The 72089-nt window shown below is 44.0% G+C and overlaps 1 long non-coding RNA gene across 1 annotated transcript; it reads left to right on the plus strand.

Annotated features, from left to right (window-relative positions):
* Positions 1–36789: 36789 nt before the first annotated feature.
* Positions 36790–50991, plus strand: LOC114815938. The gene is made up of 2 exons (XR_003763743.2): positions 36790–36839; positions 50695–50991. It is a non-coding gene; the product is annotated as an uncharacterized LOC114815938 (long non-coding RNA).
* Positions 50992–72089: the final 21098 nt, after the last annotated feature.

The raw sequence follows: 72089 nt of genomic DNA on the forward strand, positions 1-72089 counted from the left end.
AGGTCATTATGGAAAATGAACCATACTTAAAAAGAGAGAGTTTATACCCTATAAAAAGACACATGTTTCTAAAATAGCCTTCAAATTCTATTAGAATTTATGTTGATAATCTGCCTCCAGCAGGATTGAGCTTTGTTGTTTTGTGACCCTGCACCCAAAGCTAAGTGGACAGTTTTAGTTTGTCTTCTGAAGGCTCAGGATTCCTTCCCTACTCATTCTGCCTTAGCGTTGTCTTTACCCTTTCTGGTATACTCCCTTTGCCCCTGGAATTCTGGGTTTTCCTCCTAAGTCAGCAACTCTGCTCCCTTACTCTCTCCTCCATTCCTTCCCCTCTTCCCTTTCCCCCCAGCCCCCAGCACACACAACCTCTGCTTCCTGTCTATTTTTTTCCCAAAAGAGGGAGTTGAAGCTGCTGGGGACATGGTGGCAGCTATTTCCCTCAGTAAAAATGGCTGTCATCTTTGCCAAGGCTTTCAGGTCCATCTAGTCACCTCATAAACCTTGCTTCTGGGGTTTTGAGGGGATGAGGGGCAGGAAGAGATTCAGGGTTCACAAACATCTCTGGGGCCTGAACCTCCAAGGGAGTGAGACAAGTTAAAGCAGCAAAGAAATGAAAAACAGGCTCACCTTGGTACAGGAACTGGAGTAAGCCATTTGGCTTAATAGGTGAGCACTTTCAGTCACCAGAGTGCAAGGTTTGAAGATGATGCTCTAGTCGCAGAGACTGTGGGTATATTTTCTGGGTGGTGTGGAGAACTCTGAATGGCTCCCTGTCAGTGATCAGTATTTCCCTATTGAGGACCCAAGGTCCCTAAGAGATCCAGTAACTTCTGCAGAATTTTAATAAACCAGGGGAGGGACTGTGGGTTAGACTACCAGAGATTCTGACTCCCAGCCTCACTAAAGACCAAGCTCAAGTGACAACTTTTGGGTGCCCTTGCCTGTGGTATTCCACCTTTACAATGTCATGAGTCTCCCTTTTAGTAAAGCTAGAGGAAATGGGGGTGACAATGGTAGGAAAAAGCGAGTATAATTTTTTTGGGGGGATGTAAAATTAAAGGGCCATCTGCCTCTCAGATATAGCAGATGTATAATTGATATTCACTGCTGATTTACCACTTGATTTTTGCAGACATTAGATGCCTTAATTGTTTATACAGTACAATTCTAAATACCCACAGGAGAATTCCTCCCTCCTGTCTAACTCCTACCAGCAGAATAAGTATCTTTCCTGGTTCTCCAAAAGTAGAAATATTCAAAAATTCATTTGCAATAAATGGGGCACCTTGGGTTCATCGTGGAAGGATTTTGGCTCTGTGAGGTGAAGAGATAAATTGCTGCAGGGAGTTTCGGAACCATCTCAAACTGGTGCACCTGTAAAATCATCATTGAAGTGAGAGTTGGAAAAATGAAAGCCCTTTCTGAGTTTGTTTGTGAGTTCCAATCTGTTTAGCGTCTGTGGTTATTCACATCCAGGCTGGTGGTCTGCATGGTGAAAGGAAAAATTGTTCTTTCTAATGGAAATGTCTTGTTGACAGGGCAAATGCCTGCTGGGATCTCTGGATATTTCTGCGGTAATTCTAGGAATTACAGCCAGAAATGGAATTGGTTTGAAATGTCATAGCCGCAACCCAAAACAGGAGGCATGTCAAAAAAAAGAAACTGGGAATTAGAGTACTCTGCTGTTATCACAAAAAATCCTGTTTCTCTCTCTCTCGATCTCTCTGTTTTTATTTTTTTAATGCTGCTGCTAATTTGGTACGGTCTTCAGACAATATGGAACTGCTCCTGTTGTATTTCCTTTGGCAGCTGGGGGAGGAAATGTCACCCCATTTCATAAGAGGATTTTGGGCAGGCAGATATGTTTGGCTTCCCCATTAAAGGGAAAGCCCCTTGTGGATGGGGAAATGTCACTTTTTTTTTTTGTACTTCCCAAGTGCCTGGTTCGGGGTATAAATCCTATTTCTATTGCTATACAACACAGCTCTGAACTCAGTAGGCATCACCACCACCCAGCTGAGAATCATTAGCATGACTCCATTAGCAGTCCCTGCTTAATTTGTACCAAGGTTCTAGGAGTTGAAAAAATTAGACCCCCTCTTGGTGAATGACCTGCTGTTTTTCAGGGGAGTGGATGGTGGGGATCAGAGAGAGGTGTTTGAACTGGTTGAGTTCCTGGTGAGATGCTACACTGGAAGGAACAGAGTAAGAAGCCAAAGAAGGCGGAAGCAGGAGCAGTTCTTCCTGCAGGACATCTTACCGTCATGCCAAGACTCTCCCTTGGTTTTGCCACAGACCCTGCATTCCTGTTGCCACCCCTTCAAAACTAGGTCAACCAGTCAATTGTATTTATTGAACACTTTCTGTGTGCAGATCACTGTATTAAATGCTTGGGAGAGTACGGTAAAACCGACACATTCCTTGCCCACAACAAGCTTACAATCTAGAGGTCAGCATCTTGCCAAACTATGAAGGGCATTGGAATAGACCCTGGGGTTAAGCCCTGACTCAAACAGCCCTAGCAAAAGCTTGTAATGAGCTAGGGGTCCTTCATTTTATGACCTGGATTAGAACAACTGCAGACACTAAGCATTTTTGACCCCACAAATGGACCACATAAAGGCTTTCACTTTTCCCATTTTTCCAGTGCTTTTATAGGTGCATGGTTTCTTTAGCACTTTATAGTCCTTCCTGGTTCAGAGAAGATGTCCTGGAGTGGAGTCAGTTTTATTAGGTTTTACGGTATAGAGAACTGCCGAGACCCCCAGTGATGGAGAGACTCATGGAAAGTTATGGAGCAAAAGCATCAGTAGAAATGCTTTTTTTCACTCCTAGGGCTCTCTTGAGGTCCCAGGATCAAGTGGAAAGAGCACAGGCTTGGGAGTCAGGGGACCTTGGGCTCTAATCCCGGCTCTACCGTGTACCTGCTGTGTGGCTTTGGGCAAGTCACTTAAGTTATCTGTGCCTCAGTTTGCTTAACTGCAAAATGATTCAATACCAATTCTTCCTCCTACTTAGACTGGGGTCTATCTGCCATGTATCATTGCCAGCACTCTGTACAGTGCTTGGAATATAGCGCTTAACAAATACCATTATTGTTGTTATTTAAGACGCTTTCACTTCCTGGGAGAATAGGCCTTTTGGTTCTTCAGGTGATGTTCTGTTGGAAGGTTCTTCTGAAGATCAGACATAAGACCCCCTTTGTGACTGTTTTGTGGCTGCTTCAATCAGTGGTATATATTTAGCTTATACTGTGTGCAGAGCACTGTATAAAGCACTTAGGAGAGTACAAAAGTGTTGGTAGACACGATTGCTGCCCTCGAGAAGCTTATAGTTTAGTAGAGAGACATATTAAAATAAATTACAGGTCATGAACCTGAAAAACTCCTTTACTCTTTCTAAAGCTCATTGTAGGCAGGGAATGTGTGTTTATTGCTATATTATACTCTTCAAGTGCTTGGTACAGTGCTCTGCACACAGTGCTCGATAAATACGATTGAATGAATAAAATTGCACAGTCCCCCAGGACAGATTCTTATTTCCTGGTTAAAGAACGTGTTTGTTAGGGTGACGGTTTAATCAGAAAGAAGATGGTTAAGCAGAGCAACAGATGATGACACTTTAGGTTAATTTCAGCTCTCCTTGGTAACATATAGTATAGCTTCCCTCTGTGCCTTGCCATTTAACATTTTATTGTCTCCTAATTCACACCATCCAAGATTTTGTACATCAGTCTGTTTGCTTGTTAGTTCCAAAGAGGATTCTATAATGATTTCTGAAAGCTCTTGATGGAATAGTGTAGGTAGGTGGAATTGAATTAAGGGGCTAGAAAGAAATGATTATGGAGACCAATCCAGAATTTTATTCTTAGGGAAAGTATCTTTCAGTAGGGAAAAAAAAATCTGACATGACGCACAGAGGGGCCTTATTAAATATTTTCAGATAGAGAAGAGATTAGTTAACATTTTCCACCTATGTCCACCAGTCTCTTATGCTCACCATGGTGATGGTTTCCAATGGAGTTGAGCATTAAGAAGTGAATAAAATCTAGGACCAGTGCTTTGGACTGTGTTTTATAAAATGACTCGTCTATGTATGGAGAGGAAGGCTGGACCAGTTGACCTCTCCCAAGTCTGAACTCCTGACTTCTTTCAAATGATGTCCCTATTCTGGGCCATACTGAAATAGTGTGTCTGAAAGGAGGCCCCCATATATGGCAGTAAACCCGGGCACGATTGTATTCACCATTCTCATCTATGCATCGGCTTTTCACAAGAGGCCTTCCTTGCCTTTTGAACCTGAAAATAATTCTGAAATAGATAGTTGATGGAGATGAATGGTCTGATCCCATGGGAAAAGGTAATCAAGAGCAGAGAGGAAAAAAAAAGAGCAAATGGTAATAAAAATGGCCCTGTGCTTTCCAATGTGCCTCTATATTTTCTAATTATGGGAGTCATATAGAAACACTTCAAAAATGTGTCTGGGCATTCTACACACTAAAAGGTATGCAGGATCCAGGCCAAAATAAAAAAGGAAACGAAGAGTGAAACAAATTACATTTGGTGTATTTTCCCCTATCTCATTTCTCTTCTTTTCCTAGAAAACTAGCAACTTTGTCATTCAGGGCTAACAAAAAGGGCTTGGATGAGGAGCTCTGAGTTTATAGCATGTACCGATCAATACTGTGCATGTTCATCAATATTCTTTGAAAAATGACTGCACATTTCACAACTGCAGTTAAGTGGAGGATTAAAAGTTTCCTTCAACAAAGGCATTCGATTCTGGTGATCTTGAACTTTGTTTTTGAAAATCCATCTCTGCCTCTTATCTTTGTTTCAAACCGCACTTTATCAGTGGGGGCAGAGAAGGGGATTGTAGGTCACTTCCCTCAAAAGTGTCTTTCCAAAAAGTGGTAGAGTTGGGTGTGGCACCCTGAAACACCTACGGCTCCCCATTTCCCCTCCAGACTTTGGACCCTACTTTCAGTGTTGTCTTTTTATGTTATTTTGTATTTTATTTCATCTTTCCTACCCTGTCTATCTCCAAACCCTTTCTCACCTTATTTTTAGACTGGGAAACCCTGGAGGGCCAGGAACTGTGTCTGATTCTCACCTGTGTATTTTTCCCTATCTGACAGTCCAGTGCTCTGCACAGAGTAACTGTTTAGTAAATATTATTATTCCTCCTGCCTAGAATTATTCTTTGGTTCAAAGATGACAGTAAGACTGTAGCCGCATCGCTGAGGGAGAATCGCTTGCCTACTGTGTCTGGGAAAAGGCAGCAGCAGTCTACCTTTCTTAACCTCTTGCCATTCAGTGAACGGTGCTCAGATAACAATGGTTAAGAGGAGAAAGTTCCGTCTTACCGCCAGCAAGACATATGCTTGAGTTGTTTTTGCAGTAATGGTATAGAAATGTTCACTGTCTTTGAGGTCTTGCCAACGTGAATGTTTTTCCCAGAAGTAAGAGGGAACTAACTGTGCAGAGCACTTACTAAGCACTTGGGGGAATACCATAGAGTTGGATGACATGACCTTTGCCCTCGAGGAGTTTTAGGTAGGCAGTATATATCACATCACCCAAGCAAGAGTCATCTCCTGCCCCCTGAACTGGATTTTAGACCAACTTTCCTCTTCCCAGGATTAATGATTAAAAAAATTTTAAAAACCCATACCTTCCTCTCTTACAGCCCGCTTCCTTTGGCCTCTGGGGTTACAGAGATCCAGGATTCCAAACACATTGTCAGTAATTATAGGGGGTCCCTCTGGACACGTCATTTCAGTGTTATAATGCTTCAGGATTTGTTCAATGGGGGTGAATTTGTGGTCTACTGAAGCATATTCCTGATATCTCTGGAAACAGCAAGAACGGCTTAGGTGTGTGGCATCTTTCACTGGTCTCCCGGTGCGTTTTCATTCACCAGGCCAGCCTACTGGGGGACCGTTGGGCTGGGGCTGTTTTCCAACCGGGATCCTGATCTTAAAATAGCTAAGTGAGGGGAGCAAAATCTCCTCAGGCACTAAACCTAGGGGTAAAATAGCTTACCCTTGTCCCCTCGGGATTATTGTGAAGTTGCATGGGCAGGGATTGCTGCTCTCACCTCTATTGCACTCTCTCAAATACTTAGTAAAGTGCCTTGCCCAGAGTAAGTACTCAATACATACTGCTGATGAATCATCATGAGGTAGAAAGTGGTAATACTTGGGTAGTCATTTGAATTACTTGGAAGAATTGTAAGCAAGGGGGGAAGACAATTGCAGAAATGTGAATATTGTTTTCCCTTGGCTTTTCCACTTTGTTGACTGTCTACCAAGGTCAAGTTTGATCCTAAAAAGTGAATTTCCTGCCGTTTCTCTGGATCCTCCCTGAACTGCAGGTCAGGCAGGCAGAAAACACCTCTGAATGCAGGATTGTATTTTAGCAAGATGATTTAATGCTTGCATTGCCATACTGAGGAAATTCTGGCCTACTGAGTTCTTGAATGATAAATATATCTTTGACCCTTTCAAGGAGCAGAATGATTTTTAAACATCGATTAAAGAAATCTCAGCATCCTAAGACTTCTCTGTGGAATGTTTGCTTTGGTCTCCCCACCACTTTCTTTCTCCTTCCCTCTGTTAGCATTTCATCCTCTCAAGACAATAACCTTGAAATGGAATCTTTGCTCTTTCAGATGTCTATTTCAACACTCATTTCCCCTTCTCAGTGGGCACAGCTGTTGCTAAATTATAAACATTAAACAGTTACTGCTTCTGCCTCCCATTTGATGTTGCCTGGAGAGTTCTCTTGGTTGTGCTTTTTTCTTCCCACGGGAACAGATTTGATGACCTCTCGGAATTGCAAAAAGGCACACTTGATTCTCCTCCTCCTCATTCGGCTCTTCTGAACCCAATCCATTTTTAGCTGGGCAAATTCTGATTTGAACTCGACTATTTTTAAAGACCAATTCCCCAGAGGAAAGCTTTTTGCATGCCCAAAGAAAGACTTATTTTTTTCCCAGTCCAGTCCCCTAGGTGCTGGTATTACCAACCAAATATTTCTGGAGATACTAGGGCATAACTAACCACAGAGGAGAGCACTGTGAAAGCGCAGCTGGCATTTAAGGTGGCTATCATTAGCAAATGTATTACCTTATCACAAGCATTAAAATATATGAAGGTGTTTCATCATCATATGATCTATGAATTCTATTTGGTTTTATTGTTGTATAGGGAATTTGTTTTTTGTTTTTTTAACAGGGAGGGAAAGGACATAGTCTTGTTTTAATATTTACTTTTCTTCCATGTTTTTGGCAAACACCCAGACTCTAGGTGCTATTGAATTTTTTTATGGTATTTGTAAGATGCTTATTAAGTGCCAGACACTGTTCTAAATGCTAGGGTAGATATAAGCAAATGAGGTTAGACACAGTCCATGTCCCACATAGGACTCCCAGTCTTAACCTCCATTTTACAGATGAGGTAACTGGGGCACAGAAAAGTGACATGGCCAAGATAACCCAGCAGACAAGTGGCCGAGCAAGGATTAGAATCCAGGACATTCTGACCACCAGGTCCCGCTGCTTTTAGTTAATCCATACAGACACCTAGCACTCCAAAGGTTAGGTGAATTTACCTTGTTTATAAATGATTCCTCTGCATAGCCAGTCAACAGAAACTAGTCTAAAGATTGGTTGACCCTATAGGGGACAAGTTGGTCGAACAGGTGTATAATCCATCCTGTGCTCAACCAATTGATCTGCTTCCTTCTCATTTCAAGGGTTTGACGGCACAGAGCAAACTGGAGGCTTCAAAGACAGGCAATGGAAAGGAGCACTACTTCAGTTATAATTGATGTTTGTAACTGTTCCCAGTGGCTTTCACACCTTGTACCCTACCTCCAACCCTAGCCAAGACTACTGTCTTGGCCCACTGAGTACATGGCTTCATCATGAATTGGCTGATGGAAAGTCTCCATGTTGGCAGCCACAATATTGCGACATCAGTCTTTGGTGATTGACTTTGTAAAGGCCCTAAGTATTCGGCCTGGTTAATCTCTATGGGACTTGTATTTTTGGAGATGCCAGAAGCAATGAAGTTAACGGCTTTTTTATTGGGAAAACGTACTGGACTTGTGAACTTTGTGAGCACAAGAGAGAATATTCAAGTTCCCTCTGGCCTAATAAAAAAGACTTCTCTGCTAAATTTTAATGAAGCCAAAAGAGAGGGTTTTTTGGGAAATTCTAGATGCTAGAGAATACTTTTCCCAAAGGTAATGAAATATGCTTGATAGGATGTTTATGACCCTCTCTGAAGGCCAGGCAAAAATTGTATTTGCTTAAGATGGTGTGTCTGGAGGAGAAGGTAAAGATTAGATATTATTGTGCAAGAGGGGATTCTGCTGGACTTGGCCTAGATGGAGGGAAAATTTCTACTATATTCCCACAGAAGAATATTCAATGAGCTAAAGAATCCTTTCCACCACTGGCTTGGTTGGCCCCACTGGTGGTACTTTATAGAATGCCAGAATTGCCACTGAGAGGGAGATGGCAGTTTGGACTGGGAGGGAGAGAAAAATTCCTACTCTTCAGCCCCGCCACCTCTCTTCTTTCTCATGAGGTGGGATCTCTACTGATTTCAAGAGATGAGAGAGGGGGAGGAAGGCCACGAGAAGGACGCCCGTCAAACGGCAGGGACTGTCTCTATCTGTTGCCGACTTGTTCATTCCAAGCGCTTAGTACAGTGCTCTGCACATAGTAAGTGCTCAATAAATACTATTGAATGAACCTCTGTGGTGCTATAGAAAAGGAAAATATTCTCCCCTCCCACTCCACAAAGGTAGAATTGCCCCTGTCTGGGCACCTGAAGGTATTCAGGAGGCAACGTTCTGGGCAAGAGGTGCTCTGTGGAGAAAGTCTTCGTCATCTTCTCTTGGGGTTTTCTGAAGCAGAGAGAGAGAGATGTTTAATCAAGCAGAGGCTGTGCACTGCAGATGATCGTGGAGGGGGATAGAGGCACCTCTGACCTTTCTATTCATAACAAAAGGTGTCATTGGGTTAATGCAATGCAGAATGTGTCACTCTTGAAGAGCAGAGACCTTCATGTCTTTATTAGTTTTTCAGAAAGGGAATAAAGGCCTGGGTCTCATTGCTGTGACGGTTTGAATCTGGCTGAAACAGGGCCCAAAGATTACTATACGCCTGAAAGAAGCGTGGTAATCATTACTGGGTCAGGGGTCAGTGAACTCTGGATTGCAATATTCTGCAGAGTTATTGCATTTACTGCAAAGCCACAGACCCAGCCTGATTATTCTAGCTGCCCGCAGCCATGTGGAAGCGGATGCTGCCTGTGACATTTGTTGACTTGGCCTTTTTTATTAGGCTCCCCCAAGCCATTGAAACATCCCACCTGCTCCACCCAGGGCATTGACTCAGTTGGTTGCTATTCACCAAATGACTCCAGTACCTTGATGACCCTCGTGCAGTTCTCTTAGGGGTTGACTTTTTTTAAAATGATATTTGTTAAGCACTTACTACTTGCCAGGCACTGTATTAAGTTCTGGGGTAGATGCAAGCTAATCAGGATGAATACAGTCCATGTCTCACATGGGACTCGCAGTCTTAATCTCATTTTACAGATGAGGTAACTGGGGCACGTAGAAGTCAAGTGACTTGCCCAAGGTCACACTGCAGGCAAGTGGCTGAGTTGAGATTAGAACCTGGGCCCTTCTGACTCTCAGTCCAGTGATCTAACCACTATCCCTCATTGCTTCTCTGACTGCAGACCCTTGACTGTGAACACAGGGATGGGGCTGATATCCCCAAGAGCAGAAGTCAGAGGCCTGGGGGACAACAAAGGATGTCATTCACAAGCTTTAAACAACTTGGTTTTGCTCATGTGAAAGTTGAGCATGAAGGTATCTGAAGTTGAGCTATATCATCAGCTCAGTTAATCAATCTGTGGTATTTATTGAGTGTCTACTGTGTATAGAGCAGTGTACTAAGTGCTGGAGAGAGCACTAAAGGTGGTAGATATGATCCTACCTTCTAAGAAATCATATTGTAGAATACCCATATCCATATTTTTATCCAGTTCTTAGACTTAGTCTGGAAACTGTATCCTCAGTATTTTCTCACTGGGTCCAGGTTCAGAACACCAGTAGGCAGCCTGCTTTGCTTCCTGGATGTGACTGTTGAGCTCCAAATAGAAGCCCAGCTGATCAGTCTTTATCTTGACTCTCACGATTTTGCCCTGTGCAGTTGATGACCACTCTGTCCTCAGCTCAGTCCTCTAAAATAAAAAGAATGACCTCTCCCATAGTGTTGTTGAGCGGAAAGCTGTCAAGAAACGAAATGGGCATAAAGTCCTTTTGGAAATACCAAATTCAGGGAGAGAGAAGCAGTGTGGCCTAGAGGAAAGCGCACAGGCCTTGGAGTCAAGTGAGTCTAATCCTGGCTTCATACTTGCCTGCAATGTAGGCTTGGGCAAGACTTATTTTATCTGTCCCTCAGTTTCCTCATATACCTGTTCTTCCTCTCCCTCAGACTGTGAGCCCAATGTAGGACAGGGTGTGTGTCCAATCTGATTCTTCCAAATCACCCCAGTGCTTAGTACTGTGCACGGCACACAGTAAGTGTTTACTAAATACCACTGTGATAACTCAGAGCCAAGCACATATGTGTGTAGTATTTCCTTTCTCAAAAGCTGATCAGATTTCTGGTGAATGGGTTTTCACCAGATGTGCAGATGAGGCTTTTCTCATTGTCAAGAGCTCCAGAGAAGGTGATTTCACACATTCTCCTGGGAAATGAGGAAAAGATTTTTCCTGGTGTCTAAATGAAATCCCTTCTGCAGTGGCTTAAACCTGGATTAATGCAATGAATGTACACTCATCATAGCTTCAGCCTTATGGGCTAACATGGATTGTGTGTATTAAATGTTTTCAAACTGTCCAGAAGCTGAAGTTATTAAAAAGTCAGCTAGTGTATTGTGTAGAGGTTTTCCGTTTTGGTAATGTTGCCTTTCAAGAAAAATAGGTTGCAGGCTCGTTGTTTTCAAATCCCCTTAGAAGCCTGCATATTTAAGTACAGCAAGATCCGTCAGCTTTTCTGGAAGAAAATGAGGTTGATTCAGAAGGCTTAGGAGGTGTAAGATGGTGTTTTCTCGTCTTCATTGCCTCCTTCCTCAGGAAGATCACTCATTCTCTCCACACTCCGTTTTTCTCTGTGAAAGGGAGATAAAACATTTGGGGTAGATTGTGAGGTGTTTTTTTTTTTGTTTTTTTTTTTTGGAAGGTGCTTTGGGCTCCTTGAATAAACATGGTTTTCTATTGTTCATGAATAGTGTTGACAATGAATGATCAGGTCCCCTTTGTTTTCTATAACTTCATGCTTAATAATGTCTTTATTTTCTTGGCCCTTAGATACCAAAGAGCCAGGTAACTGCAAGAGAAGATATCACTGTTACCTCTAGACTGTAAGCATGTTGTGGCCATAGAACATGCCTACCATCTCTGTTGTAATTGAATTCAGTCATTCATTTAATTGTATTTATTGAGTGCTTATTGTGTGCAGAGCACTGTACTCAGCACTTGGGAAGTGCAGTTGAGCAACAGATAGAGACAATTCCTGCCCACAATGGGCTCACACTGTAGAAGAGGGGAGACAGACGTCAAAACAAGTAAACAGGCATCAGTAGCATCATTATAAATAAATATATATTTATACAGATATATACCCATCGTTAATAAAAATAAATGGAATTATAATTATATGTACATATATACACAAATGCTGTGGGGAAGGGGGGTAGAGCAAAGAAAGTGAGTTGAGGAGGTGAGTTTTCAGTAGGGCTTTGGATTAGTACAGTGCTCTGCACACGGTAAGAGCTCTAAAAATACTATTGATGATGATTATCTCAGTTCACTGATTGTAACAGCATATGAAAGCAAGAGGGTATGCTCTGTTGTGAGAATCCGAGTGCCCGAAAAGCTGCCTGAATTCTTGGAAAGGGGCATTAGAAGCCCTCTTATTGTAATACCCTGAATGTCGTCATCTTGAGATTTAATTTTGAATTCTCCATAGGAGAATGCGACAGGAAGATTGTGACTTCAAAGGACCCAGATATCAATCAATAGAATTTGAGCATTACCGTGTGCAGATGACTGTACTAAGCGCTTGGGAGAGTATAATGCAATATTGTTGGTGAACATGATCTTTATGCACAAGGAACTCGGGCTAGAGGGGAGGATAGGTCCATATCCATTTGTTATTTATTTTGTTTCAGGGCTTTGAAACTGGGGGAGGGATGAATATCAAAGTGCTCAAGTGGTATCATCCCAACTGTCCAGTTACATAGGGGGCATATAAGGGAAAGCTTAGAAGGAGAAGTGAGAACATAGATTCAGTTTGGGCAAGGTCTAAACTCTGAAGGCAGGGATTATTCGTTCTGTCCCCATTGTTGGTTAGGGATTGTCTCTATTTGTTGCCAAATGGTACTTTCCAAGTGCTTAGTACAGTGCTCTGCACACAGTAAGTGCTCAATAAATACGATTGAATGGATGAATGAAATTGTTTCATCCCTCCTGATCTGTCGGTCTCCAGCCTCTTCTCCCCACTTAATTTAGATTATGAACCCCCCAGGGTACAGGAACTGGGTCTAATTCCCATCTGTATATTCTTTCCTAGGGCTTAGTAGAGTGCACAGTAAGCACTTAATACTATTAATACTACGGCCAACTCTATTTTTTTGTACTCTCCCAACCACTTCACAAAATGCTCTGCCCACAGTAAGTGCTCTTTGAGTATTATCATCATTATTAAATGCTGTCGAGTCATTTCCGATTCATAGTGACTCCATGGATATACTTTCTCTAGGAATTCCTGCCCTCTGCCCTATCCGCAACCTTTCTATTGGTTCTTCCATTATCATTGTCGTGCTCTCTATCCATCTAGCTGCTGGTCTCCCTCTTCCCTGTTTTCCCTGGACTTTTCCTAGCATTAGCGTCTTCTCCAGAGGATTAGTCCTCCTGATTGTGTCCAAAATATGGTAATCTAAGTCATTTGGCCTTCCAAAGACCACTTTGGTTTAATTTGCTTTAAAATCCTCTTTCATGCTCTTTGAGTGCCACCGATTAATGTAGTGCTTTATTGAGAATGATGACTGAACCTTGGGCCGGTGACTTCGAGCCTGAGAACCTGCAGGAAGGAGTTGGTGAGAGGGAGGTGCTCTGTCCGGCTGTAATCACGTGCTCTCATCTCCGCTCCAGCTTGTGCACAGGGTGCAGTGAGCAAGCAGGTAGGCAGGGCTGCAGTGAAGTCTCTGCAGAGGTTTCTGGTCCAAATGAAAGATGGCTGAGAACTGCTGAATGATTGCATCAATCAGTCAATATTTATTGACCCCTTACTAATGTGCAAAGCAATGTGCTAAGTGTTTGGTAGAGTACAATATAACACACATTCCCTGCCCGCAATGAGTTTACAGTCAAGAGAGGAATACAGACATTAATATAAATGAATAAAATTACAGATATGTATCTGTGTGCTGTGGAGATGGGGGCGGGGAATTAATAAAGGGAGCAGATCAGGGTGACAGAAGGAAGTGGGAGAAGAGGAAAGGAGGGCTTGGAGAGGAGGAGGAGATGTGCCTTCAATAAGGCTTTGAAGTCGGGGACAGTCGGATATGAAGAGGGAGGGCTTTCCAGGCCAGAGGCAGGACTTGGGTGAGAGGTCAACAATGAGATAGACGAGATCAAAGTACAGTGAGAAGGTTAGCATTAGAGCATAAGTTTATGGGCTGGGTTGTAGTAGAAGAGTAGTGAGGTGAGGTAGGAAGGAGCAAGGTGATCGAGTGCTGTAAAGCTGATGGTAAGGAGTATCAGGAATAACTATCCTTATGCTGAAGTTTGTAAGTCTCTAGAATTTTCTGGAAATGGATTGGGGGGCTTGGGGCAGTTTTCCTCCCTATTTGGGAACACTTTCTCCTTTTCTTGCAATTTCAGTCTTTCTGGACCTGGGTTTGTCAAAGGCATCATTTAAGAAGGGCGATTGTGAATACTAATCACTCCAATTTAAGTCAGAAAAGTTGCAGTGGCAAGCAGCCCAGATATTGAAGATGGGTCAATCTGAAACTCTGACAGGATTCATGAAGAATGTGCTTCCATAGTTCTTCCCCACTCCCTATCATTTTTATTTGAGACAATGTAGGTAATTGTTGAACAGAAATAGAATCAGAACTCACAATATCTTCTTTTTTCCTCTCCCTCCTTTTAAACTGCCTTTGCTAAGTGTACAGAAGTTGTATAGATGACACAGAAAATGTACATACAAAGCTTTTTTCATAGGCGACTCTCATCCAGTCGAGTCAAAATGCATATATTAAGACCTAGAATAGTTGGAACCCTGAGGCAGGCAAAGCTTTAAAAAAAACACACCCAATGTACAGAATGGTTTCAGATCTCAAATTAGCAACAAAATGCAAACGGAGAATTCTAATATTCAGCGTGATGATTTCCATTTCAAATTCTGGAACTCGAGGGCCTCCTCCGGAATCTGCCATTTTGTAGCTCTTCAAGGAGCTGCTGCAAATTTGTTGCCCTGGAAACAGTACCCCGGACTCATCTGTCCCCAGACTATAGTGATTTTGAAAGGATGAGAGCAGGGACAGGGCTTTGGGCTATGTTTTTTATAAAGTAAAAGTTGTTTCCCTAAGGAATTTTCCCAGGGTGGTGGGTTTGTGAGGCAAAACCTTGAAAAACAGTTCAAGAGGCAGAATCCCCCATAGTTTTTGTCAGTTTAATAGCAGTTAAACATTGCTTTTTGGTATTTAGCTTCCTTGATTTGTAATGAGACAAAAAAGCTACTAGTTCATTCGATTGTATTTATTGAGCACTTACTGTATGCAGAGCACTGTACTAAGCCCTTGGGAACGTACAATACAGTAATGAGAGACAATCCCTGCCCACAACGAGCTCACAGTCTAGAGAGAGGAAGACACATCAATACGAGTAAACAGACAGGGTGATGATGGTATTTGTTAAGCGCTTACTATGTGCCAAGCACTGTTCTAAGCATGGAGTGGAAACTATGATGGAGTTTGCCCAGAAAATCAGTGGTAGAATTGGGGCTGGGATTAATTAGCATTAAACTTTCAATTAGGCAGTGTTATTTATTAAATATATGTATATTTTTAGGGTACAGGATTTCATCAATTGAACTATCCAGCTTCCCAGTAACCAACACCCTGGCCATTATTCAGCTTGATAGAATTTGGGGTTAGAGCCAAGATAGTCCTGAATTTCAGCCTTCTGGTACAGAGAAAGTAGCTGGGTTGTGGCTGTCGATATCTTTCATGTGCAAGCAAGGCCGTGGATTTTTTGAGGCTGATCTGTTAGTCATGTGCACCCTAATGCCTGTCCATGTTGAAAAACTTAAATGCTTTAAGCATTTATTCAGTATTCACCACTCCAGGTCACATACCTAGTACAAGAGACCACTATCTTTTGTCCCAAATGATCAAACCAAGTCCCATTAGGTGGGTGAGCTTCTTCTCAAGTACAAGCTGTTCATTTGGGGAAGTGTTATTTAGTAAATGGGGCAGTAAGTTACCAGAAATTGCGTGTAGTGAACTTGAGGAGGGATTTTAAGAACCTTATCTTACTGAATGAAAGAGTTACGGGCCTGAATTCACCCAGAGGGTAACATTTTCACTATCTGGATTTTTTATGGTACTTGTTAAGCACTTACTCTGTGCCAGGCACTGGGATAGATGCAAGATAATTTGGTTGGACATAGTCCCTGTTCCACATGGGGGTTACAGGAGGAGGAGGGAGAACATAGTTCATCCTCATTTTACAGATGAGGAAACTGAGGTACCAAAAATTGAGGTGGCTTGCCCAAGGTCACAAAGCAAGTAAGTGGCAGAGCTGGGATTAGAGTCCAGGTCTTCTGACTCCCAGGCCCTTGTTCTTTTCACTAGGCCACACTGTTTCTCAACTCTGGGAGTAAATTGCTATCACCAGGTGCTCTAGAGTTGTGCTTTTTCCACCCGTTTGTTTTTGAGATGCCCCTTTTGGGGTGGGGCATTTGACCAATCCATAATAAATTACCCCATTTATCTTACAGTCCTCTTCTCCTATACTCCCCAACCCACACAGTGGTTGGAGAGCAACTTTTGACTAAAACTAGTGAAATATGTTTACGGTCTTTTAGTCTTTAATTTGATGCCACTCCAGATTGGGATGATCCCTATTGTCTGTCCCACAAGTCAGAGTCTGAAAGAGACAGAATTCTACAGGGAAAGAGGAGTCTATAATAATGCACTGGAGATTAGCTAGAGGAAAAAAAAATCAATACATCTCATTTTGTGAACACAAGGAAAATCACTCAAGTCTGGCTAGTTTGCTGGATGTTGTGTAACTTCACAGGGGTGTAATACAGAATAAAGGCAATGACTTCATTAGACAAGGAGACTGCGTGAAGAGTAGGGATATAAAAATCACACTATGAGGTGCAAGAAGTTTGCTATACAACAACATGTCTCAGCAGGGGGACTTCAGCCTGGCAGCTGGATGTTTATTGTTTATGTGATTCTATTACCACGGCCATTCATGACCCACTGGGTGTTTCTACACTGGGAACTGGTATTACCTTCAGCTGAATGTTGTTTTTCTGTTCAGACCTGAGGGCTGCTGCTTTTGATCTGCTTAGCTTGCAGAGAGGACACAAACTTAGGTCTTAAAGGTGTGGTGATGATTGGAGCAGGCTACAGCTATAAAGTATAGATTTTGATACACTCTTAGGGGAAGGAAGATAGAATCCTGGGGACAAGATCCTGGAAACGAGAGGCATTTAAGGAAAAGATGGCTGGGTAATGTTGTCAGAATGGATGTCAGAAGGAGATAATAATAATAGTGGTATTTGTTAAGCACTTACTTTGTGCCAGGCACTGTACTAAGCGCTGGGGTGGATACAAGCAAATCAGGTTGGACACAGTCCCTCATCAGGCTCACAGTTTCAATCACCATTTTATAGAGAAGTGAAGTGGCTTAAGGCCACACAGCAGACAAGCGGCAGAGCCGGATTTAGAACCCATGACCTTCTGACTCCCAGGCCCATGCTCTATTCAGTACGCCATGCTGCTTCTCCATTCTAGAAGAGCCTCCAAATATGGCGAGGTGGCTTGGCAGCAGTTGTGGGAGAGGGTGAGATTAGTATGTATCCTAAACCAAGGGAGTTTTGATATATCCTGTTCGCTCATGCTAATAAATGCAGGAAATCTAGAATAAACAGTGGGTTTCATGGAGGGTCTGGTTGTGTGACATCCATTATGTCTGCAAATCATTTTTTCTTAGGCACTCTGGGAGAGTGATCGTCTGACAGCTATGCAGAGGGAGGGCGCTCCAGGCCAGAGGCAGGATGTGGTTGAGGGGTCAGCAGTGAGATAGAAAGTAGGTTGGCATTAGAGAAGAGACATTTTCTGCAACACTGTGGCTTTGCAGAAAACCATTCCCGTGAGAGGAGCAACGTAAGAGGTTTACAACAGGCTGTAACATGTGTTGGAAAATGACTTTTGTGTGCTGTGCTTTCAGCCTGCTCCTTGGGCTCTTGTTTCTGGAAATCAGTTCCTTAGGCCATACCTGCTGTTATCAAAGGGTCACCACTGCTGGGATAGGAGGCTCCGAAGGCGGGAGCTCTGAATGGGCAGCTTTGAGCAGAAGCATAACACAAACAGCATGTTATTTTCTGCAACAGGTTTGTCAAATTCAGCTCTTTTTTTATGGTATTTGTTAAGTGCTTACTATGTGTCAAGCACTGTACTAAGTGTTGAAGTGGATACAAGTTAGGATGGACACAGTCCTTGTCCCATATGGGGCTCACAGTATTAATCACCATTTCTCAGATGAGGTAACTGAGGCCCAGAGAAGTTGTGACTTACCCAAGGTGACACAGCAGACACATTTGGACAGCTATTCATGTGGACAGAAGAGATACAGATTATTCATTCAGTGTAAATTCCATAAAATGCTGAGTTGTCAGAATCTTGCTCTCTCATCCTATCCTGAGTTAAACATTACTTATAATTTGTCTAGGTGTCCAGCGAATGACAAATTACTAATGCAAAACTTTAAATTTCCACAGGACTGTGTTGTAGGCACCATGATGTAAAGTATATTTCAGTTGGTAAGTGGCTTTCTCCAAATATTAGCTGATCTTCACTTGCAGAAGTCCCCGTCAAACAGGTAGCAGATGAAGAACTAGAGCAATCTCCCTGCTGTATTTCTCTTTATGAAGATGAATGAAGAAACAAATGAACAGAGGGGGCCGTGCAATATATTAAACTGGAGCGTTCAAAGTCCCTCTCTGTGTGGAAAATGAATAGATCTTGGGCTAAAGCAGTATAGATGAGGGGAGTCAGAGGTGCTCATTGATTATAGGCTTGAGAGATTTACAAACAGGAGTCACATTGAACAATCTGTCATCCGTATGGATCTTGGGCTGCAGATGTGGACTAAGGGTGACGGAGAGGGTGTTTCTGAGAAACTACTCTTTCCCATGTGATTGTTGTTTAAGGAAAAAAGCCTTTCTTTTTTACCAACCCAGATGGCAATCATGTGAAATTTGAAATTAAAAGTGACTTGAGGGCACAAGGAGTGAGTTCGTTGTCTTTTAGGTAAAAATATATTGTGAAGATATCTTTTGCCCCAAATGGGTACTTTAAAAAATAAAATAAAATAAAACTTTGATTTTTTTATGGTATTTGTGAAGTGCTTACTATGTGCCAAGTACTTACTATGAGCCAGGCACTGTACTAAACATTGGGGTAGATACAAGCCAATCAGGTTGGACACAATCTGTGTCCCTCATGGGGCTCAAGGCTTAATCCTCATTTTACAGATGAGGTAACTGAGTCACAGAGAAGTTAAGTGACGTGACCAAGATCACATAGCAGACGAGAGGCAGAGCTGGGTTTAGAATCCAGGTCCTTCTGACTCCCAGACCCATGTTCTATCCACTATACAATGCTGTTCCTCAGGATACTTGACAAATGAACCCTGAATTACTAGTTTCACAATACGATGGCATGGAGAGGCCTCTCTCTACATAGGTTCTTTTCCTACCTTATTTTGACTTTGCTGAGTCACCTTGGGCAAGTCACTTCCCTCTCTTTGCCTCCATCTGATAACACTATCAAATTCTGCCTGCCTATAATAATAATTGTGGTATTTGTTCAGCATTTGCTATGTTCTGTTCTAAGCATTGGAGTAGAGACAGAATAATCTGGTCAGATTCAGTCTCTCTCCCACACAGGGCTCATAGTAGGAGGCAGAATAGGTATTGAAGTTCAGTATAGCAGATGATGAAACTGAGGCACAGAGAAGTGGTTTTCCCAACATCACACGGCAGGTAGATGGCAGAGCTGGGATTAAAACCCAGGTCCTCTGACTCCCAGGACTGTGCACTTTCTCCTAGGTCATGCTGCCTCCTTCCCATGCTGTGCTTAAGACTTGAAGTTCTTTGGAAGAAATGTATATTTGGTCAGTACCCACTGCCAATACCCAAAGCATGCATAGGGTTTCCAAAAGATGAAGTTTTTGCCGTTGTTGGCAACATTCACAATGTGGTGTGGAGGGTGGATGTAGTTCTTTATCATATTTGACACAAGCTCAGGGATGAAATTATATTGACTAAGAGTACAATTGTGTGCAATTAACCTAAAATGGTGGATTTAACCTTCTGTTGTTTGAAGAATAGTAAAATGATGTAATTTATTATTCAATTGATTGTATTGAACATTTACTGTATGCAGAGCACTGTACTAAGCACATGGGAGAGTACAATATCACAGAATTGGGATTGTGAAATTAATTTCTGAATATACTGTTTGCAGACACATCCTTTTGTTTTCCATCGTAGTGAGAATGAAAAGATTTGAACAGTTAAACTCATGAGCTTTCCCAAGGAAATAGGATGTCCCCAGCCTGAAAGTGATATTCCATGTTCCCCCTTCACCATGTCACCTTCCACCTTTATTAATATTTGGAGAAGGAAGTATGAGGGAAAGAAATAACATCTGTATTGTTTTATATTCATTCATTCAATCATATTTATTGATTACCTTTTATCTACCCCAATGCTTAGTATAGTGCCTGTCATATCTTAAGCGCCTCAACAATTACCATCAAAATTAGACATCTACATTTCTGATAGTCCTTTCTAAATGAGCTTTCAAGAATTTTCATTCCTTCTCCTTTTTCTCCTTCAAAGAACCTTAACAAAATTTTCTACCTTCCCAGCTGCTAAATTTCAAGACTCTGGGTTGTCTTGTGGAAACAGCAGGAGGCTGGGATCAAGAGATTTAGGCTCTGGTACCACCAACTCTGCCCAATTATTTGCTGTATAGTTTTTGGGAAGTCACCTTCTGGCTGCCTTAGTCAAATTACCTGTACAATGGCGGTAGTAATTGCTGCTCTTTCTACCTCACAGTGGTGTCAGGAAGTTAAAATAGATTAAAACTTACCTGAGAGAACTTTGTCAAAATTGATCTCAGGACAAGGGGCATAGGTGCTCTAAGAGGGGGAAACATTCAAAGGTGCTATAGTAAATCAATAGTGAAACTTTGAACATCAACTAAAGATTAAAAATTAAATCATTAATACAACCAAACTTTAACTCTTGCTCTAACCCTTTTTCTGTAAATTTTCTTCTAATCCACACCCTAATCAATCGATAGTATTTATTTTTTTACCCTGTGCAGTGTACTTTACTCAACACTTGGAAGAGTTGGTGGGTATGTTCCCTACCCCCAAAGAGCTTACAATCTAGAGGGGGAATGAAACCTAATAAAACTTTGAGGGAATTGAATTTTGCTGATACTTGAATTTAGACTATTGTCTTCGATGGCCATTAGATAGTTGATTTTTTTTTTTTTATCATCAAGCATTTTATCCAGGAAACTGAGAATTTTAAATGCAGCGACGCATGGATGGCTGACTTGCATTTGGCAGACTATAATGATTGAAGTAAACAGCTTTGTTCCTTTGAGGCCTAAAAATGTGTGAAGTGGATTGATATCTTAAATCAAGACACAGTTCATTAGAGGAAGGTGGTAGAGAAATTCAGCTGCTCACTAACAGGCCAGAAAAACCTCTCTAGAATCACAGGCTGCTGAGGGGAGAGAGAGGTTTTTCCAGTTTCATCTGTGACTCAACAGGCCTCAAGTACAAGCTGGTAAAACATAGCCAACTGCCACGAAGTAAAGTTTACATAGTTGGTTAAAGAAGAGCTGACCCCTTGGAGAAGGAGTGGGAGGAGGAGGAGGAGGATAGAGAGCTAACAGTTGTTCTAGCCAGCCCTTGTATAAATTGAGCCAGTGTGGCATAGTGGAAAGAGCATGCACCTGTGAGACAGAGGACTGGATTTCTAATCCAGGCTCTATTGCTTGCCTGCTGGTAACCTTGGGCAAGTCACTTCACTTCTCTGTACCTCAGTTTCCTCTTTGGTAAAATGGGGATCCAATACCTGTCCTCCCTCCTACTTAAACTGTGTATCCCATGTGGAAAAGGGACTGTGTCTAACCTGATCATCTTGTTCCTACCCAATCACACAGTACAGTGCTTAGCATATAGTAAGTGCTTAACAGATACCACAGTTCTTCTAGGTATAGTAATGTTCTTTATTGAGTACTTACTAAGACCATGGCACTTCACTAAGCCCTTGGGAAAGTACAATAGAAGCAAAATGCACATTCCCTCAGTAAATACCATTGATTGGTTCCCTGCCCTCAAGGAATTTACAGTCTGAAGAAGACACGCATTAAACAGTGTATAAATGGGAAGAACAAGGATTAGATAGGCAGTAAAGAAAAACATGCCAGTATAAATCATCAAAATAAATCAGAAAAAATAATTGAATGTACAACTGTGTGCATATGCCTGACCAAGTGCTGAGGAGTACGTATATGGAAGTGGCAGCAGCGCAACCTAGTGGATAGAACACAGGCCTGGGAGTAAGAGGGATGTAAATTGTAATTCCGGATCCGCCCCTTGTCTGCATTGTGACCTTGGGTAAGTCACTTCACTGCCCTGTACCTGTTAGTTCATTTGTAAAATGGGGATTGACTGTGAGCCCCATGTGGAACAAGGACAGGATCCAAACTGATTACTAGCTTGTATCTTCACGGGTGTTTAGTGCAGTGCCCGACACTCCATAAAGGCTTAACAAATACCATTAAAAAAAAGTGGCAGGGGTGGCTGTTGAGTTGATACAACTTGAGGTGTTGGGAATTAATAGACTAACAAGGGCTTCCTTCTTCAGTGTGTGGATTTTTGTCCTGCCTTCTTTAGCTTTACCAGCTGGTTCCCTTCCCTTTAAAATCAGCAGCCTGGCTTCCCCCATGGATTCATTTGTTCTGGAAGAGAACTTTAGAGCTAAGAGAGGGAAGGGATTCAAAAGATGGAAAGACTGCAGGTTTATTTATCCCTCTTGCCTAGTCTGATTGCAGAATGAGATGGGAATGGGGCTTATTTGCCGTTTTCCTCCTCTAGGTCTTGCCCTCTGGTTCGCTTTATGAATTGAGAGAGATGAGCAGGAGGTTTATTTGCTTTATTTACTTGTAAAAAATGCTCCCTGGAATGCACCCTGTGCCACAGTGTTAATGCATATGAAGGGCCTCATTAGCCAGAGTGGTAGAGGTCCTGAGGTCCCATGTGTGCTCCCAGTGGCACAGTTGAGTCTGTGTCAGCGAGAGATCCCACCTTCCCCACGTTGTTTGAATTCTCTACTTCAGTCTCCTTTCCCTCTGGAAAGTAATGTGGCCTCATGGAAAGAACATGAGATTTGGAGTCAGGAGGCCTGGGTTCTAATAGCCACTAATCTGCTATTTTACCCTGAGCAAATCCCTTAACCTCTCTGTGTCTGTTTCCTCCAGTAAATGGGGGAGCACTGTTGGCAGAAATCCAGGCTTTGACCACTTCAAATTCATCCTTACTTGCTATAAACTCTGGATTGCAAACTCGTTGTGGGCCGGGAACCAGTCTGCCAGCTTTGTTACATTGTGCTCTCCCAGGTACTAGTACAGTGCTCTGTACACCGTAAGCACTCAAGAATTATGATTGATTGAAACTCTGCACCCTTTTCTTCTCCCTTTTTGGCTCTAGACTGTAAACTCATTGTGGAGGGGACATGCCTACTGAATCTGTTATGCTTTACTCTCCCAAGCTCTTAGTACAGTGCTCTGAACACAGCAAGCACTCAAATAAGATTGATTTGCTCCCATGCCCACTGCCCCTACCAGTTAATGCAAATCTTCCATTCCCTCCTCAAACCTCCAGTGCTCCCATTTTGCCCATCTCTTGCCCCTAATAACCTTGCTAACTAACTTGTTAAAACCAAAATTGAGGCATGAGCTCCCCCAAAACCCCTTTTCCTCCCTCCCCACTCTTCATATCAAGCAGAAACTTGGACTTCAATGCACTCGATCAGTTCTCTCCTCCATCCTCATCCTCTCTTTTTTCCCACTAAACCCCAGCTCAACCCTTTGTTCCTCTCGAGTTAACCTGCTTCCTGTGCCTCATTCTCAAATCTTCCACTGCTGATCTCTTGCTCACGCCTTTCCTCTTGTCTGGAATTCCCTTCCCCTTCACACCTTGCAGACCACTTCAAAATCCTCCTGAAGTCATATCACCTCCAGGAAGCCTTAATTAATTTCTCAACTCCCCACCTCAAATATACCAACTGCCACCTCAGCACTTTGATTCTACTTTATCATTTAAGTACTTACAATCCCCTTCCCCACCACCCTAAACGCTGAATTAAACACTTTCCTAGTCCACAGTCTGGCCTCCACATCCCTGAGAGATCAGGTAACCCTTGTTTAGAGCCATGAACAATGCTCTGAGAGTTAGAACATGAAGCCATGAAACAGGAGGCAAAGGGAAGGGCCCAGACTGAATTGTGCAATCTCCATCTTTGGTGGTTCTCTCCAACTGAATAGTTGCTGCCCCATTCAGCATATCCTGTAAAACCTTTCTCTTCCCCATGATCCCTCTGTGGGGAAGGGGCAATTCTTTCATCTGTTACTTTATGGAAGAAATAGTTTTTCTGTTAGGTTTCTGGAACCCGAACCATTGTTCTTGAAAGATTCCAAAGGCCAAAGTCAGTCATTCCCTACCATTTCAGAATCTGCTGCCTTTTCTGTGTTCCCCCTCCTTTGGGACTCAATGGACATTTCAGACTCTGAGCTTATAGAAAGTATTCCCCATCATTTGCACATATAAATCAATCAGTGGTATTTATTAACACTTATTATGTGCAGAGCACAGTACTAGTGCTTGGAAGAGTGTAATAGCATAAGTAGACAAGAATGTTACCCCAAAAGAGTTTACAATCGAGTTGGGGAGACAGACACTAAAATAAACTTCAGTTAAGGGTAAGAGTTGTACATGCAGGTACTTCGCGGGTGTATATTATATATTATATAATTTGCACATGTGATATCTAGGTCTCCATGTATCTATGTAAAATGCACACACATACACACAGATGTATAAGTGGGAAACTTAAATCCTGTTCAACAATTTTATTGATCTTTGAATGGAACTGAATTGCTTGGAAAGAGCTGAGTTAGAAGTGCCTCAATAATATTTTATTGCTTATGTTCTTTATGAGAAAATGTGTTTGTGCTTTTAAAATGTGATTTTTCAAATTGCCTAGAAATATGACTGTTGCCACTTGAGACTTGTGGTCTGCTTGCCTGCCACTTTCATGAACGTTTCATCCACTTTAAGCAGTATTGATGCGTTTGTAAATAGACTCAATTGCCATGGAAACTTGACAAGAATGAGGGAGTAAATACCTAGCCTGAGAAATATGAAATTCTGGCTTTCATTGGCAGTGCTGCTCCTCTTCAAATGTCATGCAGTTCAGAACAAACCAGTGGTCAGTGCCTCAGAGTTCAGGCCCCCCATCTTGTACTATGGGAGATCTTCTGGTGGGGAAAGAGACCCTGAATGAAGAATGATGACTACCCTTAATGGAGACAGCCAGCATTAACCAAATGCACCCCTTTATATTAAAAAAAGATTCAATAGTTAGCTCAAGCAGACCAGCACACAGATTGCTTCCATCTTCCTGTAGTAAAGCGAGAGTACTTAGGCTAAGGGGCTTTTCTCCTTAGGATACTGTGGAGAAGCATTAGATTCTAGGTGCACATTTGAGGCATCGGTTGGTGGAGGGTGGTGGCCTCCCTAAAATCCTGGAATAGAAATAGAGGTAGAAAACTAGTTCTCCCAGCCCAAGAATATAGGGGTCATTTCATAATGCCCAAATGGCCTCATAGCCCAGGAAAGATTTGCCTTTTAGGCTTGAAGCAAGCGAAGAAGGTGAGCTTGGGGTCTGATGTCTAGACTGCAGGGTAGTGGAGTTGCCCTTTGGTTCACAGATGAGGCCTTTGACAGTCAGATGGCGACCTGGCTTTGCCACTTGCCTACTGTGTGACCTGGGCAAGTCATTTCCCTTTTACCTCTGTTTTTCGTCTGTAAAATGGGAATTCAAATCCTGTTCTCCCTTCCACTTTAGCTTCCTTCCACTGTGACTGTGGACTGTTTAGGGACTGTGTCTGACCTTATTATCTACTGCAGTACTTAGCACAGTGCTTGGCACATAGTAAGCACTTAACTACCATAATTGTTATAATATAGCTATCCCTAAACATATGGTGGTGAAAACTTGTGGAACTTGGCAGAAGGGGTTGCTGTGCTTTGGTTTTCTGGGGTGGCAGCAGAGGTTGGAACAGATTGAGAGGTGAGTCTGTGGTTCAGGATCTGAATATCCCAGCTGCTTCCTGCATCCACACTAACCCCGTCCCCCCACCCCTCCGCCCCCCAGCCCAAGAGACACACCATGTTGCGGCTGCAGCTGAAAGCAGGGGAACTGTTGGCCCAAGTGGTTTCAGGTGCGGCAAATATAGCAAGCGTTATCAATGAAGATTTGGGTTTCAGAATTGTCGTTGGTACTCCTGTTCCTTTTTTGACCCTACCAGGGTTTCCATCTGTGTTTTCTCTAGGACCTGTTACATTCTCCAGAGCAGTTCAAAGAGCATGTCATCAGCCAGATGGCAGATGAGGCAGGAATGTGGACAGGAAGCTATGGAAGGGAGAAAGATGCTCTCTGGATGGAGCAGACTATGCTCCCTCTGAGGCCATCAAATGTATTATGGCTAGGCAGATGAATCTCTGTCCACCCTTGGCCTACTTGTGCTGCATTTTGGCCCTGAGTGGAATCTACCTGTAACTGTACTACTAAACACTGGGGTAGATACAAGATAATTAGGTCAGATCCAGTCCCTGTCCTACATGGAGTTCACAGATAATGGGGAGGGAGAATAGGTATTGAATCCCTATTTTCAGATGAGGCACAGAGCATTCAAGTGACTTGCCCAAGGTCTCGCTGCAGGGAAATCGTGGAGGCGGAGTTACAACCCACGACCTCTGGACTCCCATGCAGTATTAGAATGCAGGTCCCTTCCATTTAGGCCGTATTGCTTCACGCTGTTTTCTCAGACTGCTGTTTCATCTTTTATGCAGCTTCTGCTTGATCAGCAGTATCTGGGCAGGGAAAAATCAGGCTTAGCTGGCTGGTTTCAGTGACTCTGATGTTTGGGAGGTAGCCAGTGGCCACCGGTATGAAGTGATTGAGATTTGTGTTTCCAAGCTTGCTGGCTTCAGTGTGGCAGTGTGAAAAATGACTGTAACCTGATGTGAAGGTATGTTATTGCAGAAGTAGACATTTCTTTACTGGTGATTTAATGAGTATTTAGGACAACTGGTCACGTTCTGATGGAGTCAGATGTTTGACCCCCAGAGCAAGGGAAGATGTTATGTGGCATGGCTGCATTATTGCCTCCGCTCTGCCGCTTGCCCCGGTGACTCGGTTTCTGTCTGCTGTAAATATCTGTCGCTGCTGCCAGGCAGACCTGGAGAGTCTCTACCTGCCAAAACCTTCTGCTCTCAACTGAAACCTTCCTTATTAGTTTACATAAGATGAAATAGGATACCGTCCAGAACTTGGATTGCTGTGATTGGCACAATAGAAGAAGCCAGTGAAAGGTGTAAGGTGTGAGTGGATGGAGGACAGAGAGAACTAAAAATGCTGGGGCCCACGTCTGCCCCTGGCCTTTAGAGAGGTCTAAAAAAGGTCAATTAACCTTCCCTACCCTTTGATAGCAACAACATTCATAATTCATATCATTCCTGGTTGAGAGGCAGTGGAGCTAAGGAACATTTTTCTGTAGGGAGAGGAGGGCAAGGGAGGGGCTTCCTGCTAATGATAATAAGGGCTTAAATGCCACACTGATGATATTAGTAATTATAATTGTTAAATCCACTATTATTATGTCATTATTGTGGTATTCGCCAAACCCTTACTAAGTGTTGAGACAAATACAATATAATCAGGCTGGACACAGTCCCTGACCCCCACAGGGCTCACCAATCCAAGCAGGAGAGAGAACAAGTACTTAACTCCTCTGCCTCAGTTTCCTCATTTTTAAAATGAGCATTAAGTGACTTACCCCAGATCCCCCAGCAGGCCAATGGCAGAACTGGGGTTAGGCAACTGGTTAAGAAGTGACTGAGATCTGGGGTCCAAGGTCACTGGCCTCTGTGTGGCTGTGTGAAAAATGACCACAACCTGTTACGAAGGTGTGTTGTGTCTTGGAGGTAGACATTTCTTTACTGGTGATTTAATGAGTACTTAGGACAATAGATCACAACTGACAGGCCCGTACACTTTCCTCTTAGGCCACACTGACCTGTGATCCACTTGAGTCCATCAAACAATCACATATATTGAGAGCTTACTGTTCATTCAATAGTATAGAGCACTTACTATGTGCAGAGCACTGTACTAAGCGCTTGGAATGTGCAAATCGGCAACAGATACAGTGCCTGCCTTTTGACGGGCTTACAGTCTAATCGGGGGAGACAGACAGACAAGAACAATGGCAATAAATAGAGTCAAGGGGAAGAACATCTCATTAAAACAATAGCAAATAAATAGAATCAGGGTGATGTACATCTTATTAAACAAAATAAATAAGGTGATGAAGATATATACAGTTGAGCGGACGAGTACAGTGCTGAGGGGATGGGATGGGAGAGGGGGAGGAGCAGAGGGAAAGGGGGGAGAAGAAGGTTTAGCTGCGGAGAGGTGAAGGGGGGGTAGAGGGAGCAGAGGGAAAAGGGGAGCTCAGTCTGGGAAGGCCTCTTGGAGGAGGTGAGCTTTAAGTAGGGTTTTGAAGAGGGGAAGAGAGTTTGGCGGAGGTGAGGAGGGAGGGCATTCCGGGACTGCGGGAGGAGGTGGCCCAGGGGTTGACGGCGGGATAGGCGAGACCGGGGGACGGTGAGGAGGTGGGCGGCAGAGGAGTGGAGCGTGTGGGGTGGGCAGTAGAAAGAGAGAAGGGAGGAGAGGTAGGAAGGGGCAAGGTGATGGAGAGCCTTGAAGCCTAGAGTGAGGAGTTTTTGTTTGGAGCGGAGGTCGATAGGCAACCACTGGAGGCTTTTAAGAAAGGGAGTGACATGCCCAGAGCGTTTCTGCAGGAAGATGAGCCGGGCAGTGGAGTGAAGATTAGACTGGAGCAGGGAGAGAGAGGAGGAAGGGAGATCAGAGAGAAGGCTGACACAGTAGTCTAGCCGGGATATTACGAGAGCCTGTAGCAATAAGGTAGCCATTTGAGTGGAGAGGAAAGGATGGATCTTGGTGATATTATGTACTGTGTACAAAGTACTGCACTAAACGCTAGGGAGAGTACAATATAACAGTTGGTAGGTCCTTTCCCTGCCTACAATGAGCTTACAGTCTAGAGCGGGAGACAGATGATATAAATTACGGATATGCACATGGTCTAAGGGACTGAGGGAGGGATGAATAAAGGGAGCAAATCAGGGTACTACAGAAGGGAGTGGGAGAAGAGGAAATGAGGGCTTAGTCAGGGAAGACCTCTTGGCTAAGGCTTTGAAGGTGAGGAGAGTGTTTGTTGGTTATGAAGAGGGAGGGTGTTGTAGGATATAGGAAAGAGGTCGGCGGTGAGATAGACAAGATCAAGATAGAGTTCTTGAGAAGAATGACTCTAAAAATTACCAAGTAGCGGTGAGACAAAATCCTGGACTAGAGTTTGTTAGAAGTGCTTGCCACTTGCTTTGATGGATGTACCCCCTGCTGTCATAGTCTATTGGAGTGATTAATGAGGAGGCAGCATACTTACTTTCTTAGTTACTTTGACTAGACCCTGGGGAAGGGAAAGATCTGGTCATCAGGTGGCAGAAGTCTCCAGTTAAACTTAAAGGAAAGGAATTTGGTGTGTGCCACCCTGCAGCACAGAGGGAACAGTGGCTGCCATTTCTATGGAAATGTTTCAAGGGTAAAGATTTGGTGATCAGACTTAGGTTGGTTTTGACCAGAAGTTGGACAGCACCTTGGGCTTCAAGATAGTTTTAGTCCAGATGGAAGTGATCACTAATTAAAGAGTCCAAGTATCTGTCACCTCAATCTGGACCCCAACTGAAAGACATTTTAAATAGTCACCTAGAGACTGGGGGAATAAATGAATGGGAGTTGGTTAACCAAGCTGCCTCAAGCACCGTGGCTCTTTTCATTTGAATTTGGGGCACCACAAAGGTTAGTAGTGGGAGAGCTGGCAAGGCTTGGCTTGTGAGGAAAGAGTTCAAAGTTTCCATGTCTGTGAGCTGACTACAAGCATACTACTGGAGCTCTTGCTAACCCCCACCTTTCCCACCACCATCAAGTACTTCTTTACATTAATTTTGCACCTCCTCTCTTCCCTTCCTTTATGTTTCCCTAACCCATTCTCATCCTTTTCCATCTTTTCTCTTCCCTCTGACCATCCATTTTGCCTCCTGACCCCTCAACCTAAGATTGTCTCTCTTTGTCTCTCTTTTCTATAAATTAACTCTGAGACAAGAAAGGCTTTAAAAAAGATTATTGTTTTTTCTGTCCCCACAGTGTTGAAAATTTGTTGTTGTTTGTCTGGGATACCAAATCAATCAGTGGTATTTATTAAGAGTTTACTGTGTACAGAGCACTGTACTAAGTGCTTAGGAGAGAACAATACAACAGACTTGATAGACACATTCTCTGCCCATAAGGAGTGAACACTTCATTCCTCCTGGAAATAGTAAACTTCTAGAGGACAGAAAGTGAGTCCTTTCCTCATTATATGATCCCAAGGACCTGTAGTCCAGGGTTCTGCTTGTAGCAGGTATCTGTTAAATGCCCATGAATGAATGTCCCACATCTGTGTTGAACACTGCCAATTTCATTTTTGCTCTGTGACCTCTGGGAGGGGTGTGTGTGTGTATGTGGCAAATATCTTCCAATGAAGCATCAACAAATTTCAGTCACCTATGTTTCCAAAGTACAGAATCAATTCATACATGGGAATGATTCATGAAAAATGTAATTTGTCAAAGGCTCATCTTCTTGAATGGTGGGGATACTGATCAATATAGCCATTTTTAGCTTGAGTCAGTGGTGACCTGAGATTGTCAATTCCTTGTGAACAGAAGGGCAACTTCATTCACCTTTGTTAATTCCCACAGGTTATATTTAATATACTCATATATTCATAGATAAGGATTGGACATTATTTTCTTGAGTCTGTTTCTGATGCATTCTGTGAATTTAATGTTACATAACCTCTTTCTACTTTGGGGGAAATGATGCTAACTTACTTTCAGAGCTGTCCCAGGATAACTGGAAAAAATTTGATTGTAAAAATATTACAAATGGGGATATTAGGGACACTGCCAGTACTCATAGATGCCAATCTGGAGTTTCAGTTTATTTTCAAACCCTTCGATTTCAGCCATGTTGTTTCCTACAGCATGGATAGAAGGGATTTTTTAAATGATATTTGTTAAGAGCTTACTAAAGTGCTGAGGTAGATACAAGGTGATCAACTTGGATATAGACCATGTCCCACATGGGGCTTGCAGTTTAATTTCTGTTTTACCAGATGAGGGAAAGGAGGCATAGAAAAGTTAAGTGACTTACCCAATTTCAGACAACAGACAAGTGGCAGACCTGGGATTAGAACCGAGGTCTTCTGACTCCCAAGCCCATGCTCTCTCCACTTGGCCACCCCACTTCTCACATAGCCTAAGTGTTTGGATTCAATCCGCCTCTCACCCCACCTTTTCATCTCATGACATTCTTTTCTCCTTCAACCGATATCTCTGTGAATTTTGAGTTTTCCAAATCCCATTTTTATAGATTTCAACTTAAACTTTCTGGGTATTTAGATTGTCATTTTTTTCTCCCAAAGAGGAAATCACTTTTAGCTTATAGCAAATGAACCAGGACATAGAAAGGTTTGAATTTAACCCCAGATCCAGAACCTTTTGGTTTCTGAGTCATTTCTAAAGTTTGTGAGAGACAATTTATACTGAGGTGCCAAGTAGGCAGAGGACAGTGAAGGGTGCCTTTCTCCCTCAGCCTTCTCCCACCAGGTTGTGACGTAAAGAATTTTGGGCTCCTTTTCAGAGATGCAGAAATTTGGTGTGGCGGTGGAGATGGGTCTTCTGAAAAGAGGAGGGGTTTTCTGTTTAGCTGTGCAGAGAAAATGGACCAAATATTAATATCACATCCTGTATTTTGACAGGCCATAGGAGGTGAATATGTGTAAATGTACCTTTTACAAAGAACATTAATTCAATCATTTATTGTTTACTGTGTGCAAAGCACTATATCACCATTATTATTATTATTGTTATTATGGTATTTGTTAAGCACTTACTGTGCCAAGGACTGTTCTAAGCGCTGGGGGAGATATAAGGTAATCAGGTTGTCCTATCTGGGGCTCACAGTCTCAATCCCCATTTTACAGATGAAGTAACTGAGGTTCAGAGAAGTTAAATTACTTGCCTGAGGTCAGGTGGTGGAGCTGGGATTAGAATCCACAACCTCTGACTCCCCAGCCCATGATCTTGCCACTAGGCCATGCTGCTTCCTCCATAATGGTATTTGTAAGCACTTACTAAGTGCCAAGAACTGTTGTAAGTGCTGGGGTATATACCAGGTAATCAGGTTTTTCCATGTGGTGCTCATAGTCTTAATTCCCATTTACAGATGAGGTAACTGAGGCCCAGAGAAGTGAAGTGACTTGCCCAAAGTCACACAGCTGACAAGTGGCGGAGTCAGGATTTGAACCCATGACCTCTGACTCCCAAGCCCATGCTCCTTCCACTAAGCCGCTAAGTGCTTGGGAGAGTACAAATTAACAACAGACAGACACATTCCCGACCACAATGAGCTCACAGTCTAGAATGTACATGCAGTCAATTAATGGTTTTATTGAGCACCGTATGCAGAGCACTGTCCTAAGAGCTTGGGAGAGTACAGTACAACAGAGTCGGTAGACACGTTCCTCGCCCACAAGGAGCTTAATCAATCTCTGGTACCATTGAGTGCTTACTTGTGTGTATGCCCCCAGCTCCAGATCCTTGCAGCTCTTAGGAATTGTCCCAGGAGAGTGGTGTTGGCCATTTTGGCTGTTGCCGTGGGTATCTATTAAAGCAGAGAGCTCCTTGTAGGTAGGGACCACGATTTTCCTTTCTGTTGAACTTTTCCAAATGCTGAGTACAAGGCATTACACCCAGAGGGGCTTAATATGCAATTATTAGTACTTCTAGAGAAGCAGCCCGGCCTTGTGCACATAGTAAGTACTCAATAAATACAACTGAATGAATGAATGAATGAAATGAGCCCAGACTTGGGAGTCAGGAGACCTGGGATCTAATCCCGGCTTTGTCGCTTGCCTGCTGTGCCATTCTGGTAAATCACTTAGCTTCTCTGGGCTTCATTTGCCAATATGTAAAATGGGGATTAAATACCAGTTTCCCCTCCCCCTACAGACTGTGAACCTTATGTGGGACAGGCTGTCCAATATGACTATCTTGTACTTACCCCTTATCACAGGGTTTGGCACATAATAAACACTTAAATGCCGTTATTATTGCTACTACTGTAGATAAAGGGAAGGGAGAATTGAGGTAATTACTGTTTGTTTTATGGTATTTGTTAAGCGGTTACTATGTGTCAAACAGTGTTCTAAGCTCTGGGGTAGGTACAAGTTAATTATGTTGGACAAGGTCCCTGTCCCACATGGAGGCTCATAGGAGGAAGAACAGCTATTGGATCCCCATTTTACAGTTGAGGAAACTGAGGCCCAAAGAAGTTAAGTAACTTGCCCAAGGTCACACTGCAAGCAATTGATCAACCTGAGATTTTAGAACCCAGGCCCTCTGACTCCCAGGCCCATGCTCTTTCCACTAGGCCATGTTGCTTGTCAAAGAAAAAAAAGTTTCTGATCCCTAAATGATCCAGATTAATAAACACTGGGCTGTTTCTGGTGATAGATAAGTTGAACCACCCACATAATTTCCTATAGATACAAAGCCTTAGAGTGCTATCTCCCCTCTGAAGAACCTCCTTTTTTGTCTTTGCAAATGTCCTCTCTTCCTAATGTGCTCATAGACTTTGCCACTCTTGCCTTTCTATTTCTTTCTGTCCTGCTGTGGCTATCTCTGGAGAAATAGCTGTATCTGCCTGGGGCAGGTTGAAAAAATTTCACAGGAACCTCATGCATCTTAATGAGCCTAATATTATCAAATTTGTTAGCTGACGTGCTGGGAATTTAATGCTTTTTGTCCTAAACTCAGCATGGAAACACCTGCCCTCAGGGATCTTACAATCTAATAGAAGAGACTGGCATGAAGGAATTTCCAGAGAGACAGAACAGTGTAGGAAACTCTTAGTACAGTGCTCTGAAAACAGTAAGTGCTCAATGAGCACTTAGATACCGTCAGTATTAAATACCATTGATGATGATGATGATGATGAAGCGGGTCTTTGGAAATCTTTGGGTGGTAAGTTGGTTTTTCATTCATTCAATTGTATTTATTGAGCGCTTACAGTGATCTCAGTACAGTATTCAAAAAGGTTGTGACTTGCTTTGCAGCATCCAGGCTTTATTAGAAGTAAAGGTAAAAACTATAGTGTGCCCAGTCTGGATTTGGTGTAAAACTCAGCTATCCCAACTCTCCTGAGATATCCTTGGTTATCCAAAAGAACCAGCCTTTTATGTCCTCTAGATCTGCACCTAGGTAAATTCCAGTTTTAAAGAGGATAGACATATTGGAAATTGTAAGCGATAAGTCATCGCGCAGGGCAGGTGAGAACGGCAGATGGAATGGAACATAGCACTATTCTGCAGAGCTTAGAGTGATGTGAAACGGCCATGGCAGTGAATCGAGCTCTCCACTTCCAGCCAAAGTTTACGAGCCACTCAGTGCTGCTTGAAGTGCTTTCCAGTCCTTTTGGTTTTCAGCGACTGAGTTATTCACTGAGGTATTCAGTGAACACTGTTGGATATTGGGAACTCATTATCTGTGGCGTTCAACTCTCCTTTCCCTAGCCCAAGCCCCATGGTTTTGGGCTTCCTTCCTGCTTCTTCCCTCTTCTTCTCTCAGCTCTCTGAGTTCCTTGGGCTTCTAGTAGATGAGGGCCTGCTCCTAACTCCACCTTCCCCTCAAGCTGGTAACAAAGCCTGGTGGTGGCTCAGAGAGTGATGTTATATTGTACTCCCTCCCAAACACTTAGTGCTCTGCACACAGTAAGCACTCAATTAAATATGACAGATGAGTTCTCAGTCTGCCTGGACTTTCTCCTAGGTGGGGAGGGGGTCCCCTTCCACACTCAGCTCTTTGCATATTCATTCACTCATTCAGTTGTATTTATTGAGCACTGTGTACATATGCAATTCTCTTTTATTTTAAGTTGAAGGCATGATTTTAAAACCCTTGAGACAGCAGTTTATTACCAGGCCTCACAGTGAAATAGCCACTCTATCACAGGATTCCAGGGAAAATAGGAAACCTCTGTTCTCCAGAAGATTTCATGAATCTGGGCTGGCCTAGGTTCTGAATATTCTGGGAAATTTCCCCTTTACTGTGAGGGAAAGGAAGACTTGTGAGGATGTTGGTAAAATTACCAGGAAATTTTGCAGAGGGATGAAGGAAAATATCCCTATGAAGAATTGCTTTCAATTTTTCTGATGGCTTGAAAAAATATGTCCCCCTCTTTAATATTAAACCATGGATTTCTGCCTGTCCCCCAGGTTCCAAGCTGAAGGGTTTTTTAAGCCACTAAGAATCTGTGCTTAAGCATATGACCGCAGGTACAAATGGCTTACAAATGGCAAAGAGATGACTACATTAAGCTCATTGTTGCAGTTTGATGTCTAGCTGTTCAAGAACACTGTTGCCTTAGCAAATAACAGTTGCACTCTACACATATGATTAGCATCAGAAGAAAAGCAGCACAATGCACACACAAGTGTAGAAAAACAAAGCAAATCCAAGCTATGGCCCCCTTCTTCATAAATCACCATAAGTGGGCAAAGAATTCTGGGCATTGCAGGGCTGGGAATAATCTTCTCAAACTCATGACATATCCATGTCTGCCCATAATGAATGTCATTGCAAATTGACATTTCGTGATCTTTGAATGCACTCCACTGCATGGATTTTCAGGTTTAACTTCAAGTTTTGTTTTCTTAAAAGGAGAAAAAAAACCCCACAAATTTTCTGTGAAAGGAGATTGGAGCCAAGATGATGCTCCATGCTGGCTAATGAGGTAATTTAAATGCAAATTATATAAACATAGGAAAGTACCCAGACCCATTGATGCTACTCACCCTGCCATGATCTTTCAATTTAAGAATAGAGGATTCTGTAGTTTTTTTTTAAATTCAAATTTTTTGAAACGATCTCTTAGATGAAGACTCTCTTTTCCAGATACTGGTGTACGTTGATTTTACATATACTGCTGAAGAATCAACTTAATCCGAATTCCCAGTCATGTTGAACCTGTATCATATCTTGGGAATGTCATTGAGAAGAATGGGTCTCACATGGTTTCAAATGATGGGCTCTTATTTTAAAACCAAGTTTCCTTTTAATTCAATTCCTGCATTCAGCCTGTGGGGCTCCAGCTCAAACCGGTGTTGCTTAGTAAGCATTTATTTTCTGAATGGAGCAGAGTGGCTCGTCAATTTGCAAAGACGGGGATGCTAAATTAAATTGCGTATTAACTGAAGGGTTGCTGGACTCATTAACATTGCTGAAAGCACACCCTGCATCTTGGTGGAGGGGCAATCCATTCTCATTAGAAGAACAGACACCCTCGCAGCCTAAATTAATGCCCGGTAGATAAATTGTGTAATTGTTTCTCCGCAAAATGGAGGAACATCAGTAGGGGGTGGTATGTATCAGAAATGAAGAAATTTGGAGTCTAGCCCTATAATGGGACTGTATACACCTTGTTTTCAGGGTTTAGATGTGCATTAAACAGAAACATCTCAGCAGGAGGTTAATAAAAGGGTTCCTTTATATCGGGCCACATAGGTTTGCTAGCCATTTTTTAAGATGATGTTGTGAATGTTAAGCAGGGAAGGGATAGAGAGCAAGCTGTCATGTAATTGCAAAAATGAGTAAATTGCTCTCCATTCCAAATATAAAAGGAAAGTGTGATAGCTTTACAATGAGAGTTTGGATCTTTTTAAAGAGATAAATATATTAATTGTTGTACCTTATTTTGTGAACAAGGGAAAATATAAGCAGTGTGGATTTGTGAGGGTTTCCTATTCTCCAGGGCATAAGCTGTAGCCTCAATCATAAGTCTGAAGCAGCTCTGTTGCCACTGAATTAAACTAAAGATGCCGGTGTTGCCCATAACAACGGTTGCTAAGCGACCTTTGCCAGCATGAGGAGGGATTCAACTCATTGCAGGTTGTGGTATTATTTTTCATCGTATATCAGTAGTCTTGTTTAAAAAATGCCTGGCTCAGTTGTGTGCATTCTCTCTCTCTCTCTCTCTCTCTCTCTCTATATATATATATATATCACAGAGTGTGCACATGATAGAATATCATAAGTACATTGCAAAAAAAGGAAGCATTTGGTGAGGGGGCTGGTAAATCATAAATAGTTGTCTTATTACATGTATAGCATCTCTGCTTCTGCGATATTTGTCAAACTTTCAGTAGAAATTTTGTGTTATGAGATGGTGTTAGATTAACTGCTTGACTATTTTGCTTCTAATGGGAGATGCATGTTGGGAAAACTCACATACACACACATGCACAGAGAAATATTGAAGGCACCAGTATTACATTACTATCATGATTATGATGATTTAGTAACAGGTACATTATCAAAGTGCAATTTAAGTAATCTCAAATGTAGTGTCTTCTGTAAATGAGCAGATTGTGATCCATGCTATCATCAAACTTCCCATGATGAATTTTAGTTCCTGAAGTGAAAAGAACTGTATCCAGTGCTTGTGTGGGCTTTAATGACTTCATTCTCCCTGCCATCATAAACTTTACTGTTGTTAATTACACACATCAGCTCATCATAATTAGAACCAAATTTGGGTGAGACCCCGTACTCATGATATTCTGTAGTTTAACAAATACTTGAACAAATACTGTCCCCCAATCCTATTATCTGATCCAATTTGGCTAATCAATGTAATAATCTCAGTAATTGCATAAGGACTAATAAGGTGTTTGGAAGACCAGAATATCCCAAAAGAAATAGAATAATAGTCGACCACTCTTCTAATTGGTTGGGTTTTTTTAGATTTTTAGTGACCCATAATGCTTTAATTTTTTTTTTTAATCAAGGAAGATTTAATTATGAATTCCCTCATTGCCCTGCCAGAATTTTGTCTTCTGGACACCTTGGCGTGTCAGAGTCTGGACTTTCCAAGTGTTTCTACAGTGTCACCACACTTGGGAAGAAAATTAAACAGCGATTAGGTGACCCAAGGCCATTTTCCTATGGACCAGATAATTAAAGTTACAGTTGATGCTTCAGGATGAAATGTCATACCTGCCTCTGTTTTATTAATGTTAAGGGATGCATTCGTGAAACATTTTGTAGGTCAAATGGAGCCACAAAGAAATGTATCACAAAAGAACACATGCTTCACTAGAAAGATTCATATTTGAAACATTTGTTTTGAGGAAGGGATTTGTTGCTCAAATGCAAGGGTGGAGAAAAGACCTTTCAGAGCAACTGGCTGGGAAAGAGGCCTTAGGCTCTCTGACTCCGGAGGAAGTAGATTTTTAAGAATTTGGGGCTTTGAATTGACGCTAAAGTGATACTCATCATGCCCCAAGGGGAGATGATGCCATTCCGGGGGAAGAGGGAGGGAGGGCCAGGGCCACAGATATTGAATGGATTGGCAGGTGCCCACATCTTGCCCCTGACCTGGAACTCCCTCCCCCCATCTTATTAAAGTCACACCTCCGAGAGATCTTCCTTGACAAAGGCCTCATTTCTCCTACACACTTTCCCTTCTAACCTCTCAGGATCACACCTGGAATGTTTCCAGGACTTTACCAGTCTCAGCTATGGGAGAGAGAGTCAAGCAGAGGCATATACATTCCATTTCTAGCTTGGGCAGTGGCTAGCGAGTGCAATCTGCTACAAGTCAAAACTCACCTATGCTGGGCAGCAGCGGCATGAGAGAGAGTCGAGGGCGGAAAAGGAGGCAGTGGTAAACCACGTCCATATTTTTACCATGAAAACTCTTTGGATACACTACCAGAACGATTGCAGATGGAGGTGGGGCATTCTGGGAGAGATGTCCATGGAGTTCCCTTGGGTTGGAAATGTCTCGACATCATAAAACAAAACAAAACAAAAAAACACTTTCTCTTCTGTGGCACTTGGCTTTGTAACCCTTGATATTCACCTCACCTTCAGTCCCACAGCACTTATTTACATATCCTTAATTTATTTTATCATGTGTCTTCCCTTCTAGACTGTAAGCTCCTTGTGGGCAGGTAACATGTCTACCACTCTGTTGTGTTGTACTTTCCCAAGAGTTTAGTACACCACTCTGCACATAGTATATGCTCAATAAATGCCATTGGTTGATTGATTGGGAGGGGGACAGAAAATGCATTCTAGAGGAGCTCCAACCTGGGGACCTCAAAACTGTGGATGGCTCTTCTTCTAAGGCCAGACAGATGCGAGCTTGAGGTAACAGCTGTCGCAGATGATTGGTTGACCTCTGCCCTAACAGCAAGGCAAATTCCTATGATTTAGACAGGAAAGTGGAAGCTTGAGGGATTATTGGTATACTGTGTGGGACAGGGACTGTGTCCCAGTTGATCATCTCGTGTCTACCCCAGCGCTTAGCTCAGTCCTTGGCACATAATAAGTGCTTCACAAATGCCATTATCATATGTCGTGAAGAGGTGGGGTTAGAAATGGGATGCAGGGGGTTTCTCCCAAGAGGAGACTAGGCTTCTCCAGGAGAAGCATCACAGCCTAGTGGAAAGAGCATGGGTGTGGGACTCAGAGGACCTGAGTTCTAATCTCAGCTCTGTCACTCGTCTGCTCTGTGACCTTGGGCAAGTCACTTAGTCTCTGTGCCTCAGTTATTCATCTATAAAATGGGAATTGAGCCTGTGAGCCCTTTGTGGGGCATGGACTGCATCCAACCTGATTAGTTTGTGCCTATCCCAGTCCTTAGTTCAGGGACTGGCACACAGACACTATCAACACCATTAAAAGGAAAAAAAAAGTCAGCAGCAAATACCCAGTGCTCTCTGGAGTGTGCAGGGTTTTCATTTGTGGTTTTCCCTCTAGGCAGCCACATCTGTACATGCAGCAACTCACAGAGTTCAAGCCTCTGAATTTGCATAATTTTAAACTGGAAAAACACTAATGTCTAGTTTTCTGCAGCAGTAGATTTCTAGCTCAACTCTAGTCTGTCACAAAACTCCTTCCATATAGCATTACTTGAGACAACACTGAATCTCTGGACAGTGTTTCCTTGGCCGGGTAAATAACTGTTTAAATGGGAGAGCACATTAATTTATACAAAAACTTCTATGGGTGGCTTGAGTGCGAAATGGTTTAGGTGGTAATTTTGAAGATATAACTTAGGAAAAAGAAAATGAAATTGGGTAACAGCATCTGGAAGAGATGAGATTTCAACAGGGCTTGGACAGTGAGAAGAGTGGTCTGGGTAGGTTTGAAGTGGGAGGGAGTTTCAGGCTGGGAAATATGCATAGAAAAGCCAATTCTCTCTTGTGACATGAGGTTAAAGTAACAGTTTTGCCCCACCGTTGTTTTCTCTGTCTTGTAATTGGGCAGTTCCTGAACAAACCTCCCCACTTTCTACTGACTTAAATGATTAGGCTGTTCACACAAACCGAAATAAATATATGTCATTTTGGGAAACTGTAACCCTGTTGAATAGCGGGGGCTGACCATATCCCTGGGTGAGCCGACAGCAGGAAACGGAGAAATCTAATACCCAACATCGCTGACAAATACTTCAAGGCCTTCTCCAAGCCATCTTTTAGCCTTCCAAGCAGGGATGGATTTAGTTTAAGTTGGTCAGTAGTCCACAGTCTTAAAACCCCAATAGGAGTGACTCTAGCCTTGATGGCAACTACATATTTAGTCCCCCAGGCATAATAGGTGGGCTGTCTTGGTGGTAGGCATTCTTTTAAACAGCCACTGTAATGTTTAAACTCAAGATGCGTAACAGAAAAGATCCGTTTTTTGAAGAGTTGGCAGGTGTGCCTCCCACTTTCTTTTATTTGCTTGACATTATTATAGTAGTCTGATCTATTGTGCAAATATGGCTTCAGACATGCACATATGGATCTAACAGCTAGTTGACAATGAATGCCTACAGGGATAATAGTCCATTTCATCAGATGCACTTGATAGCAAATCTTTTTACTCCTCAAAGGTATCCTATAATTCACTATTTCATCTTGCATGGTTGATTTCAGTTCTCCATCAGCTGACTCACTCATATCTAGTTATTCTTCAACTCGCATCACACCTCAGCTCATGGTCTTTTTCACCCAAGAAAATCTACCTGTCCTTGCTCTCAACTCTTCCTCTGCTAAGACTGTGCTCTCAGCTCTGTCAAATGATGTCCTTCCCCTCCGCCTCCTCCCAAGCCTCCTCCTCCAGAAGTCATTCCCTGATGGATCCGCCTTTTCCCGATCCTTCCACCCTATTCCCTCAGCCCCATCTGAGTCAAATTGTCACTTTAAATATTTGTTATAAATATGAATATTTTACTTTGTATTTGCCCACTTGTTCTTGTTTTAAAATCTATGCTGCTCTACTTTTAGCTACTGTAAATCCTTCTTCTTACACAGTTGTCTTCCCAGTGATATTATAAACTTTTCGAGTGCAAGTACTCTGTCCTCAGTATAGCTAAGTGACTGATACAGTGATGCCTGGTCTAGAAATATTGTTTGGATTGAGAAATAGACATATGTTGTAACTCATTTCACCTGGGTTAAAGGGAGATTTTGGTTTACCCTTGACCCAGCAAACATTAGAAAAATGAAAAAGAAGCAGTATGGTCTAATGGAAAGATCACAGACCTGAAGGTCAGAAGACCTAGACCCTCGTCCCAGCTCTGCCATGTGTTTGCTGTGTGACCTTGAGCAAGTTACTTAACTTCTCTGTGCCTGTTACCTCATCTGTAAAATGAGGATTGAATCCTCCTTATACTCTGAGCCCAATGTGGCACATTGACTATGTCCATCCTGATTATCTTGTGACCACCCCAGCATTTAGAACAGTTCTTGACATGTAGTAGATGCTTAACGAATCCATAAAAAAGTCTTAGAAAAATCCACTGGGCAAAGAATCAGTTTATACTCTTCCTGAAAGTTAAGAGTTAATAATATGTTGTAATCAATGTCTCTGCCTTTCCCTGGCATTTGTCTAAGGGTAGCACCTGCTCTGTGAAATTGAAGTCTAATAATCAATCTCTGTATAAATTTAATACATGTGTGTTTTCTTGTAGCTCTCAATGTTAGTAGCTCACTCATAATCAAATAATGACTAAGCACCATCAATGGCTCAGTGATAGAGATTGATGTCAAGTGCAGTGTATTAATGCTAGGAGACAAGTCTTCAGGGCCTTATTCTCATCTCTTCTGTTGCCACTCTCTCGATTGTCCTTCCTCCTGCCTACAGTCCCCTTCCCCTGCACATCTGACAGAGATCTCATCTCCCCATCTTCCAAGCCATTCTGAAGCCACCTCTCCTTCAGGGGGTGTTCCCCATTTCACTTCTAGTCTCCCTACCTCATATCCACTCCCTCCTGCACTTCAGCACCCCTCCTCCCTCTGTGGTAATCATATGTACTATTGCTTTTTTAAGGTACTCATTAAGCTCTCACTATGTGACAGGTACTGTATTAAGCACTGGGGTAGATACAAGATAAACAGTTTGGACACAGTCCTTGTCCCACGTAGGACTCACAGACTAAATTAGAGAGAGGGGGATTTAATCCACATTTTTTTGGTATCTGAAGCACCGAGAAATGAAGTGATGTGCCCAAGGTCACAAAGCCGAGAAGTGGTATAGCCTTGATGGAAACTCAGCTCCTCTGATTCCCAGTTCCATACTCTTTCCCACAAGGCCACACTGCTTCTCTGCTTCCTCCTAGCTGTAATTTACTTCAATGTCCATCTCCTCTACTGAAAAGTAAAGTCTTTGAGAATAGGAATTATGCCTGCTAATTCTACTGTACTACTCTGAGCTTTTATTTAGTCACAGAATAGGCACTCAATAAATTTGGTCGATTGATTACATTTATAACCATAGAGATGAATGTCAAGAAGGGCAACAATTGCACTCTTTCTCCAAGTGGACTTTGGAGGCTGAAAACTGGCAGACTGGACCACTGTTCTAACCTAGTACAACATTACCTGTATTCTTCCATTTCAAAAGGCACACTACTGGGCTTTTTCTGGCATTTGGGTTAGTTGCCTTTAAGAACGGTGTCTTTAATATGTACAGAGACATCTCTGAATACCAGTACGCACACAATTCAAAAATGTACTCCTGGATATTAATGTGGGGTGTGGAGTCAGAACCAGGAATTTCTTTTCTCCCGGAAGACCAAAAGAGTAGCAAATCAATACACTGGATGCCTACCTTCAGAGATGCTGTGTGTAGAGTTCAGATGTGAGAGACATGGATTTCATTATTCCACTCATCCACTGCATACAGCTCACTGCTATTCACTAGTAGTCTGGGGTTTGTCCCTATTGTTTTATCATTTGGTCCAGAGAATAGATTCTGAAAGACTCAACAACCGCGAAATGTAGCTATTCAGACTCTTCACCACATGTCACGAAGTGATTTATCATTTCAGACTCATTTTCAAAAGCAGCATTCTGGGCTTTCAAATTTTGTATTAAAAACTGAAACTGATTCAGAGTTCAGCTACTCAGATTGCAAAAGCAAATTGATTGCATGGCTGTGCAGTGTAATTGCTCCCGAGTCCCATTTTTTAGTGCATCCAAATTTTGCTAAGCACATTTTCTGGCAGAGGTATAAGATGTCAGATTTCTCCCTACTTCCTCTCCTCCTCTCTTGGTTTGTTTCTGTTCTACATTCCACAGTGACAGGTATCATAGAAGTCCAGAGATAGATAATGTGTTTGTGAGGAGGTGTAGTATTGCTTTCTCCCAGGGGAAACTATTAAAGAAGATGATGGAATGGAATCAAATGGATTAGAGTGTGTGTGTGTGTGTGTGTGTGTGTGTGTGTGTGTGTGAGAGAGAGAGAGAGAGATTGATTGATTTGAGATTCTGCTTCTGCTCCTTCTATGGCTGGCAGTGGTATTTACGCTACCTAGTAAAAGTAGTATCAATATGTGTTGGCCCACAGAAGGGTTAGAGTTCAATTTTCAATAAGCATTGAGTATAATAATAACATGTGGTATGTATTAAATGCTTAATATGTGCCAAGGACTATACTAAAAGCTGGGGTTGATGCAATGTTTGCTGATTGAAAACAGTTCTTGTCCTACCTGGGGCTCATCAATGAAAGCAGGATGGAGAACAGAACCACAGGGAAGTTAAGTGATATGCCCAGGGTCAGACAGTCAGCAAGTGGCAGAGTGGCTCTACCTAGGTCAACTGTGTTCTTGAGCAGCAAACTGAGAGGGAATAGTTAAGATATGAACTTTAATTCCAATATCTCTAATACTTAGAGCCAGTCCACCACATGGGACAATCACCCATGTTCACACTGTTATCATCTCCCTATTAGATGACTGCATCAGCCTCCTCACTGGTCTCTGTGTCTCCAACCTCACCCCTCTTCAGTCCTATCTCCAATTAGCAACAAGGATCATCTTCCTGAAACATCCCTTGGTTCGCTGTTCTCCGCTCCTCAGAAATCTCCACCACTCCCGTCACATCAAAAAGAAACTCCTGATCATTGGCTTCAATAATAACACGGACTGTATCCAACCTGATTATCTCGTATCTACCCCAGTGCTTGGCACTTAGTAAGTACTTAACAAATTGCACAAAGATCAATGAGTACCTCCTCTGTGCTGAGCACTGAGCTAAGCACCTGGGAGAGAGTACACTGGAGGTGAAAGATACAATCCCTAACCTCAATGAGCTTTGACCCTAATGGGGGAGACAGTCACAAAATAAATTACCAATATGGGGAAAAAGAGAATGAAAAGTTGGATGAGTGCCCTACCAACTCTCTCCTTTATATTTTCTTCCCAAGCAGACCTTCTCACAGCCTTTCACCCTCATTGCTCCTGCTTCTGATCCTTTGCTCATGCCTTTCTCCTTGTTTGGAACCCCATTCCCCATCATTATTTTTTTTTCCAGACTTCACACCGTCCTTCTTCAAAGCCCTCCTGAAATCCCTCCTCATGCTCCTCTTCTTCTTCCACCTCCTTCCTCCCTTCCCTCCTCCGCCACTGACAGATACTGGCTCTCAGCTGCCTGCGTGACTAACACATCTCTAGCATGGGGGGGGGGGGGGTGAGGGGCGGGTGGTGGAGAATGAAGTCATTGGTCCCAAAATTCCTGGGATCACACCCCTGACACATTCTAAGACCTTGAGCACTGCTCAGGGGTCCATTCAGCCCAGCAGTCTGTCTCTCACAGTTCAGAGACAACAGAGAAGCAGCATGGCCTAGTGGAAAAATCATGGCCCAAAGAGTCAATGGACCTGGGTTCTAATTTTGGCTCTGCCAATTGCCTGCTGTGTGGCCTTTGGCAAGTCACTTCACTTATCTGTTGCCTCATCTGTAAAATAGGGATTCAGTATCTGTTGTCCCTCTTAGGCTGAGGGCCCAATGTGGGGCAGGGACTGCATCTGACCTGATTAATCTGTAACTACCCCAGGGCTTAGAACAGTGCTTGTCACATAGTAAGCACTTAAAAACTATTAAAAAAAATGTTTGGCGGTAACATGTGATGGTTGCCTTATGAAACAGGATGGACTTCAGGGTAATACCATATTACATGGTTTTCTTCATCTCTACATCCCTGACTTTCCCTCTAGTAACCCATTTTGGATCCCTCATTCATGCATTTATCCAAACCCCTCTTTAATCTCTTGTTCTTTTCTGCATGGGGTAGCAAATGCCATATGCTTGCCCCCTCTGTTGGAAAAAAGGTTTTCCTTTGGTTTTCTTCCTTTCCTAAGTGCCACATTAACGTTCTTACACCGGGAAGGGGAGTACTCAATCAGTCAACTAATCCAATTAATCAGTAGTGCTCTGCACTTAGAATAGTGCTTGGGAGAGTACAATATAACAGAGTTGGTAAACTTATTCCCTGCCCACCATGAGCTCACAGTCCAAAGAGGGAGCCACAACATTAATATGAATGAATAAATTATGGATATGTATGTAAGTCTTGTGGGGCTGAGGGAGGTAAGCTTAGCTGTGGGTGGGGAATATATCTATTTTTATATTGTACTCTCCCAAGCACTTAGTGTAATGCTCAGCACACAATAAGTGCTCAATAAATACAATTGAATGAGGGGTGAATAAAGGAAGCAAATCATAAGGGTGGGAAAAGAAATGAGGGCTTAGTCAGGGAAGGCCTCTTGGAGAAAAGGTGCCTTCGGTAAGACTTTGAAAGTGGGGGAAGTAATTGTCTATTGGATATGAAGAGGGAGGGCAATCCAATCCTGAGTCAGGAAGTGGGCGAGAGGTCGGCAGTGTAATAGATGAAATTGAGGTACAGTGAGGAGGTTAGCATTAGAGGAGCAAAGTGTGTGGGCTGAGTTGTACCAAGAGGGTAGCAAAGTGAGGTAGGAGCAAGTAAGGTGATGAGTGCTGTAAAGTTGACTCATTCCTCTCCTTCCCTTTTCCCCACCCTAATTAACTCTGTCTCCCCTCCTCCTATGAATTTAAAACAAATCATGTTCCCCCTCATGCAGGGGGCACAATTAGACTCAGCATCTGCTACTTGGTGTTGTCGTACCCCAAAGGATTTATGTCGCTTGTCCAAGTTGACCCAGTGAGTCCGGGGCAAGGCTGTGAGCCAAACAGAAGTGTCCTCGTTTTTCAGATCAATGTCTAGTTGGTTACGCAAAGTGACACTTAATTTGAACGGTCTTTTCCTCCTCATATAGAGCATCCACCCTTACAGGTAATCTTGCTGAACAAAATTTCTCTAGCCATATCCACTTCTATTACTTTGGGTAATGGATAGGGGATTCCTATTTTTTTCACATCTGAATAGCTGTCGTTTAATTTTTTGAGAGATACACAATGATGCATGCAAGCTTAGATGTGTTAGGTACACTGGGGAGAAGGTTTGACTTTGAAGTGCTAAGATGTGTTCATATTTAGTAACGAGAACCTTTCTTTAAGTGAGGCTTACTGAGGTTTGTGGATAATTATTCTGCGTCATTGCAAAAGAACCCCAAACACACCAGAGTTTCAACTGATTTCACAGCTGATTTATATGCACAAAGTGTAATTAGCATCAGGCAATTTTCCTTACCAGATTGATTCTCATTTGAATATAGGAAAATATGCCATTTTAAAATAATTTCATACTTCACTGATGAACTGAAATGGAAACATTGGACACATATGGCATGTATGGCGCAGTGACTCGGGAAAAATCTACTTCTCTCCCTGGAAGGGATAAGTCACTAGAGGCTCTCACCTATGTTTGAAAGAAAGAACAATGGAGACCTTTTTAAGCCTGCTGCTTCTATGAAAAAGAGCGACCCCCAGCTCTTTAATTAACCCTACTACCGGTATGCTGTCCTGTCATTAGCACACTTTTCCACAGACAGCTTTTTTTATGGTATTCAAGTGCTTACTATGTGCCAGGCACTGTACTAAGTGCTGGGGTAGACACAGACTAATCAGGTTGGATATGGTTCATGTGCCTCATGGGACTCGCAGTCTTAATTCCTATTTTACAGATGAGGGAACTGAGACACAGAGAAGTGAAGTGACTTGCCCAAAGTCACACAGCAGACAAGTGGTGGATCTGAAATTAGAACCCAAGTCCATCTGACCCCCAGGGCTGTGTTCTCTCCATTAGGTCACACAGCTTCTGAAACAGTTTCAAAAGCTTTGTCAATTTTGCATTCAAGCAAGGGCAGGTCTGGCAAAGGAGATCTTGTGGAGGGATCTGGTGCTCAGGAAGGAGAAAAAATAACATTCCCCAGGCCCATTCTGCCTGCAAAAAAAAGAGAAAGAAATGGCCTGTCAGTGCACGTGCATGCCCCTGATTCAGGAAAGGCTCATGTCACTACCGATCAGCTCGACTGGAAGGTCCCAAGCGGGAGTCTGTGAATCACTGATGGGATCGAAAAGTTAAGTTCTAATAACTTGTTCATTAGAATAGGCATTTCAGAGCCAGGGGCTTTCTGGAGCTTAGTTTGGGGACTTTTCCTTGGCTTCCCTGATAAGGATGACAAATGGCATCTCGTTAAGCCTGGACAGTTTCATCAATTAGCTGGCCAAGGACCAGGGACCCAATTGGTTTGAACTACTGGAACATAAGGTTTGGAATCAAAACAGTGAGGGAGCAGTATCCAGAATTTTCAGGGTCAGGTGACAGTTATAGGTGGAATCTGCTTGAATTGGACAACAGCCTGTTGTGCCCTTTACAAATCCAGCAAAGGTGAAAAATTCTGTGTGCTTGGCATGTGCATGGTTTCTGAATGTGTAGAGGGCAAATGCAGAGCAAGACACCAATTTTAAAGTATTAGTATGATGTGCTTCATTTGGGATTTTTTTTTATTAAGTCAAAGCATTCTAGGTTTGAAAGGGAGCCCTTGAGGTCATCTAGTTCAATCTCCTGTGTCCAAAAAGTGCTATACCTAGGATATTTGCTTATTTTGGGAAAATAAAGCCTTCCTTTGTTCTCCTTTCTCTCTGCCCTCCTCTACCATGTGAAGTGCTGCACTAGGCATTTGAGATACCCACAAGAGTATTAGATACAATCCTAGTCCTTGAGGAATTTGTAACCTAATAGGGAAGACAACAAGAAACTACTGGATGAGTACATACAAATTGAGTGTGAAACTAGCTATAAATAAGCACAAGCATTTAGCTAAATCAACAAAAATAATAATGATGGTATTAAATGCCAAGGTCTGTGATGGCACACCATGATAGATAGAAGATAATCAGATCAGTCACTCTCCCTGTCCCACATGGGGGTCTCAGTCTACAACATAGAGAGGGTAGGTATTTATCCCTGTTTTACAATTGAGGAATATGAGCCTCAGAAAAGTTCAGTGACTCGGCCAAGATCACACAGCAGGCAAGTGGTGGAGCTGGGGCTAGAACCTGGGTTTTCTGACTTCCAGTTCTGTGCTTTTTCCACTTGGATTTGTGGTGGCTGAGGGAATGGCATGATCAGAAAGGTGGAGCGATTAATTGGTGAATTGATCAGATTAATCAGAAGGATGAGTGATCTGAGATAAGTGAATAAAGTGAATTTCAAGGGAGGGTCCCACTGGTGATGCCAGCCAAATAGAGGAGGGAAATTGCGGGTGGGGAGCTCCATTTAGGGTTCACGGCCTATCGTGTTCCCAGTTTCCTCATCTGTATAATGGGGATAAAATAAATAAAATGATCTGCCCAAGGACACACAGTAGTAGTAGATTTGAACCCAGATCTCCCAAAGGCCCCGGGCTCTCATCACTAGAGAATGGAAACACTTTTGACATCCATGATAATAATAATTATTATTAGGGTACTTGTTAAAACACTTACTATGTGCCAGGCACTGTACTAAGTGTTGGGGTGATTACAGACAAATCAGGTTGGACACAATCCTTGTCCCACATGAGGCTCACAGTCTCAAACCCCATTTTACAGATGAGATAACTGGGGCACAGAGAAGCAAAGTGACTTGCCCAAGGTTACACAGCAGTCAAGTGGCAGAACCAGGATTAGAACCCATGACCTTCTGACTCCCAGGCCTGTGCTCTATCCACTACACCATGCTGCTTCTAGATATGTTTATCTAGATTTTGGGACTGGTTGTAATTTCAACACTTAACAGAGGGTTTTCTCTGTCCTCTGGGCATTTCTTCTTCTAAGAATAGGCATATTATGAAAATGTAGTGGCTTTAAAGCTGATTGGAAATTGTGTGATTTTTTTTTGTCCTCAGGTGGGAGTCTTGAAAGACACCTCTTTTGATAGACGTTGTTCTACCACATTTCCTGCCACACCCCCCCCCCCCCCCTTTTGCATGCGCACAAAGCTTTGTCTCCTCTCCAAATGGACCTCTTCCAACCAAACTGCATCTATTAAAGTAATAGTTATAGTCATTCAGGAAATAATTTGCCAATCTATAGCTATCTAAAATCTCATTTTCCTCCATTAAAAAAAAGTTTTCTGTTAAACATTTATTTGCAGTATAGTTGTAGGATTAAATAACATATCTGAGATTACCTTGTAGGATAGTTCAGCATTCTTTAGGTTTATATTAATAGCTAAGCCTCTGTACAGTTATTTTTTTTTAAAAAAAAAACACCCCGAACCGAAGTTTTCGATTGCAATTGAACAACATATTGTGTAATTCAAATAGCACAAGGAAAAGATAACTGAATTGCCCATAGTATTTTCTTTTTATGGGTAAGAAATATTGTGTACTTTCAAATCCGCATATTGATGACATTAATTATTTCGGGGCTGTTTTTTTCCTTAAGTGTATGCATGGAATTTCAAATAACTTCTCAGCCCCTGGAATGTGCTCACTCTCCATGACTAAATCATTAATGCCAAGAAGTGGTTGCTATCGACGATGAACGGGTAGCATTTTTTGGCTTGCTTGGCCACCACTGGGGGTCAATAGAGCAGCTTTTCTCCTGGCATCCTTTATTTACACAACTACTCGATCTGAAATCTAACCAGATTAAGTGACCCAATTCATCACATTTGCTATAATCCAGTGCTAGTAATGAACTGCCAGAGATTAGTATAATGTGCTTTTTAGGGCATCTTTATTGGCTTTTATTTGCAATTCAATCTAGCGCATCATGATATTCAAGTGTAAATGGGTAAGTGCGCGGTGGCTTTTTCTTTATTTAATCTAAGGCCCAAAGTGGAGAATATACTGGTTTCTTCTGGTTTCCATATAATTTTATTTATCCTCCTGTTTTTCCTCTGACTCACTTTCCTGACCAAGACTTTTGGTGAAAAGCCCCCACCCCATCCCTCTATCGAGGACTTTTTACTAAGAGTGCTCAGATCTGTGCGCTTGTGGTTCCTCACCTGAAGGCAGGAATAACCTAGAAGGCTCAATATTTCTTTTTCTTTCTATTTGACAGCTTAATTTTGGCTTAAATATCCCTGGCCTGCAAAGTAGGACTGTGGAACAGGTTGATAACAGCAGCGTAACGAACTGACTTTGGATGTCAAGTTTGTAAATCAGCTTCACCAACAGAGGAAGATCAAACCAGTCACCAAACCTCCAGGCAATGGCCTGCAAGACAGATGAGCGGAGGTGGTTGTTGAAGTGAAGATGTAGCACTGTTTGCAGGCATATTGCTTTCCTCATCTTGGGAAAGGTTTAAAACAGTAATAGGATAATGAGAATAAAATGATGTGCAACTTCAGTCTTCCAATTAATAGTCCCCTATTGGCCTGCTCTCTTGCTTTACAACTGGAAAGGATTTCACAGTCCATTATTGTTAATACGATTATTGTTGCTGGTACTGATCACTTCTCAGCACCATCCAAGCTGCTCCTCTGCTTAACCCATCCTCTGGTTAATTGAGGCGGGACTTGATTTTATTAACAGTAGTAATAGTATTCCTTGAGCACTTATGGAATGCAATGTACTGTACTATACCACAGAAGTACAGGATACGTTCTTGCCCTTGAGAGATGAAAAGATCCATAAATAGTGGGATCAGAATAAAGAATTTAATATACAGTTGAATTAAATATGGGCACAGGTGCTGAGGATGGTATAAATAAATAAGTGGTTGAGGTAGCTGTTGGAGTAATAGGATTTGGAATCAATAAGTAGCATTTAGTGAGCACTTATTGTGTGCAGAGCATTGTACTAAGCCCTTGGGAGAGTAGAATACAAGAGTTGGTGGATGTGTTTAGTGCCCACAACAAGTGTAAAGTCTAGAAGGAGAATGTTGGGGGTTCATTCGATAAGGTTTTTTGGAGAATGAAATTTTAGGAGGGCTTGGGAAGTGGGGAAGTCTGAGGTCTGGCAGATTTTGGGCACTGCGGGGGGCTCCAGGCCTGGGGGGAGCAGAATGAACACAGTCGCTTTGCACTGCAAGGTATTGGCTCATACCAAGCTAAACTACTCCCTGTGCCTTATTCTCATCTCTCTCGTAGCTGGCCTCTTGTGTATATGCTTCTGCCTGAAAAGTCTCTCTTCATCATTTCTAGCAGACCACTGCTCTTTCCATCTTCATAGTCCTTGGAAAGCATGATTCCTCCATGAGGCCTTCCCTGATGAATTTCTCAACTCCCACTCCTATCTTCTGAGCTCCTACTGCCAATTCAGCCCTTCTGTATCACCTAAGCTCTTGGTTACCCATAAACCTCCTTGTAGCACTCTCCCCAGAGTATCTATGTTCCTAGCTTTATACTCTGGGACTTTCTCCTTGTATAATGTTTCCCTAGCTAGACTGTAAACTCCTTGGGGCAGGAATCATATCTACTCTCTCTAATTTATTCTAAGTGCTTCCTCCCTCTTCTCTTCCTCCCTTCCTTCTTCCCTCCCCCCTTTCTTCCTTCTCTTCCTCCTTCCTTCCTCCTTCTCCTCCTCCTCCCTCCTCCCTCCATGGGTTTAACGGCCCATTCACCAACGGACAGTCCTCGGCCTCTGGCTCGCCATTCATTCACAGGAAAAGAATTTCTGAACGAGATTCTGCCTCATTTTAAAGGTTGGAAACAGCTCCCATACAAAGCTGAATTCTGGAATTCCTTTATCACCAGTGCTCAAGAATGAGTCAGGAAGAACTCTTAAATTAATTTAGTCAACAGGGGCCTGGTATAACCCAGGCCCTACTAGTCAACAGAAAAGTGAAAGTTATTAGAGACTGAGAACCCTAGCTCTAATCTTCCCTCTGAAGCCAAATCCCCAAACCCCAGGAAGGGAAGCTAATTCTCACTACCTCTTTTCCCCCACTCTTGACTTGGCAGGAAAGTGAGGAGGGCAGGCGCTGGAGGGAGAGGATGGCTGAGAATTTGCTTAGATAAAAAGTTACAGGCCAGGGTGACTCTCTGGAAGGTTTGGGGGCACATTTCTTTCTGTTCCAAGACCTGTAATTCTTTCCGTCAGAGAATGCCTCTGTGCTCAATCATCTCGATTTTTCACACAGCCGGGCTATCTCGGGCACTGAAAGCCCTCAGCGTAATCTCAATTTCTCTCTGCTGGTTCCAGCTGCTGAGGCCGGAGCTGACACTTTCATCTTTCCCTCTTGGCTCTGATTTGATGTGACTGCCTCTGGGGTGTACCATGTAGAGGTATAAGCAAATTGCAATTTTACAGAGGGGGGGCAAAAATAGGCATCTTGGAAAAGCAATACCAGTCCCTAATTGCTGTTTATAATCCATCCTTTATGCCTGCCTGTGAGCTGGCTGCTCTTTTACTGTCTCACAGCGGCCCAGAGGCTGAGACCTTGGTCTTGGCGGATGCTGAGAATGTTCTTGGGTTCGCAACAGAGGTGTATAAAGGTTTCCAGTGTTCAGACCCATCCTGAGTATTTAATTCAATCCATTTTACCACTGTTGTTTTAAAAGATGTTACAGTTGATTATTACATATTAATAATAGTGGTATTTATTAAGCTCCTTGTGGACAGGAAGCGTTTCTACTAACTCTGTTGTATTCTCCTGAGTGCTCTGTACACAATAAGCACTCAAATACCACTGATTGATTGAAGCATTTGCTGATATAGGGCTTAGTTAAGTGACTTGCCCAAGGTCACCCAGCAGGCAAGTGGCGGAACCAGGACTAGAAACCAGTCTATACTCCTGGTCCTTTGTTTCATTGTTTGCTTCGCTAATCCAGATTCTGCCCCATGGCAGAGGGATGGTCAGAATAGACTCTCCTGCCTCCGAGGCCTGCCTTTCCCTCGCAAATCCGCTCAGTCATGCCTCTCCCCATCTTTACCACCCACCTAAAAACTCACTTCCTTCAGAATGCCTTCCCTGATGACTTTCCACCACCCACAACAACCAAATAGCCACCTTAGCATTGATGCATTTCTACCCATCTCCCCATCTCCTCAGCCTTTATAGATAATAACGATGGTATTTGTTAAGCACTTACTATGTGCTAAGCGTTGGGGTAGATACAAGGTAATCAGGTTGTCCCACATGGGGTTCACAGTCTTAACCCCCATTTTACAGATGAGGTAACTGAGGCACAGAGAAGCTAAGTGACTTGCTCAAAGTCACACAGCTAAGTGGTGGACCCGAGATCAGAACCCGTATATATATATATGTATGTTCAGCTATTCAGCTATTTTTCCAACTATTTCGTCCTGCCATATTTATGCTTCTCCTTGTTATATTCATGTTCTTCCTCCTGCTCCTACTATCTATAAATTATTTCTGCCTGTCTCCTCCATTAAATTGAAAGCTCTCTGGGAGCAGGTTCTGTGTCTCTAGATTCTGGTGTCCCCTTCCAGGCACTTAGTTCAGCCCTCTGCTCAAATACAATTGCTTGATTGAGATCCCCAGTGGAGAACTCTAATAACCCAAGGGAAGTAGCAAACTTTAGCAGTAAGCAACAGTTTGGGAGCAAACCACAATTTCCTAAAGGCAACAAGTAAGCAGACAGATTTCCCACCAGCTCCCTCAGAAAAATACGCACTACAGTGTTTTAGCTAGTAGGAGCAGTAGCATGCTTTGAAGGACCATTGATGTAGCTGCCATATTCCTGGTTGAAAGGCACCGATCGAATATAAGCTCTTCTTAATAGTAATTATTGTGGTATATAAGTATTAATGAAATGGCATGCACTGTGCTAACGGCTGCTGGGGCAGATGCAGTATAATCAGATGAGACCCTATCTGTCTCCATCAGTCTATTAATCAATCATTTATTTAGTTTTTGTTGTGTACAGAGCATGACACGGGCCTTCACAGTCTAAATGGCAGGGAGGGCAGATATTTCACCCCCGTGTTACAGAAGAGGTAACTGGGGCACAGAGAAGTTGTGACTTGCTAAGGTCACACAGCAATCGAGCGGAGGAACTGGGATCAGAACCCAGGTCTCCCGACTGCCAGCTCTGGGCTCGTTCTACTGGGCCATGCTGCCTCTTGGTGGGTCCCTCTGCTGGATTGGCCACTCGCTCTTGGAGGGTGGTTTGTCAGTATTCAGAGAAGAAACAAAACATCCACTACCCTCAGATTAAATCAATTGGTGAAGTTGAATGTCTTCCTGCGGCAAAGGATGCAGCTGGATGAACAAAGGGGTTTTAACATCAGTATGTTGCTGGGATGGTGGGCGGGAGGTTAGTCTGCCGGCGTCTATTCACAAGCCCTGTAGAACTCACTGCAGCTTAGTGCAGCCCTGCCCCAACAGGGAAAGCCTCAGAAGCAGATCCTGTGTTGGCATCTGCTCCGAGGACTCCGTCCAGCTTGTTTGGGGTGGAGTGGCCCATCCCTCCAGTGAGTACTCATCATCTGCCTTTGCTGGGGGCGAAGCTTTGGGAATTCTGGGAGACACCCACTGTGACTCTGACACTCCCTTCCCCCACCCACTAAGTCCCGCCTCATGAGCCTCCTCCCTCTGGACATAGGCGAACTTCCAAAGGACCTTTTGGAAATCTGGAGGGTGGCCCTGCTGACGAGGAGCCTCCACTTCATCCAGATTTTCTCGCTCACTTCTCACCTTGCAACAGGCAGTCATTATTTCTAGTCATTTACCATAGGACCCTGTAATCTCCTCTTTAGACTGTAGGTTCCTTGGGGGCAGGAATCGTGGCTACCGACTCTATTGCATTGTACTCTCCCAAGTACTTACTATCTTGCTTTGCAGCACAGTAAGTGCTCAATCAGTTTCATTGATTGATTAGTAGTAATAATCTCTTGCTCTTGTATCAAATCATTCTTGCATTACTTATCTCATTTTTGGCCTCTCAACAATCATGTGAGGTAGGTAGAAAGGCGGGTATAATGGTCCCCGATTTGCAGTTGGGACAAATGAAGTACAGAGAGGTTGAGCAACTTCCCCAAGGTCTAACATCAGACCAGTGGTAGGGCTCGGACTTGAACCCAGTTCCTCCGGTGTCCAAAGGGATGCTCTTTCACAAGCCCCACAGCCTCCCTTAACTACTCCTTGTGACCCTGGACAAATCACTTAACTTCTCTGAGCTTCAGTTACCTTATATGTAAAATGAGGATTGAGTGTGCCCAACCTGATTAGTTTGTATCTACCCCCAGCACTTACTGTAGTGCCTGGCACAAAGTAAGTATTTAACTACCCAAAAAAAATAACCCCTACTGTTAGTAATAGTAGTAGTGATCATATTTATTGAGCACCCACTGGATGCAGGGCACTGTACTAAGTGCTCAATATGCTTGGAAGTCACTTTACAGCAGAAGTCTGACTTCCTCAAGTCCTGACAACTGAAAGGGGATGTTCAAGCAGAATGTAATATCCACAGTTTGCCAGAACCCAATCTATGAAAACAGTATTTAATTTGACCTAGATATTGACATGAATAACAGTGTAGCCCTTGACACTGGAGTCGGTAAATATAGAAAGTTTTTTTTCCCCTTCTCTGTTGATTCACTCTCTAAGTGCAAATCTATTTAGCTTTCGTTGCTATGTACACAGTAGTGAACAGTGTGAACTGTTGGAGTGATTGTAAATGAAAACGTGAATGAATGGATTACCCTGGGGGCAGCCCTGAGAAAAATGATGGTGCTTAAAATGAAACACACTAAAAAAATAAAAAACCCAAAGAAATCAGTAAGTTTCAAGTTCAATACCAAGTCTACGTGCTAGGGAAAATATAAGCTCCAGGACAATTTTCAGAATGAACATAATAGGTAGTGACAAGTTGCTTTTTTGTTTTTTTTTAAATTAATGGTATTTGTTAAGCATTTACTACATCCCAGGCACTGTACTAAGCAGTGGAGTACATACAAGCTAATCAGGTTGGACACAGCCCCTATCCAACAAGAGGCTCACCATCTTAATCCCCATTTTATAGATAAAGTAACTGAGGGACAGAGAAGTTAGGTGACTTGACCAACCAAGATCACATGGCAGACAAGTGGTGGAGCCGGAACTTAAAGCCCAGGTGTTTTGACTCCTAGGCCTGTGCTTTTTCCACTAGACCATGCTGCCCCTCCCCAATCATTAGAGTGTTTGCTTTATTTAGTTTCAACATGATGTTGACTTTTTTCCTGCTAATCATTCCTGCTCTTTTGTGCTGCCACGTCAGTACAATATCATGAAAAGAAAGTGTATTCATTACCCAAAGTCAACTCCAGACTGAAAAGGTGGTGACTTGAGACAGAGAAACTATCTGGGAAGGCAGAGTGCCGTGGCATCACTATGTGTACTTGCCAGTGAGAGGAATCTTTAGAAGACTATCTGGAGTTTAGGGGGGAGACTCCCGTCACAAGCAATGGTCAGTTATCTATGGGGACAGCTTTCAGAATTTTTCCCTAGTGGGCCATCTTCTCTGCTTGTGCAGAATCAATCAAGTACAGTGCTCTGTGCACTATAAGCACCATCGATTGATCCCTGTCCCCAGGGGACTTTTAGTTTTAGGGGGAGATAAGTGGACCCCACCTACCCAATCTATTTATAAGGTAGAAGAGTGGGAAAAATAGATACAAATCAATAAACATTGGGAGTAGATAAAATATTCAGTAAATGACAGGAGTGCTAAGGTGGCTGGCAGTATGTCATGATCTGAAAGTTGAGGTCATTAGGAAAGGCTTCTTGGAGGAGGGAATGTTTTAGGAGGGTTTTGACAAAGGGGGAGGATGTGTTTGACAAAGCTGAAGAGGAATGCCCTTCCACGTAGATGGGAGGGCATGGGAAATGTGCCAGTTTAGTAAGAGTCCAACAAGTGGAAAAGAAAAAAGTAGTTTGAGGGAAGAGAGTTTTCATTTGGAGGGCTTCAGTGGGGATGTAAGGTATAAGCTGTAAACTCCTGGAGGGCAGGGATCGGGCTACCAACTATATTGAAGTGATGATTAATAATTGCAGTAAATTTGCTAAGCGCTTACTATGTGCCAGGCACTCTACTAAGTGCTGGTGTAGATACAAGATGATTAGGTTCCACATAGGGCAGTCTAACCATGAGGGAGATCAGGTTTTGAATCCCCATTTAACAGATGAGGGAAATGAGGCACAGAGAAGTTGTGACTTGCCCGAGGTCACACAGCAGGCATGAGTGAAACCAGGTTCAAGTCAAATGACATTTTCACAAAACCCTAATGGCCCGGAGGGAAGCCAGGAGTGACCGGAGGGGCAGAACAGCTCCAAAGGTGAGATGGCACACTTCTGGATGGTCACTCTGCCGGTTGGCTTTGCAGCATGGCATAATGGAAAGAGCACGGGGCTGGGAACCAGAGGACCTGAGTTCTAATCCTGATTCTTTCACTTACCTGCTATGTGACCTAGAACAAGCCCCTTAACTTTTCTGTGCCTGTTTCCTTATTTGAAAAATGAGGATTGAATACCTGTTCTCCCTTTTGTTTAGACTTTGAGCCCCATGTGGGACAGGGATGATGTTCTACCTGATTATCTTGTATCCACCCTGGTGCCTAGTACAGTGCTTGGCAAATAGTAAGCATTTAACAAATTCAATTATTATTAGGAGTGGACTGGAGCTCCAGCCTTGAAGTAGTTCTGTGGAAATCTCCCTGCTTCTGTTTAGGCAAGATAAAAAAATGGATAAATATTCATCAGGGTGCTTGAGGGGAAACCAAGTCCAGAGGCGAGAGAGAGGGGCTCAGATGAGATTTCAAGCAGGGCAGGGTTGGGGAGGTGGTGACAGGCAGATGGCTAGAGAGAGGTTTCATTAACAGAAGAAGAAGGTAATGGAAATGAAAATGGAGCCGTGTTGAAGGAAGCGGATTGAGTTGTAATCACTTAAAAGCAGATGTAGTGTTTTTTGCAATGCACAGGGAACCTTGTCCCCCAAACAAAAATCTGGCGTGCCCTCCGGAACGGAAAATACTCATCAGTGCGCTTGATGTCATGCATTCTAAAAATAAGAGATCTGTTTCAACAGCCCCATAGTCAAAGATTGATGACTGGAATGTCGCTTTGATGGTGCCCTAGCAATTCAGATGGTTCTGGAGTCGCTATGGCAACAGCCTGATGCTACCTTTTGTTCGGCGGGTGATCTGACTCGTCATGTGACCCCAGGAATCGTGGAGCAGCCGCCAGTCTTAGTTTTCTAATTAGTGACATGGTGAATATGGACAAGTGCAGGGAACTTTTACAAGGATTAATCCTGGGCTTTACACGACAGACTTGATCCTGCTGATTTCCCCTCCTCTGGGACATGGGGCTCTATTACAGGATCTTTGTTTCTTGTCTCATTTCATCACTGCCCCGTGGAAATGGCGGTTGGCTTGCTACTTGCAGTATTCCGAAGGAGTCCAACTAGAGAGATGTTTCCTCTTCTCATATCTACATGCTGGGCCAAGGATGGAGGCTTTCAGTGGGGGCGGACAGCTAGAGCAGACATAACTTTTGTTTGTGTTTTATGGTACTTGATAAGTGCTTACTATGTGTCAAACACTATTCTAAGCACTAGGATCTTGTCTTATGCTGTCAAGTCATCTCCAATCCATAGCGACTCCAAGGACACATCTTTCTCAGAATGCCCCACGTCCACCTGCAATCGTTCCGGTAGTGTATCCATAGACTTTTCTTGGTAAAAATACAGAAGTGGTTTACCACTGCCTTCTTCTGGGCAGTAAACTTCATTCATTCATTCAATAGTATTTATTGAGCGCTTACTATGTGCAGAGCACTGTACTAAGCGCTTGGGATGAACAAGTCGGCAACAGATAGAGACAGTCCCTGCCGTTTGACGGGCTTACAGTCTAATCGGGGGAGACGGACAGACAAGAACAATGGCACTAAACAGCGTCAAGGGGAAGAACATCTCATAAAAAACAATGGCAACTAAATAGAATCAAGGCGATGTACAATTCATTAACAAAATAAATAGGGTAACGAAAATATATACAGTTGAGCGGACGGGTACAGTGCTGTGGGGATGGGAAGGGAGAGGTGGAGGAGCAGAGGGAAAAGGGGAAAATGAGGCTTTAGCTGCGGAGAGGTAAAGGGGGGATGGCAGAGGGAGTAGAGGGGGAAGAGGAGCTCAGTCTGGGAAGGCCTCTTGGAGGAGGTGATTTTTAAGTAAGGTTTTGAAGAGGGAAAGAGAATCAGTTTGGCGGAGGTGAGGAGGGAGGGCGTTCCAGGACCGCGGGAGGACGTGACCCAGGGGTCGACGGCGGGATAGGCGAGACCGAGGGACGGCGAGGAGGTGGGCGGCAGAGGAGCGGAGCGTGCGGGGTGGGCGGTAGAAAGAGAGAAGGGAGGAGAGGTAGGAAGGGGCAAGGTGATGGAGAGCCTCGAAGCCTAGAGTGAGGAGTTTTTGTTTGGAGCGGAGGTCGATAGGCAGCCACTGGAGTTGTTTAAGAAGGGGAGTGACATGCCCAGATCGTTTCTGCAGGAAGATGAGCCGGGCAGCGGAGTGAAGAATAGACCGGAGCGGGGCGAGAGAGGAGGAAGGGAGGTCAGAGAGAAGGCTGACACAGTAGTCTAGCCGGGATATAACGAGAGCCCGTAATAGTAAGGTAGCCGTTTGGGTGGAGAGGAAAGGGCGGATCTTGGCGATATTGTAGAGGTGAAACCGGCAGGTCTTGGTAACGGATAGGATGTGTGGGGTGAACGAGAGGGACGAGTCAAGGATGACACCGAGATTGCGGGCCTGCGGGACGGGAAGGATGGTCGTGCCATCCACGGTGATGGAGAAGTCTGGGAGCGGACCGGGCTTGGGAGGGAAGATGAGGAGCTCAGTCTTGCTCATGTTGAGTTTTAGGTGGCGGGCCGACATCCAGGTGGAGACGTCCCGGAGGCAGGAGGAGATGCGAGCCTGAAGGGAGGGGGAGAGGACAGGGGCGGAGATGTAGATCTGCGTGTCATCTGCGTAGAGATGGTAGTCAAAGCCGTGAGAGCGGATGAGTTCACCGAGGGAGTGAGTGTAAATGGAGAACAGAAGAGGGCCAAGAACTGACCCTTGAGGAACTCCAACAGTTAAAGGACTTGAATCTCCACCCTCGACTTTCTCCCCATGGTGCTGCTGCCCAGCCCAGTTGAGTTTTGACTTGTAGCAGATTGCCTTCCACTCTTGCTAGCCACTGCCCAAGCTAGGAATGGGATGCGTAGGCCTCTGCTTGAATCTCCCTCCCTTAGCCGAGACTGGTAGAGTACTGGAAACTCTCCAGGTATGATCCTCAGAAGGGGAAAGTACTGGGTTGGTGCAAGTTAAATAGGTTGGACACAGTCCCTGTCCTGCTTGGGTGCTCAAGTCTAAAGTAGGAAGGAGTACAGGTATTGGATTCCCATTTTACAGTTGAGGAAACTGAGGCACAGAGAAGTTGTGACTTGCCCAAGGTCACACAGCAAGCAATTGGCAGAGCAGTTTGTGGAGCCGGGATTTAGAACTCAGGTCTTCTGACTTTGAGGCCTGTGCTCTTAATAATAATAATAATGATGATGATGATGGTATTTAAGTGCCTACTTTGTGCCAAGCACTATTCTAAACACTGGGGGAGATGCAAGGTTATCAGGTTGTCCCAGGTGGGTTTCACAATCTTAATCCCCATTTTTACAGATGAGGTAACTGAGGCACAGAGACGTTCAGTGACTTGCCCAAAGTCACACCACTGACAAGTGGAGGAGCCTGAATTTGAACCACAACCTCTGATCTCAAGCCCATGCTCTTTCCACTAAGTCACATTGCTTCTCACTACTCTTCCCACTAGGCCACAGTGCTTCTGTGACTTTTGGCTTTGGGGGCTTTGCTTGATAGAGAACTTGAGACCTGAATCCCAGAACTGGCTCTGAAACTGCCTGGCATGACACTAAATGAGCCATTCCTTTCTCTAGCCCTTGGTTTTCCCATCTGCAATGGGGAAAATAATTTCTGCCTCCTCTTTCCTCACCAGCAAAGAATGCAAAGCACTTTGAGACCCTTAGAGAAAATTGCTTTTTGCAGGAACAAGATGTCTACTTTCCCTGCTAAATGGTAGAGTAGGGATCATGTTACTTTCCCTGCTAGATTGTCAACCCATGGAAGATAAGGGTCATGTCTATTCTAGTGTACTCTCCCCAGCACATAGTACAGAGCAAGTGCTCAGTAAATACCATTGACCGACTGGGTAACTGCCGTGCCCAGTTCATATCAACGCACAGAACTATGTATAGAGAATGGGAAAGCAGTCCAAAGATTTGGAACTTAACCAAAGTAGATCCAAAAGTCAGAACCTCATAGGTCCTAATCTCACCTCTGCCATCAACTGGTCATAATAATGATGACGTTTACTAAATGTGTACTCTGTGCTAAGCACTTTGCTAAATGCTAGGGTAGATGCAAGGTAATCAGTTTGGACACCATCACAATCCAACCTGGTCTTGTGATCATGAACAAGGTCTTTCTGTGCCCCTTCTCTCCCCAGCTGCCAGGAAGGGATGGGGGGTTAGAAAGGGGTTTTGTTTTTTAAATACTTTGCTCATGTTAAGAATGATCTGAATTTGAACTAATATAAGGCTGAGTTGCGGGTTCTGGCACGTACTCTGATTAAATGCAACTAAATCTTCTAATTTTACCTTCCCATTATGCCTTTCTCAGTCTTCTTCCCTTCTTCTCTCTCTCTTGCTTCTAGAGCAAATCAAAGATTTGCTTTCAGTGACCACAAAATACTCCAAACTTCTGGCTCTCCTCCTGCTCCCAGTCACCCAGCACCTGCTCCCGTAAACACACACAAAGTGAGAAGCGGCCTGGCCTAGTGGAAGGAACACCCGTTTGGGAGTCGGAAGGCCTGGGTTCCAATTCTGATTCCAACATTTGCCTGCTCTGTCACCTTGGGCAAGTCACTTAACTTTTCCGTGCCTCAGTTGCCTCATCTGTAAAATGGGGATTAAACCCTCTGATTTAGCCCTAGATGGGACAGGGTCTGTGTCCAACCTGATTATCTTGCATCTACCCCACTGCTTGGAACAGTGCTTGACACATAGTAAGCACTTAACAAATACCATAAAAAATGTTTTTAATGATATTTATTGAGCTCTTCTGCAAAGCACTGTTCTAAGGGCTTGGGTGAGTACAAATGTAGTAAAATTGGTAGACACGATCCCTGCTCTTAGTACAGTGCCTAGTAAAGTGCTCTGCACACAGTAAGCACTCAATAAATACGACTGAATGAATGAATGAATGCTCACAAGGAGTTTACAGTCCAGTGGGGACCTCCCCATGTTGACCAGTAATCTGTGGGAGAATAAGGGACTAAAGGGAGGATGAAGATAGGGGATCCCTTCTCCCCCTCCCCCACACTTTTTCTCCTCTATTACCCTGCTAGGATTCCCACTGGATAATGGAATTCTCTACTGTGGTGTAGGATAGCAATTAAACTCTGAATAAATTTAAGTTTCACATGTATACCATTTAAATGAGGCATTGTGAAATATTAAGCATCAGTATAAGAGGAAAAGTAGGTCGAGATCTTATCTGAGCTTTAGGCACTGGTAAAGAAATGATCAGGGTATAAACTCTGACGATGGCTGGTTAACATATGCAGAAATCCTGGGTTGGTTTATTGGAGGAAAAATAAGCTGAATCAGAACCTAGGGAACCTATTTAGGTTCTTTCTCAGTGATTTTTTTAATTCTCAGTTTAGTGAGGTCTTGTCTAGACTCAGGATCTGAGCCACCTTTCCTTGGTGTTCCCTGCATGGAGCAAATGGGAGGGAATACAGCATTTTCTTTCATCAGATAAAACCCCATGTTGCTTTTCAAACTTCCCCTTTATCATTTACAACACCCCAGACAATCTGCCACCCATCTGGAGCTGAGAAATTCAGGAATTGTAAATGGGAATTCGGAGAGACTTCCTGCTCGCTTGGTTTGGGAGGGAAATAGTTGAGAGGGCATGGACGCAGTGCAGCCTTGTGGAAAGAGTACTGGCTTGGGAGTCTGAGGACCAGGGTTCAAATTCCAGCTCTGCCACTTAACCGCTGTGTGTCCTTGGACAAATCACTTAACTTCTCGGTGTCTGTTTCCTCACCTGTCAAATGTGATTTAAATACCTATTCTTCCTACTTAGACTGTGATCCCCAAGTGCCACTGGGACTGCCTTATCTGATTATGTTCTGCCTACCCCAGTATTTAGTACAGGGTTTAGCATATAATAAGCACTTAACAAATACCGCTATTATTACTATTACTGTAATTATTGTTATTTGTTATGATGCCTACTCTGGTGTGGATCCAGACTGTTTCTGTTGAAAGGTAATTTTGTTCTGTCCAAAGCACCTAGAGGAGTACAGTAGCATGAAGCTATAAATCAAACTTTGACATCCACCCTAGGGTCCACAGCACATTATTGAGCATTATGATAATCGCCATCTTACAAATGATAGAGCAGCGTAGGCTGTGAGAACGAAATAGACACCAAGACTTTTCCTCTGGATGATGGTGGGGGAATATCAAACTTTTTCATCATGTTTTTTTCATAAGATCCCAGAGCCCAAGTCCTGTTTTTTCCAAAGCCCTCAGAATTAAACAATCAGATTTATTGAGCACTTATTGTGCGCAGAACTCTGCACTAAGCAATTGGGAGAGTACAATATGAGTCGAAAGATTCATGTCCTGACTTCAGTGAGCTTTCAAACTCGGGGAAAAGACAGACATTAAATTACGGACATGTGCATAAGTGCTGTGGGGCTGAAGGTGGGGTGAATAAAAGGTGGATTCCTCATCTTGCGTGGTCTCTCTCTTTAGTCTTGCGTGGTCTCTCTCTTTAGTGGGCTAATAAGAATTAGCTCCTGCCCCACCTTAACCCGAAGAGAACAGCTTTTTGACAAGCTGCAGTATGACTCCAGGTCTCCCAATTCTAAGTGACTTCCCCAAGGTCTCACAGCAAACAAATGGAGGAATGAGGATTAGAATCCAGGTCCTTCTTACTCTCAGGCCCGTGCTGTACCCACTAGGCCATGGTGCTGCTGCTTCTATTAAAATCTCATCTCCACGAGGTTTTCGTTCATTAAGCCCTCATTTCCCCTACTCTCTCTCGCTTCTGCATCATCTGTGCACTTGGCTCTGTACCCTTTAAGCACTTGATATTCACCCACCCTCAGTCCCACAGCCCTGATGTACATATCCAAAATGTATATTAATGTCTGTCTCCCTCTAGACTGAAACCTCTTTGTGGGCAGGGAATGTGTCTACCAACTCTGTTGTTTTGTACTCACCCAAGTACAGTTGTTGTGCACAGAGTGATCCCTCAAATACAGTTGATTGGTGCTCAAAGTCTCAGAGTTCTGGCAGGGAGGGTAGCCACCTTACTGGATAGGTTCTGGATTCCTGTCAATCAGTGGTATTTATTGAATGTTTACTGTAAAGAGTATTAAGTGCTTGAGAGAGCACAGTTCAAGAGAGTTGGTAGACATAATCCCTGCCCACAAGGAGTTTACGGACTAGAGGAGGAGACAGATACTAAAATGAGACACCTAAAAGATGGTGTAGTCCCAGCAGGCATTTCCCCTACTTCTGGTTGTTTCACCCTCCTCCCACCGGCTATGTGTGGGCCAGATTTTGGTGGGAAGAGATAAATAGTAAATAAATCAGGAGATTGCTCATCACAACCAAGAGGGATGAGGTTTGCAGGGCGTAAGCAGGTGGCAGCACTGGCAGTGATCATACACAAGGATGTTGAAGTTTGCCTGGATGGGGATGAGGGAGTGAGAGGCAGGGAGGAGCCCGTTGTTGGGTAGGGATTATCTCTATCAGTTTCCAAATTGTACTTTCCAAGCGCTTAGTACAGTGCTCTGCACACAGTGAGCGCTCAATCAATACGATGGAATGAATGAAAGATGAGATAGAATGATCGATCGGTGGTATTTGAGTGCATACCGTGGGCAGAACACTATTCTAAGCACTTTGGAGAGTACCGTACAGTAGAGTTGTTGGACATGTTCCTTGCTTACAGAGAGTTTACACTCTAGAGGGGGAGATTGACATTAACATAAAATATAGCTATATTCATAAGTGATCTGGAGAGACAGGAAGCAGGGAGATCACCGAGGAGGCTGCAGTAGTCAAGATGGGATTTTAAAAGCGCTTGGATCAGCATAGAAGCCGTTTGGATGAAGAGGAAAGAGTGGATTTTATTGATGTCCTTTTGGCAGAACCAACAGGATTTGGTGACAGACTGGATAGGTGGTTGAATGAGAGAGATGAGTTGAGGATAATGCCAAGGTTATGGTTTTATGAGACAGGGAGAGTAGTGGTGTTGTCTGCGTTGTTGGGGAGGACGGGAGTTTGGGTGGGAAGATGAATTCCGTTTTGAAGGAGGCAGGGTTGGGAAGTGGTGGAGGGCAGAGATACCCGTTCCTGCAACCTGGGTGTGGGGCGGGGGGACGGAAAATGCTTAATCCGTTTCCAGAGACATTTGAGCATTCAGAAATGGGAAGGGAGAGGAGACAAAGAGGAGCATCCTAAGAACAAAAGCCTGGTGCAGCTGTGACCACGCCACTGCTGGTGGGCCCGGGACAGCCAAGGGCTCCCTTTCTGGGAAGGGAGAGGAGGCAGTCCGTCAATCCACCGTATTTCTTGAGCACATACTGTGTGCAGAGCACTGTACTAAGCGCTTGGGAGAGCACGGTATAAGAGGACTGGTAGACACCTTCCCTGCCCACGGTGAGCTTACGGTCTAGAGGGGTCAGCCCAAGGGAGCCGGGGCAGGTTTTCGGGGAGACGGCATGCGGAGTTGAAGGCCAACGGGGGAGAGGCCGCTCAAGGATGTGCTGACCTTAATTAAAGGGAGATTATTTGGAGTACGAGGCTTGCGTGAATTCTTTTCACCTAGAAACAGTTTCCCAAGACAAAAGGAGTGGGTGGTGGGGGTGGGGGGAGGGATCTTTGGAGCTGTTCAACTTTGTTAGCAGCTCCATCCCAGGGCCAGCGGCCACGTCCCCCGCCCCCCTCACCCACCCCCGTTGGAGTGAGCCGCGGGGCTGAACGCAACAGACACGACCCGATTTATTTAAGCGTTCCGGCTGACGGCGTCCAGACGCCTTACTTGATGTTCTGCTTTTCCGAACCGGTCGGAGTCCCCGAATCTGGGTCTGGAGGACCACTGCCCCCGAAGCCACCGAAAGGGATTCCACCAGAAGCGAAGCTGTCCGAGGTTCGAGCGGGAGCCGGTCCTGCCTGCCAGCCTGCCAGTCTGCCAGCCTGCCTGGCTCCCGGCGGCTCGTGGTGCGGGCAGAGGGAGGGCTCAGCTGCCTGCCCAGGGGAAGCGAAGGCTCCGAAATCCAACCCCCCTCCTCCCAGCCTGCCTCCCTCTCCCGAGCCGGCCGGGCCGGGAGCTGCAAGCGGAGCTCTGGATTTGGGAATTTGGGGCAGGTGAGAGCCGGGGCCGCCCGCGCGCCCTGGACCCTGACTCTCTCGGTGTGGGATGCTTGAGCGAAGGGCCCAGAGCCGCCCGTTTGGAGGGAGCGGGGACCCGGCATGACGATTAAACCAAAATGGAAGGTCTCCTGTCTCCGATGAGGACGAAGGTAGGAGAGTACGTGGAGTTGGAAGGGAGGGGCGGGGAGCTTTTGTCCTCCGGCAGAACGGTGCCACGCCAGGATGCAGCTGGCTCTGGGTGGGAGCAGCCTCCCAGCAGAGGCAGGGAGGGCTGGGGCAGCGGGAGGGAGTCGCTCCCCACCCAGTCACCCGTCCATCCCCCCATCCATCCCCGCATTCCTGCAGAGGCTCCCCTTCCCTCGGCCAGGCCGGTCCCCGGAGCTGTTCACCTGAAAGAGTCCCCATCTCCGCTCCGGAGGGTCGTGGAAGACCCCCCCCCCCCCCCCGGCTGCTCTGGAGGGGGGTGGGAGGGCACAAAGCGATCACGTTCCCCTTCCCCCCCATCTGAGACCCCGAAATGCATCCTGCACCGAGAAGGACACGGCGTCCGAGCCACCCGGTCCGGGACAGGTCCGCGGCCGGCTCCCTGCACCCAGGCTCCTCCCCGCATCTCCCACAGACTCTTCGAAGGGGGTCCCTGGAGGACCCCCACCCCCTCGAAAATAAGCCCTGGCCGGGTGTGTTGCTCGGGTAGATCGATTTGGGGGAATTGTACTCTGCAAATGCTTAGCACAGTGCTTTGCGCACAGTAAGCGCTCGGTAAATGCGCTTGAGTAAATGAATGGAGGTAGACGCTTCTGGAGAGAGGATCAGACCCCTTGAAGGACGTGGAAAGGAGAGGAGGAGGGTTTGGCCACCGGATAATGCGATTCGGACGATTTGAAGTTTGGTTCACACCAAACTCCCAAATCTTCCGAAAATGAAGCAGACCCATTTCTAGGCGACTGTTGGGTGAGACTCCCAGGTTTAGCTATCATCTTGGTATTTCTATGAATGCTTTCGACCTCAACCTTCCCATTTTCTCTGTGCTTAGAGATCCACGTCTGGTAAAGTTTTCGTCGGGCCAAGTTTCTTCCCACCAGTAGCCGCACTGGAATCTAGCTCTCCAAGAGAATCGGGGAGGTGGGAGGGTGTCTGGCTTCTTATCAGTGGACCATTCTCACCCTTTAGCTCAGTATGGGAGACTCGCCTATTCCTCCTTTGCCAGATCTCCCCAGAGCAGGGATCGGCTCATGAATATTCCCGGGAAGCCGCTGGTTTCCCCGGGCTTGCTGTCTGGCGAGGCGGTTTCCCTCGCCTTGGAGCTGGAATGGTAGAGAGCTTGCAGGCAAGGTGTCTGAGCACAGCGTGGTTTAGAAGACTTCTGATAGTTTATAAAGGTCTTTATTTAGAAGAAAAACATGTTCCCAACTCATCAAAGCTAATAGAATTGGATTCTCATTTTCCTTCATTTGCAGGGCGAGGTTTTAGTGTTTGGGGCGATAGCTCCCCACGTACTCATTTCAGCACTTGCTCAAACGACTCCCCCAGCAAGTTGTCATGCAATTGTACTTCCTGAAGTTCCCACCAGCAGAATCCCGCGTCTCTGGAGCCGAGTTCCTCTCCTCACCCAAGTAGAACTCTTATCGCCTTCAATGGGAATTCCATCCCACCAGGATGCAGGAGGCAGGCAGTTGGTAAATCATCTCGTTGAAGCTATTAGAAGGATGGGCTGCAGTGCGAGGAAGAAATTAATGTGAGTGGATCACACCCTTCGCCTATTATGTTTATCAATTCAATTTGCATCGCAGCTCCTCTTCTAATTTAGGGATGATATTTTCTAATGAAATCAAGCCCACAAAATCGTTTATGGCCCCACCACACGTTTTACTGTGAATTCTAGACACAGCTGTGCGATTTCAGTTTCAGCCTCTTGGCTGCCATTGGTGCAGAGTTTTCAGATGGTTGCTGGGTTTCTTGAGCTTGCCTTTGCTTTATCTGGAAACTGCTGCTTGCACATCAAAAATTCAAATTGCATGTAAATTGAGTAATCTGAAGTCTCCACGCCGTAATGGCAGCCTGGCCAGATTGCCGGAATAAATTTTGGCTAGGCAGAATTGCAAGATGAGTAGCCCCTTCATTAGTTGTGATTTTTTTCTTTTTGAATTCCTAGACTGCCATATGCCAGTTTATTAAATGCTTAGAGTATAAAATGAGTCCCCAAAGCAGAATAACCAGGTAGTGATCTTGGTAACAATAGGATGTGTCAATAGGGAGGTGTTGCCTTTTTAAATATCTCTATAAAGTGCTGCTTGTATTGTCTGCATCCGGTGGATTTTTGTGGCATGACATTGGATTGGGGTTTTTGATTTCAGTCTGTCAGGATGGGTTTGAAGCTCATGAGAGCTGGGGTTTTGTATGTTATGGTTACTTAACTTAGTGACAGTTTAAAGCAAGTGTTGAGGTAAATTGGACATCACCCAGTAATTTCATTATACCGTGTAATAGACTTAAACGGGCTAAATCATGGGTCTTTAATGCATTTTTACCTTGAGATTTGCATAATTGGCACATAAATATGCATGAGATAGAGGAGGTGACTTCAACAAGTGAGTGGAAAGAGGCTCAGGACTGGGAATCAGGAGGCCTGGGTCCAAGTCCCGGCCGTGCCAGTTGCTTGCTGTGTGACTTTGTGCAAATCACTTAACTTCTCTGGGCCTGTGTTTCCTCATCTCTAAAACAGGGATAAGATACCCGTTTTCCCTTTGTAGATACACATGGGACAGGGATCCTGCCTGATCTGATTGTATCCTATCTTCCCCAGTGCTTAGCACAGAATAAGCCCTTAAGAACTATCATTATTCATTTGAGGTTGGCTGGCAGTGACAGAATAGTCCCTCATGTTGAAATTCAGTTAGATACTTGGGCCATTTGTCTTTTATAATCTAGATATACTTTGAACTGCCCCCTTGGCAGATAGTGACATGAATCTCAGGCTGGGCAACTCTGTTGTACTGTACTCTCCCAGGCTCTTGGTACAGTATCCTGCACTCAGTAAGCACTCAATAAATATGATTGATCTTAACCAGGACAAATTCCAGGTGCAAGTGGGCAAAGAGTGGCAGAGGCTGATGAAATGGCCCTTCCTACAAGGGGGGAGAAAGGATTTTTACAATTCATCAGCTTCGTACATTGAAGGACTTTTTTTTTTGTCTCCTTTTAATTTGTTTTTTAATCCTCCATCTTGCGTCATTCTCCCTTAAGCCTCTGCATGGTGCTTTCAGAGAGTGATGCTAATGGGAGATTTTCATTCAGTTTGAGTTCCTTTGGGCTGGGTAACATCAAGTCCATTTTTGACTTTGCGTGTGTAGGGTGGCAGTGGTGAAGTTGCAGAGGAATACATGCATCAGAGCCAAGGCGATGTTGATAGGAAACTTTGTGATGGTTATCTGAACCCCATTAAGGCCTGAACTTTTTCAAATATTTGCAGAGATGGGTGGACCTTGTACTCTGGGGAAATACAGTCTCATCCTTGGCCTAAGGGAAAGTTGAGCTTAGCAACTCCATAACTTCGAAGTGGAGCATTGCAGGGGTTCAGACACTTGGATGAGACCATTCTCTTTTATTTAATCAGCTTTGATCTCTTCGAATGTGACACTTGGGTTATTCTAGCTTCTATAAGCTCCTCTGTTAGTATAATAATAATGATGGTTTGTCCCAGCTCAGTCACTTGTCTGCTGGGTGACCTTGGGCAAGTCATTTTCATTAATTCATTCAATAGTTTTTATTGAGCGCTTACTATATGCAGAGCACTGTACTAAGCGTTTGGAATGTACAAATCAGTACCAGATAGAGACAGTCCCTGCCCTTTGACTGGCATACAGTCTCATCGGGGGAGACAGACAGACAAGAACAATGGCAATAAATAGAATCAAGGGGAAGAACATCTCATTAAAACAATAGCAAATAAATAGAATCAAGGTGATGTACATCTCATTAACAAAATAAATAGGGTAATGAAGATATATACAGTTGAGCGGACGAGTACAGTGCTGAGGGGATGGGATGGGAGAGGGGGAGGAGCAGAGGGAAAGGGGGGAGAAGAAGGTTTAGCTGCGGAGAGGTGAAGTGGGGGTAGAGGGAGCAGAGGGAAAAGGGGAGCTCAGTCTGGGAAGGCCTCTTGGAGGAGGTGAGCTTTAAGTAGGGTTTTGAAGAGGGGAAGAGAGTTTGGCGGAGGTGAGGAGGGAGGGCATTCCGGGACTGCGGGAGGAGGTGGCCCAGGGGTTGACGGCGGGATAGGCGAGACCGGGGGATGGTGAGGAGGTGGGCGGCAGAGGAGCGGAGCGTGCGGAGTGGGCGGTAGAAAGAGAGAAGGGAGGAGAGGTAGGAAGGGGCAAGGTGATGGAGAGCCTTGAAGCATTTCACTTATCTGTGCCTCAGTTACCACATCTGTAAAATGGGGTTACATTCTGTGAGGCCCATAGGGGCCATGGACTGTGCCCAACTCTGCTTGTTATGTCCCCATGAAGGTGGCATGGGGAAGTTAGGGAGCGAGGAGAGATATGGGAGAGTGGGAGGGAGCTATAGTACAAATATGCATTGGCTTCCTCCTGAATTTCTATTGAGGAGTCTCTCTTGGCCACCTGGATGTCTGGACCACGTGAGGGCCACAAACCCGATGACAAAGGGCCATCCATGGGAAGACTCTGAGAAGATTGTAATAGGCTCTCTGCAATGAAGGTGGGCCTCTATGCTCCGGTGCCAATTTTGGCTCTGCCCCTAGCTTCCAAGACAAAACAAAGGTAGCAGCCCCCCTCCTCCCCTTGATAAACTAGCTCTGACCCAGTCTCTCTTGCCTGGGAGGTGTTGAAATGTTCTAGGTGTGCGATCCTGTGGAAGCCCAGTTTCAATCCTGCGAGGGTTTGGAGCCAGTGCTTAGGGCCCACTTCTCCAGGAAGATTTCCACGCCACCAGCATCAAAACCGACTGATCTGGACGCTTGCAGTGTGCAAAGCACCATCCGAGGCTCTTGGGGATATGATGATGGAGTCTCCTGTCGAGGATGTTGGCCGAGTCTCGGTCCTGGGAAG

This window comes from Ornithorhynchus anatinus, chromosome 13 (assembly GCF_004115215.2).
Source record: "Ornithorhynchus anatinus isolate Pmale09 chromosome 13, mOrnAna1.pri.v4, whole genome shotgun sequence".
In the NCBI taxonomy this organism is placed as follows: domain Eukaryota; kingdom Metazoa; phylum Chordata; class Mammalia; order Monotremata; family Ornithorhynchidae; genus Ornithorhynchus; species Ornithorhynchus anatinus.